The sequence below is a fragment of the Euphorbia lathyris genome, chromosome 3 (genome assembly GCF_963576675.1).
Source record: "Euphorbia lathyris chromosome 3, ddEupLath1.1, whole genome shotgun sequence".
Classification (NCBI taxonomy): Eukaryota; Viridiplantae; Streptophyta; class Magnoliopsida; order Malpighiales; family Euphorbiaceae; genus Euphorbia; species Euphorbia lathyris.
In genome coordinates this window covers 44523682-44595770 of record NC_088912.1, presented here as the reverse complement: position 1 = coordinate 44595770, position 72089 = coordinate 44523682, and the positions used below count along the sequence as shown (strand labels likewise).

The window sequence follows — 72089 nt, the reverse complement described above, 5'->3', positions numbered from 1 at the left end:
TAAATGAGCTCAAAAGACTTGGAAAGAACTTCACTGAAGAGGAACAGGTGAAGAAAATCCTGAGAAGTCTACCTAAGAGTTGGCAAGCAAAGAAAACAGCTGTAGAAGAAGCTCAGGACCTGACTACCTACAAATATGATGAGCTAATCGGATCCCTACTGACCCATGAGATCTCTATGAAAAAATTTGAGGCAAAAGAAAAATCTGAAGATAAGAAACAAAAATCTCTAGTGATGAAAGCTGACTCCACAGAAGCCGAGTCAACTGATGATGAGGAAATAGCCATGTTCACTAGAAAGATGAAGAAGCTGTTCAGAAGAAATGACAGGAACAGCAAAAGGCCATACAAAAGAGGTGACAAATACAAAGCTGAGTCCAGTGACAAATATAAGAAGGACAGCTCCAAGTCTGTCACATGACTGGGCACATCAAGTCAAGCTGCCCAAACCTAAAAAGAGATAAGAAGGGAAACAAGAAGGCAATGGTAGCAACATGGAGTGACAGTGATGAATCAACATCATCCGAAACTGAGCAAAATGAAACTGGCAATATATGCTTCATGGCAGATGATGGAGCTGACCAATCTCAATCTGAGCAAGCTGACCTCTCTGATGAAACTGACCAGGAGGAACACAACAATGAGGTAACATCCCTACTCTTGCTTAGAAATGAAATGGTAAATGCCTTGAGTGATTTATATGCACTAACTAAAAAGTGTAACAAGAAAATCAAATCACTTAGCAGGCGGTGTGACGAGATTGAAGAGGTCAAGCTAAGTGACCTCCGATATCTTCTCCAGGACAACTCAGACTTACATACCAACATGCAAATAATGCATAAGCTTGTCACGGAGGTTCAATCTGAGTCAAAGAAACTTAGAAAGGATGTTACAATCTTACAGAGTCAAATGAAAGGTTCAAACAGGAATAAACCCCATGCTGAGTACACAAGTACTAGCCAGCATAAGCAGTTCACTCAATGTGAATGTTGTGGAAAAAGGGGGCACACAAAAGAAGTGTGTTGGCATAACAAGCGAGTTGTCCAATGTGACTTCTGCGGAAGAAAAGGACATTCCACAAAGATATGCTGGCATGCTCAGCACAACAATGCTGACCACACTCAGTATAACCCTTAGAGGGTAAAATTTTGTGACTTTTGTGGTAAACCAGGCCACACTATAAAAGTATGCCGTCACAAATTAAAGTATGATTTTGCACCTGTTTACACTAACAAGAAAGGACCCAAAAAGAATTGGGTACCTAAAAATGAATAGTTTAAAATGCAGGTTAGCTTGACATGCGTAGAAAAGTCAAAGTTGTGGTATATAGACAGCGCATGCTCAAGGCACATGACAGGTGATGAAACACAATTCATCACACTAGAGCTTAAACGAGGTGGAAGTGTAAGCTTCGGAGACAATAAGAAGGGTAAGATAGTCGGCTCAGGTACTATCGGAGGTAACCCAACTATTGAGTCAGTCTCCCTAGTTAAAGGTCTCAAATACAATCTGCTAAGTGTAGCTCAGCTTTGCATGAGCGGCAGAAAGGTTGTATTCGATAATACTAAGTGTCAAATACTCGAGGGGAACACAAATGAATTGATTTTAACTCCCCCTCGCGTAGATAATGTATACATGCTAAATTTAGAAAAACAGTTTTCCAAAAACATATGCTTAGTGTCTAAAGAGGATAACTCCTGGCTATGGCATAGAAGACTTGGGCATGTCAGCATGGACCTTCTTGCCAAATTAGCTAGAAAGCAATTAGTTGAGGGATTACCCAAATTGAGATTTGAGAAAGATCAATTATGTAAAGCTTGTCAGCAAGGGAAACAAACCAAAAAGTCATTTCAAAGTAAAAATATTGTCTCAACCAAGAGACCATTGGAATTACTACACTTGGATCTTTTCGGACCTATCCAGCCACTCAGCTTGGGAGGTAAGAAATTTTCCTTGGTCATTGTAGATGATTTCTCTCGGTACACTTGGATCATCTTGCTGAGTAGCAAGGATGAAACCGTTGAGATGTTCACTGCACTTATTAGAAAGCTTGAAATTGACAAAGACCTAAAAGTAGCTCATATTAGAAGCGACAATGGTGGAGAATTCAAAAACCAACAGTTTGATGAATTCTGTGAAACCAGTGGTATTGACCACAATTTCTCTGCTCCTAGAACACCTCAACAGAATGGGGTTGTTGAAAGGAAGAACAGAACAATTGTCGAAATTGCTAGAACCATGCTGAGTGAAAATAGACTTCCAAAGTACTTCTGGGGTGAAGTTGTCCACACAACATGTTATATATTGAATAGGGCTCTGGTAAGACCTATACTTAAGAAAACCCCATATGAACTTTGGAAAGGACGAAAGCCCAATATTGGTTACTTTCGTGCTTTTGGATGTAAATGTTTCATACTCAATACAAAAGACAATCTTGCAAAATTTGATGCTAAAGCTGACGAAGCGATCTTCTTAGGGTACTCAACAAACAGTAAAGCATATAGAGTCTATAATAAACGAACTCAGATTGTTTTGCGGGATAATTGAATGATAGATTGAGCATTCATCACTTTCGATAAATTGGGCAAGGTGATATGTTTAAGAGTTGAAATGTAAATTTCACTTAACTTATATGTTCTGAGTTTATTCAACATGGACGAGTATATGACATGAATATAATTGATGATAGGATCCTTTGAATAACTTTCCTACTCCTACATAACTTCTTTCTCTGTTGGGTAGTATGCCACAAAAGCTTTAGCAAATGACATAAATATAGACATGCTTGCTCTCCCTCGGCTTTCTAGATTTGAGACATCTATGTATGCTTTATATATGAGAATTTTTTACCCTTTTCAAAAAATTCTGCATCTATTGATTTTTCCTTGAATGTGGATGTTCCTCTAAATTTTGGTCTAGAACTTTACTTCTTATTAAGGGTTTCACTCCTAATGTTTCCGCATCTTCTCTTTTTATTTTATTTTCCTCAAGTTATTACTTGATGTGATACTTAATCATTGCCTAAGGCACACCCTAATGATTCATGCTAGATAACACGTAATAACCTTAATGATTGTTTGAGTCTGGGGGATTAGTTATACCTACTATCACAAATGAGATAAGACATGTGATATTAGACAGATTTATCGGTCCTGCTATCTCATACTGGATCCCAATACATATGAACTCATTCATACATATCCACGTAACTATTTAGATATTCACATATCTATAGCTTGTGATATCAACTCCATGTTCAGGAACATGAGACATTATTACATGCAAGTCTCAACGTTATTATATTAATCCTTTAACATAATGCTTGACTTGGGTTCCTTAAGTTTATCATCATTTAATTAGAAATATAAAGTATAGTCTTACTTCATTTTGTACGAACATTTTATGTTTATGAATATATATAAACTGAGGATTACCTTTATCTTGTTAATTACGTGATAAAAGATAAAAATGGTTTTTAATAGTTAACAACTATATTGAATGAATCAAATAACTCAAATGAAGAGTTGTTTTATTTAACAAAAGTAACTATGAAGTTTTTATATATATATTATTTCAGCAGCCAATCATTTGCCCATCCTCCAAATAGACATCTAGAACACATATCGGAGAAACAACTTTACATGTATCCATGTAAGGGATATGAAAAAGCATGGGAGGGGCAAGTATACAGATCATTCAAGTCACTTTATAGCTTGAAACAAGCAGGAACACAATGAAGTACGGAGTTTGAAGTTGATTAAACTGAGATTTAAGAAGAGTTATACATGATTACTGTTTGTTGGTCTGCAATTCATATTATAAGTTTTTGGCATTAATGGTTTATGTTGATGTTCTAATCAAGGTACATATGGAGTGTTGATTAAGAAAGTGAAGGATGTATTTACCATAAAGTATATGGGATATGCCAAGTATTTTTTGGGAGTTGAACTTGCACATTCTACAGAGTCTATTAGGGATTTACTTCAAAATGTTGGGCTTTAACACAACGAGTTAATAGCCCATTCCCTAGTGGAATGGTGTGAAGTTTGATGATTCATTTGAAGTAAGAATTTAGATTACCAAGGCATGGCCTAGGTCACAACATGGTTGAATTTGCTGCGTTGAATGAACAAAGAAGAAGAAGATGATGACTGTGAGAAAAACCTGGCTGCACATCTACTCTTACTGCTCATGAATTTAAGATATAGCTGCTTTATGTTAGAACCTAATGACGTGAAAGGTTGTTTCAACTCGGGTATTATATAAACAGAGATTCTACTGTATTGTATTGACTGATCATGTTGAATGAATAAGAAATAGTTTTTCTACAAATTCATATCACTTGTTCATTTTTATTAATAACTTCAACTCAAAATAAATTAAGAAATGCACAAAAATTAAACAAATTGAATGCCGATGTGTCATCTATCTCTGCACTGCACTTCACCAACCTCTCTCAGCTCTCTTTGTTACAAGAAACTATTAATGTTAGCATGATGATGAGTTTTAAAAATGATTTACAATCAACATTTCATCACCTAAATATTCTATCCTTCTCCTCCTGTTTGTACTGGTCATCAACTTGTTGTCAGCAGCATCAAGAATTGACTTTTCTGAATGTCCTCTTGGGATTTTTATTTCTTTTGGCAATGTTGAGTTGTTTGGAGTAGGTGTTTCTACAATCTCTACAGGAATAGATTGGTCAGTAAATGTTATTGCAACTTCTTGCTTACCTTTGGTCAGCCCTTGTATTGATGATTCAGAGGCTCCATTTTGATCAGCGGAAGCTGAGCTTGGTTCATCTTCAGAGAGCTGAGTTGTCTTTCCTGTTGGGTCAGCTTCATCGAACTCAACATGAACAGACTCTTCGATCAGCTCAGGAAATACCTCAGTAATGTCCCATTCGTCTCAGTACATGAGCCAAAGAATTTTGCCGATGCTGAGCATGATGAATATTGGATAAATGCCATGCAAGAAGAGCTCGACCAATTCACCAGAAATGAGGTATGGGATTTAGTGCCTAGACCTAGGGATCAAAAGCCTATAGGAACTAAGTGGGTTTTTAGAAACAAACTAGATGAGCATGGAAATGTGATAAGGAACAAAGCTCGACTTGTAGCCCAAGGCTATAGTCAGCAAGAGGGAATTGACTATGGGGAAACATTTGCACATGTTGCTAGGTTAGAAGCAATACGCATATTGTGTGCTTATGCCAGTTTCATGAACTTTAAGTTATACCAAATGGATGTCAAAAGTGCATTTCTTAATGGTTTCATAAACGAAGAGGTATATGTTAATCAACCTCCTGGGTTTGAAGATCCAAAATTTCCAAACCACGTTTATAAACTCAAAAAGGCCCTGTACGGTCTGAAACAAGCTCCAAGAGCTTGGTATGAGAGGTTGACCAACTTCCTGCTGACCAGGAACTATGTCAGGGGAAAAGCTGACACAACCTTGTTCATTAAGAAAAAGGGAAAACATACCCTACTTGCACAAATATATGTAGATGATATAATATTTGGTGCTACTGACGAATCTTTGTGCAAAGAATTTAGCAAATAGATGCAAACTGAGTTCGAGATGTCCATGATGGGAGAACTCAACTTCTTCCTTGGACTCCAAATCAAGCAAGGTAAGAATGGCATCTTCATAAGCCAGTCCAAGTACACCAAGGAAATGTTAAAGAAATTCAATATGATGGACTGCAAACCAATATCAACCCCTATGGGTACTGATACTGTCCTATGCAAGGATGAGAAAAGTAAGTCAATAGATAGTAGACTCTATCGAGGTATGATAGGTTCCCTACTTTATCTCACAGCTAGTAGACCGGATATACAGTACTCAGTATGTTATTGTGCGAGATATCAAGCTGATGCCAGAGAATCTCATCTAGCAGCTATAAAAAGAATCTTTAGATATTTGCAGAGCTCAATTGATGCAGGTCTATGGTATCCAACTTCAAATGACTTCACACTCATAGGATATACTGATGCTGACTATGGACGAGATAAGCTAGAACGTAAAAGCACTTTGGGAGGATGTCACTTCCTTGGAAGCTGTCTAGTATCTTGGTTCAGCAAGAAGCAATCATCCGTAGCCCTATCTACAACTGAAGCTGAGTACGTGGCTGCTGGAAGCTGTGTTGCTCAAGTTCTATGGATAAAGCAACAGCTTGAGGATTATGGAGTAAAGACTGAAACAATAGAGATCAAATGTGACAACAAGAGTGCCATTGATCTGTCCAAAAATCCAATCCAACATAGTAGGATGAAGCATGTCAGCATAAGGCATCACTTCATTAGAGATCATGTACTAAAAGATGAGATCAATCTGACCTATATGCCAACAAATGAACAGCTTGCAGATATCTTCACCAAACCCTTGGCATGTGAACAATTCAACATACTAAGGGAAGCTATCGGTATGTCTAATCCCCTTCAATAATTCTCAAATGAATGTTGAGTGATTGCCATGTTGAGTGAAAATTTGAATGCTGTGCAAATGCCATGCTGAGTAAAATAACTCCTACTTACTGAACTTGAAATATAGAAAAATCACCTCATATTGAGTGGACATACATGTTGAGTGATTATCCTGAGTAGGTACATATACTGAGCTACTATCATGTACTAAGATAGAAAATGCATCTTGATAGAACTAAGTACTCAGTATCACAAACGGTTCATTTCCTAGGAAAACCGCGCTAAAACCCACTTGCACCATTAAATGCCAACACGTGTAATAAAAAGCACCTAGGAAAGGCAAACAATTATGAGACAACCCATGCGCCGAAAATGTCATAAATGACAGAATCTCTATCGGTTGAACGCCCCAAGGATAAATGGCTAGTTCAATTAATAGGACCGTTTTAGGGATATAAATAATGGATGAATTACTCTTCAAATCTCTTCACGCGTAAATCCTTTGGTATTCAGAATCTCTCTCTCAAATCCTCCACAAAAATCTCTAAAATGACCAACACTCAGAAAATCTCCGGTGAAAATTCTGGAAAATTAATCACAGATGAAAGCCCTAAATCTCCTCCTAAGTCTAACCTAACTCCGAGCAAACGTCGTCAAACGGACCCGGCAAGTTCCTCAAAGCAGAAGAAACCCAAGGCTAGAACCATGGTGAAGGTTCACACAAAAGTCCACAATCTGGAAGTCCTCAAATGCCGCTGGTTCTCTCCCAGCTTCGTTACCGACGAAAAGCCTTTTTCTGAATGGATTGAGAAAAACAAGTGGACAGACCTCTTCTCTCTCCCCGGAACCACCTATCCACGATTGGTTAGGGAATTCTACTCCGGTCTCCATGTTGACAAGGATGATGCTGATTATTTGGAGACGCACGTTAAAGGTCACAAAATTGTCATTACTCCATCCTACTTAGCAACCTTACTCAACTTGCCTAACAAAGGAACCGAGTTTAGAACAACAAAAGAAAAGGTATCAAAGGAAATGCTTGACCAGATGAAGGGGTTTTGCAAACCCAAAAATTACAAAGGAGAAATACCCAGCACGAGTATGGGGCAAAACCAGAAAATGGCGCACTACATCTTAACAAACTTCATATTCCCTAAACTCAACTCTGCTTCGTCTGCCTCCAATTTCGAGCAGTGCTTCATATGGCACATTCTTACCTATTGTCCACTGAATATGCCTATGTTTTTGGTGGGAGCACTTCAACGAGGGGGAAAGAAACTTCGACTAGGATCTCTCATCACCAAGATCCTTGAAGATCACAAGATTGAGACCATCACTAAGACTAAAAGCTTGGGAGCAGAAATAACTGCAGCTCTGCTAACTGGGTTATTGTTCAACCAACCACTAAAGGGAGGTGAAGATGTTGAGGAAGATGAGGAAGAAAACGATGCTGAGCAAGAAATTGAAACTGAGCTAGCAGTAGATAATGCTGAGCCAGAAGTTGAACCAGAGGAAGTTCCTGCCGATTCCCCCAAAGCAAAGAAGAAGAGAAAGACACTTGCCACTTGTGCGAAGGATATTGAGACTGTGCCCAGGAAGAAGAGGGCCATGACAAGAGGAAAGAATATTGATGCTGACCTACCTCAGGTTACACCAAAGTCAGCAGAGAAAAGGAAAGGGCAAGCTGAGCCCGAGGAAGAACATGAAGAATCCCCAGAACAGCCGCTAAAGAAGAAAAGTAAAAATTCTGGGTTGAAAATAGTTGAAGTTGATCCCATTGATTGGGTTGTGACACCCAAATCTCACTGCACTCAGAACATTGGAATTGATCTTAAGAAAACTCCAGTTGAGCAAGCTGATGAAGAAGAAGAACAAAGACAGGCTGATACTCAGCTTAATGCTGAAGGAAAATCAAGAGCCACATGATGTTGACCAAGAAGAAGAAGAACTTCAAAGAGAGGATCTAAATGTTGAAGCTGAGGTTAAGGATACAAATGTCCAAACTGACCCGTCTCCTCCAAAAACTAAGTCCCTCAGAAGATTGAAAAAGAAAGCCGTCAAAACTCCTCTCATTGATCTCTTGGCAGATTCTCCCTCTTTGGAGCAAACTACGGATCCATCCGAAATCCAGTTCCAGTATTTTTCCCATCCCGTTGAGTCTCTTCCCAAGGAATCGGAGCAAAATCAAGCCTCTGTTACTCACACTGAGGAACATGCCAAGACTCCACAGAATCCAAATCCTGCCGAGCAAGAGCTCGAAGATCCAGCCACTCAACATGGGGAGAAAGCTATGGATCCACCTGTTCAAACTCAACATCCTGATCAAGACCCAACTGCTCAAGCTAGTAAGCAGCCAACTCCACCACCATCCACCTCCACCTCCATTCCTGCGTCTGAGCCAACTTCCGCTGAGCAACATGCCTATCTTAGTGCAACTCAGTCTGGCCGTCGCATCATCGAAATGGCTCAATCTCTTCTCCAGGAGTTCACCACTTCTGATGCTGCTAGGTCTGCTCATCCTGAGTCCACAAATATCTCTGCCATCACTCAGCTTCTCATGGAAATTAAGGGACTCAAGGATCTTGTCAGTATTGTGACCACCATCCAATCACAGCAACCTAAGCAAGATCACATTGCCAAGCTGACTGAGCTATTCCTTCTGATGATAAATCACATGAACTCACTTGAAGGTAAAATCAATAATCTCTCTATCCCTACTCAAGGATATGCAACTTCAGCTGACTTAGATCAACAATTTGCCAAATTGAGAGCAGAACTACCCAACCTTGGGCCTACGGCCAATCCTGAGTATGCCACATCTGCTGAGTTGCAGGGATGCTTTGCCAAGCTGACTGCCGATCTTACTTGTACACGCGAGATTGCTTCCTCCACTTCTCAATGTACAATTGATCAACTCAGTGAAGCCGTGAGTCTTCTCAGTGTCAACAAAGCTCAGATGGATGTTGACCCCATCAATGATAAACTTTCACAGGGTATTCTACAGGCTGTTCGCTATGACAATGCTCAACGCATCTTCTATGATTCTGCCCTATTGAAGATGTATCATCAATCCTTTGCTCAGATCACCAGCTCCCTTACCTGGCTTAGCAAGTCCCATGAGTGTGTTATCAACCTGATCACTGGATCCATCCCCGTTCCTCGAAACGTTCGAGATGATTGCGTCCCTGTAATCGACGGCTTGAGTGAGAGCACGAAGTGTTTACAACGCTATTCAAATGTTCTATCCTCAGCTGCAAGAAATGAAACCTTTGTCTATAAACCCGATGCTGGCAAAACGGGGGAGAGAACTAAACCTAGAACTCAACAACAAACAGGTGCATCAGGAAGCAAAGTGAAAGGAAAGGGTAAGGCTGTGTGAAGTGAAACTGTGAAGAAGTGAAACTTAAGTTAATTTTGTGGGCACAAGTATTATGTATGTGTATGTTCTATTTTATTCAATGAACTGTTTTTTATTCTGTTCAAATGCCATGCTTGTCAATACACATTAACATAAACATTGAACAAACAAATACTCAGTATACATAATAACGAGTAAATTAAATTGAGTATTCAAGCATTTCTGAAAGCTGACCTAGACTCAAAATGAATTAGAACTAAATCTAGTCAGTACACACATCTTTAGTATATCTCAAATAAATCCTGGTATGTTTAAGAGGTAAATTAACAGATGCAACCCTTACGGGGGAGAAATTTCAGAAATATGAAAGATAAATCAATCATGGGGAATTTCAAAACTGAGTTCCATAATTATGCATTTTGCCAACATCAAAATGGGGGAGTTTGTTGAAACACCTTTCCGCAAGATTTTGATTTGACAAAATCATCCATGATTAAGAGACAATTAAATTTATGTGCTTTATTTTAATTGTACTAATCCGTTTGTTCAATGTTGAGTATAAATATAAATAAAAGATAAATATAAAAAGTAAGACAGGAAGAGGTCAGCATAGAAGCCTAAAGTATCAAACTGAGTGGAATCAAACTTAGCATCAAAAGACAAAGACATACACGCCCACAACAACTGTCTCACGAAGCGGAGCTGACTAAACTTATACTCAGATTGGAAATTGTAAATGACAAGGTTTTACGAAGTAGAAGCTGAGTGATTCTTCAGGACAGCATGAAAAAGTCGTTAGCTAAAAGACAATGATTACCGCCCCTTTGTACCAATAATTGAATCCTTGGAAATACGCAGAAGACACATTCCAAGATGTATGGGTCAATGGATTATTAGTAAAGGACAACTGACACAAAAAGACAAACCAGACGCAAGAGGACAAGCCTGACATCTGAAGAAATGCAGAGGAAGGGAATGGCCGGAGCAGTCTGAAGCTGACCAGAATCTGTCCCCTAAAAGAGCCGTTTTAACCTTAACGGCTACATCATTTCAAAATGATCCAATTCCAGATTTTCTCCTATAAAAGGACAATCAAAATCCTTGGATCATTGCCAAACTACAAAGAGAAACATACAAGAGAGAAAAGATACAAAAGCACTTAGATACAAAAATAGATCTTACACCCATCTTTCATTTTTCGTGTAAATGCTAGAGTGATTACTTGTAATCTTCTAAAGTGTTCTTTACTTGAAAAGAACAAGTGTTTATCAATTGTAAAATTGAGAGTGCTGTGCTGAGTGTTTGGTTGTAAACATTCAGTGGTAGAGAAATCTAGGTGCTGGGTTGTAGCACTTAGTAGGAGTTGAGTAGACGAATAGAGGAAGGTACTCTTGCATATTCAACTGCCTTGTAATTGGTTTGTGCTCTACCTTTAAAGAGCTCAGTATTGGATTCTAAAAGCCCGGAGGACTCTGGGGACTGGACGTAGGTAGAGAGGCCGAACCAGGATAAGTGATACTGAGTAATCTCTAAACTCTCTCTCAACTTATATATGTGCATGTGTTGTATGTGAAATTTACTCAGCATATAATATTGTTTAAAGTTAACTCTGAGTAATTTCAAGTGCTGAGTTAGAAGCTGACATCCAAGAGTGTCAATATCTAACTTATAAATAAAACATCTTTAGTCAATATCCGTCCAAAGCTGTCTTATAGCATATCTGGCCAAGTTGACCAAAAGCTGAGCTGACCAACTAATAAAATAACTAAGTCAGCATACAATTAAACAAAAAAGTTATATTAGTTCCTAACCCCCCCCCCCCCTTTGGAACTAATCACACGGGACCAACAATTATTACCTCGCCCTTATCATTCCGAACAATTGCTCCAACCCCACATAGTTCCCCCTCCATCCCAAACAACGCATCTACATTCATTTTCAGCCTACCAAGGGGCGGTAAAGACCACTTCTCCATCCCATTTCTGCACCTATCACATTCAGCAGGTTCCGTCTCCTTATCTCTATCGCTCCACTCTTGTAGGAGATTCTATGCTCTTTCTATAAGACTGATATCGTTTTAAACTTCTCCATTATGGTGACGATGATTCTGATCGTACCAGACCAGCCAGAGAATTACCGCAAAGAGCCTTGACTCATCTCTAGATAAAGAAGCTAATACATTATCTATCCAAGATAGAGCATCATTACCTGGGATTTTATCCACTCGTCCCTCATACGGGAACTTCTTTCACTTCTTCTTAGCTTTGATACATCTTTTAAGCGTATGAGCCTCTGTTTCCACCACCTCTCCACACCCACGACATTTCGTGTCCACCCCTATGTGTCTTTTCATCAGATTAGCCAGGCATGGGAGTGTCCCTTTGTAGCACCTCCATAAGAAGTGCCTAATTTTAACTGGAACAGGGAGCTTCCAAATTCTTCGCCATATATGAGGGGTCCCCGCTGAAGTAGACGCCTGCATTCCTCATCCCTGTCTAACCTTCTCAACTAGGTGGTAGCCAGATTTGACAGAGAATTCCCTATTCTTGTTATAACTCCATACCAATTGATCTCTCGACCTGCAGCGACTCAGGGGAATCTTAGTAATCTGTCTCGCATCCTCTATCATAAAAATTTCCTTGATCAGTTCTACCTTCCACCTTCTGTTTGCTACATCAATCAAACAGCTAACCCGATCCTCAAAAGGTGTTATTTTTGTTACCAATGGGTGCATACATGGAATATCAGGTACCCAGCGGTCATTCAGAATCTCAATAATGTTACCATCCCCTAATTTCCACCCGAGACCAGCTTTTAGCAGATCAACTGCTTCCATTAGCCCTCTCCAAAACATAGTTTGGACCATTTCCCAACTTCATAGATAAGATAGACTCTTTAACAAAGTATTTACCTTGGAATACTTGCGCACATAATGAATTTGGATGAACCAGGAGCCTTCAGCACTGCTTAGCCAGCATGGCTAAATTAAAAGATGAGAGCCACCGAAAACCAATGCCTCCTTCCTCCTTCGCCTGGCATAACGCGCTCCAATTCAGCCAGTGCATAGCCATTTCAGAGTCGCCAGCTTTCCACCAGAATCGTCCAACTACACTCTGCAGTTCATTGTAGAAACTGTCATGTAGCCGGAAACAACTCATCAAATATGTTGGGACTGCTTGGGCTACGGCCTTGATCAGTACTTCTTTCCCGCCCTTTGACAACATTCTCTCTGACCACCCATTCACTCTCTTAATAAGCCGGTCTTTGAGGAAACCGAATATCTCCCGTTTTGATCTTCCAACCATCGTGGGAATCCCAAGATATTTTGGAAAGCTGCCCACTTCATGAGCTAAAAAAATGTCTTTCAGTTGAGCCTTAGCCTGAATGGGAACATGGGTGCTAAATGACAGCTCTCACTTGTTGAAGTTGACACATTGCCTCGTGGCATTTTCGTACACTTTTAGAAGTTTTTGAATTTCTTGCCCCTCTCTACTACTTGCTTTGCCAAAAATAATCGCATCATCTGTGAAATAGCAGGGCAAGCCCGTGCAATTTTAATACCTGATATCATAATACACCTTTCCTCATCCCTTACCATTGACGAAAGACCCTCTGCGCATAGCAGGAACAGGTAAGGGGAGATTGGATCGCCTTGTCGTAATCCACGCTCCGGCTTCACCCGACCTCTCTGTTGTCCATTGACCATAAAAGAAAAGGACACTGTAGTAATGCACTACATAATCAGGTTTCAATAATGAACAGGAAATCCCATCTTTTGTATGATCATCTCCAGGAACTTCCATACAACACGATCATATGCTTTGCTCATGTCCAACTTTCGAGCAAATTGTCCGACTTTCCCTTTTTTCCTTGTTTTCATTGAATGGAAGATCTCAAAAGCGACCAAAGCATTATCCGTGATCAACCTTCCGAGCACAAAGGCACTTTGCGGCTGGTAGATTAAACTAGGTAGAACTTTCTTCAACCTGTTGCCCAATATTTTTTATATAACTTTATAGAGGACATTGCACAGGCTAATTGGTTTGAGGTCCTTTACTGCTTTTGGTGCTTTGACTTTTGGAATAAGCGTGATAATCGTGTGATTGAGGTCCTCCGGAAGAATCATAGACCGTAAAAATTCCATTATAAAATCCACCACATCCTTGCTTACCGTTTCCCAATTCGATTGATAGAATAACCATGTCATCCCGTCTAGGCCTGGTGCTTTAGTGGGATTCATTGCTTTAATTGTTACTTCCACTTCCTCTCTATCAAACGGTGCCGTCAGGCTCTCCACTCCCGTAGCGTCTAACGAGCTTGTCACCGCATTAAGAACTTCCTCCATTGTAGTCGGTTTGGAGCTTGTGAATAGGGCCGAGTAATATTGATTAAACAGTGATGTTAATTGATCATCCCCCTGGTACCACCTTCCACGTTCATCCTGCAGGGCTGTCAGTCGATTAATGGATCTCCTAGTACAGTAAAACCTCTATATAGGAATACACTTGGAACCGAGCTATTTGTATAACAATTGGGAGGTTATTACTAAATAGAGTTTGGTAATAAAGGTTATTACCAAGTTGGGGCCGAGTTTTTTTATAACAAAATAGAGGTTATTCCTATATAGAGTATTCCTATATAAAGGTTTTAGTATAGTTGCCTTTGAGTGGAAAAAAGCCGTGTTGGCATCTCCATGCTTCAGCCACTCTACTCTAGACCTTTGCCTCCATATTACTTCTTCCCTTCTTAGAAGTTCAGCAAATCTCATCCTTCAAGTTTTTAACTTTCTCATTCATTCCTATTGCCTCCCTCTTGCTATGTGCGTTCAGTAATTCTAGTTTTTTTTTATATATGTTTGAGCATCCACCCCACATTGCCGAATTCCTCTTTATTCCATCGTTGTAGCTGATTTGCACAGTTCTAAATTTTGGTTCGTATATTCTCAGTTGGGCTCATTCCTCCCCAGTCCGTTTTACCACTTCCCTACACTGTTTTATCTCGGAGCCACATTGCTTCAAATCGGAACCTCCTGCCCTTCCTTCTACTCCTAGCCAGTTTTCCTCCTGTGTCAATAAGGATTGGTAGATGATCCGATCGGGACGAAGTCAGGTGTTGTACTTCAGCCTCTAGGAACAACACCATCCATTCCTCATCAGCCATGAACTTATCCAGCCTTTCCAGGACTTGGTGGTTTCCTTCCCTCCCATTACTTTAAGTAAATTTTGGCCCCGTGAAGCCCAGATCTTTAATTCGACAATTTTCTATACACGTTTGAAAAGCCTCCATGCTTTGCATCTCTTTCACACGCCCCCCAAATTTCTCAGCCGGTGTCAAAATTTCATTAAAGTCACCAAAAGTGAGTAAAGGACCATTTTCTGATGTTCCCAGGAACTCCATCAGCTCCCACGTTAGGTGTTTTGATCCTCTTTCAGGCCATCAATACATCCCCATCCCTCTCCACTTCATGACCCTGTCTTTTACCACATGAAAATAAATGCAATGTTGTGAAAAGCGTTGGATGTATATTTCCATCGATTCTTCCATCCCAGGATCAATCCTCCCGCTCGCCTAACTGCATCCACCGCAAACAGGTGATATTCACCACAACCTCTTTCCAATTTCTTCACCTCCCCTCTATGTAGTCTAGACTCCATTAGAAAGAAGATATCTGGGCAATTGACCCTTAGCTTATGCTTAAGGGCACGAAACGTCCAAGGATTACCCAGACCTTGGACGTTCCAACTCAAGATTTTCATTGCATAGGGTGGAGCCGCTCAGTGGTCTCCACCCTCTAGTCCTCTGAGTTTACCATCTCCACATCGATACCGCGTTTCTTGCCCCTTTTATCCCTCCCTTCCACTTGATCATCCGCTACTTTCCTCTTTACTGATATGTTGGGATTCAACTGGATAGGAACCGATACCAGAGCAATGCTTGGATTCAAAGATTTTCTCCCAATCCTCCTGCTACCTTTACGTGCCCCTCTTGTAGTCTACTTTGGAGTGTCAATTGTGGCACTAAATAGGAAAGGAGTTGCTTTTGGATGTGCCATATCCTCCCTTACTTAGTTGTTAAGAACTATCTCAGGATATGTTGATTCCATGCATACGATTTCCGGCTCAATCAGTCCCTGGTCTCCCACAATGTTCTCCCAAGTATCCATTCTATCCTCATTACCATTGCTTCCCTCTTTCCCTCTTTACTGATTGGCTCCCTCTTTAGATGACTCCATGACAAGTCTTCGTCTCGGGTATGTCCGGCTACTGGTCACCTTCGGGCTCTTACTTTTATTTGCCTTCTTAGGAATATCCTACCCGAAGGATCGAAGCTTGTATGGCGATGGTCTTAGCGTCGGTGCATAATGCGACTCCATTTTCTCCCCTTCATCTCCTTCCCTATAAGCTTCCTCCTCACAATCGTCAAATACATGACCCAGCATCTCGCATTAATAGCAATAATTAGGTAGCCTCTTATAACGGAAATACACCCATCCAGTTCCCTTAGTTCTGTTTGTAATGGTCAGCCCCCTTGGTAAGGGTTTTGTGATATCAATCATCATCTGAACTCGTACATATTTAGCCCATGAGCCCCCCTCCCCATCATCGACACAGATAGGAATGCCAATCCGGGCAGCCAGCATCGTTATCGCTTTTTTGGACCGACATTTAAGGGGAAGATCATTAATTCGCACCCAGAACTCACTCTGATCAAGTTTGACATCAAAGGGTTGTTAGTTTCCCTATACTTTTGCCAGGATAACAAGGATCCGATCAAAATTCTATGGTCCTTCCTTTAATACCTTCTCACGACCTCTCTCCGACTGGAACTCAACCACAAAAGTCTCGTTTCCACTGTCTCTAACCTTGAACGCTTTCTGGATTCGCCATAGCTCTTTGAATGCTTGGTAAAGGGCTTGCACATTCAGGGCTTCGGTGATAGGATTCTTCCAACCAACACGAAACTGTCCGTTTTTATCTCCTTTACTACCTCGCTTAGATCAACAGTAGAGTCTTCAGTCTCTGTGAGGGCAAAATTCCGCCATAGGAGTTCCATCTCTCGATCCATATTGGTTGCTTGTCCATGAAGGTAAGAAAACCCTAATCGCCTATGCGCAGGGAGAGTTCCACGAAGGGTCGATTCTCTACTCTCTTTTTTAAAGATAAGACCAAAAGATTAGTTGATGGTGGCTAGAGACAAAAACGATGCCATTTTTGGGTTCAAATTAAATTGATGAACAAGGTTGGGTATAGCTTTTGTTGTTTCACACAACATTTCACAACATTAGATGACCTAGTACGGAGCCGGAAAAAAATGACTGGTCAACACAAGTGAAACCGTCTAAAAGTAAAAAGATAACCGCAATTTATTTGAAAATATTATTTTACCAATATTATTTTACCTGAAAAATGTTAATATCAACTTTTATCATATTTCCTCTCTTGGATATTCTCTCGCCATATTATTTTTTTCTCTTCCAGTTTTCTCTCTCACCAAATCTATATTCTTTCACTCTCGCCATATTTCTCTCTCTTTCAATTTTCCCAAATAACGAATTCTTCGTCCTTACGGCAACTTAAAGCATATCGTTGCATTCGCCGAGGAGATTGAACAGAGAAATAAAGAGATAAAATCATACATCAATCTCCAAACAGAAAAAGGAAAAAAATGGAGAGTTGATTAGTTCACTAGGTAAATTACATACATAGTGTATAATCTTTACCGTATTTCATACCTTAGTGTACAACTTCTAATTTTCCACACAAAACTCCACAACTTTTTTTTGACTTCCTAATGAAGTGTACAACCGGTAAAAGTATCTGGTCAACCTTAGTCAACCCACCACATCACTCGGATTTAACCCATAATAGGACTCACCCATCTTCTTCAACCCATTTATATCCCCTTCATTCTTTAAGGATCTCATTTCTCTCTCTTTCTTCTCTTTATCTTTCCCCTCTCTCTAACTCTCATTTTCTCTCTCTAACTCTCCCAAAAATGCTTTTTTCCGTCTAAAATTTTCTATTATATTTTATGAGATTTCTCAACTGAATTTTTCTGTAAAACAGTCTAACTTGAATTTATCTAGCACTAAAAACTTTATTGGATCTAATATGATATAATTATTTGCAAAGTCAATTAACTGTTACTCAATTGATATATATTTTAAGAACTTAGAGAGAGTTCTTGATTTCAAAATTCAACCTCTTTCGATTCTCAATTATGGTCAAAGAAAAATTCTATGTGAAAAGGCCTTTCAGTTTATTCTATTTGGCTCTAAACTTTGAATTCTACCAGATGGATTTTTGTGTACACTACAAAATTACACACTTCAAAACTTGAATCTATGTCTCACTTTCTCTCTTTCAAATGCTCAAATCATAATTGAAGACGTGGACCAATGTTTGGGGGAAAATACAAAATTGATCAGCAAAACAAGAATAATGGGAGTGTTAAAGAGAGAACGGAGAAAGAGAGAGTTAAAGAGAGATGAGAAAGATGGGTGGCTGGGTATAATTAAATGTGGGGGAGAATTGAAACTTCTTTTTGCTTGCAGTAGATAGAGAATTGAAATAAATAGCGGGAGAAAGTGATTAAGTGGTGGAGAGGAAAAATAATTAATAAAAATTAAGGTCTAAGGGTATTTTAGTTTTTTCATAATTGGTGGGTCCATGAAATCTTAATCAAAATTGGTGATTTGGCAGTTTGACCAAGGTTGACTGGTTAGTTTTACTAGGTGTACACTTTAGTGGGAGGTCACCCATAAGGTTGTGAAGTTTTGTTTGAAAAAATGAAGGTTATACACGAAAGTGTGAAACAAGGTAAATGTTGTACACCTCATATGTAATTTACCCGAAAAATGTTAGTTGGTTTTTGGTTTCAGATTTTCAATTCAAAGCTTCCATCTTCGACCTCTAATAGATCTTGTTCTGCTAATTATTTCAAGATTTTAAGTAATCACTATGGAAAAAAATAGTTTTTTTTCTAGGGTAAATAATTTATTAGTTTGGATTTGTACATATTATACTAGTTACTCTCTCTATTTTTTAAAATTCACTTTAAAATATCAATATCACGTTTGTATCCTTAATTATTAGACATTATACTCCAATATTAAAGTATATCATAGTTTCTAAATAATGTGTTTGGTTAAATAAATATAGTTTGAGAATTAGAATCTCATTGTCTCAACTATAGAAATAATTGATTTCCACCACTCTCCCCATCAATCAAATAAATTTCCATTGCTATTAATTTTTATATAAAAAAATTATATTCACGTTTTCCCCCGATTGTTATTGTTTTTTATATAAAAAAATCTATATAGATGTCTTTCCAATACAAACCCACATTCACTTACCGTAAACTTATTATTATATTATATTAGGTTCACTTACCATCAAAATGTTTTTTTTTCTTAGTAGGTTATAATACAATTTCTTTTGTTGACAATTATAATATTTTTTTTTATCGATATGAATATTTATTTTCTTAATACTGTAACATCTATTTTTAGAATGATATAAATTTTTTTATTTTTTTATTGCATGTATAATAATTATTATTTGTTAAACTATTTTTAATAAATAGTATATTCATCCCAATTCCATTTATAAAAATCCAAACAATTCCAAAAAAAAATCAGATTCTAATTCTAGATTGAACCAAACATAATAAATAAATAGTTATTCCGATTATGATTCCGTCACATTCTGATTATGATTCCGGCACATTCCGATTCCGAAGTTTAAACCAAATGTCTCCTAAATTTGTAAGAGTTAATTACATTTATTGCAACTGAACTTTATGCAAATTCATGGCATGACCATTAAACTTTAAAATGTAATATAAAAGTAATTCAATTTTATACTTTTTTTTTTTTTTTGGTAGGAAAGGAAAGAAAAAACAAACAAACAAAAACCGCTCAACCCAGGATCAGCCTGGGGAAACTGAACCCCACCACATCATCCAAGATCAGAGACGAAATGAACAACGGAGGAGAAGAAAAGATAGAGAGACCCAACATCCTTGAATGCCCTTCAACCGCAAGACGGTCCGCTACACGATTTTGCTCCTTATAAATATGAACAAAGCTAAGAAAATCAAAAGAGGAGCCAATCCTTCTAATGCCTTTGATTAGATTTTGGCTATTTAGGCAAATAGCATTGTTCTCAGATATCATTTTGACTGCTTCAAGGTTATCAGACTCTACCAGAAGTTTCTTCACCCCCAGATTTTTTGCTAGCTTTAGTCCAGAAAAAATTCCCCAAAGCTCTGCAGAGAAAGACAAACCTATACCCAAATTCCGAGAGAACCCAGAGACCCAACTTCCACCATCATCTCTCAGAACCTCTCCTGCGACAATTCTTCCGTTCTTTAGACTACTTATAAACTTTAACTAACACCTCAAAATAAATCTTTTCAAGAATTGATGATATTTTAAACAACTTTAGGGACCGTTTGTTTTGGAGGTTTCAGGAAAGTGTAAGGGAATGAGAAAGTTTCATTCCTTTTGTTGGTGTTTGTTTTAGCAATTCAATAATTCCATTTACCCTCTTTTAGTTTTAGGTTTACCCCTAACTCCTCTAATCTCATTCCCCCCAACCCCCTAAGGTTTCCCGTTCCCTTTCCCACCTCACTCACTAATTTAAAGATCTACTCTCCTTATAAAATTTCATTTTAGTCTCTATTTTGTTTTTAATTTTTATTTTGGTCCATATATTTATTTATTTTTACTTTTTTAATCATTGAATTAATTTTACTTTTGATCCTTATACTTATATATTATTTATTTATTCTCAAAAAATATTTTTGACTAATTTTTACTTTTTTTATTTTTATTTTGATCCTTATATTTATTTATTTATATTTTTTTATCCCTAAACTAATCTCACTTTTGATCCTTATACTTATTTGTTTTTATTTTTTATCCTAAAAAATAAATTTGATAAATATTTTTCTTTTATCATATTTTTCGGTTTTGGTATTTATTTTAATTATTTTAAAATAATTATTTTATTTTTAAAATAGAATATTTATGCATTTTCTTTGATTTATTGTATTTCTATTCTTCAGTTTCATCGTCTTTTGATTTTAATAGTTGAATAAATTGATTTTCATTCTTATATTTACATGTGATTAATTTATTAATATAGACACATGTATATATAGAAATTATTGTTAAAAATACAACTCTAGTTTATTACCTCATTTGAACCAAACAGCCACAAAGGGAATCATGGGTATATCATTCCCTTTGTGGAACTGAAACAAACAGAGAAGGGAATTCAGGATCATTCCATTTCTTTCTCTTTGTTTTTCTTTTTTGATTCCATTTCGTTATCCCTGTGCGAACCAAATGCCCCCTTAATTCTTCAAAAATTTCGTTTTCAAGTCATTTGGATGTTGTTTAGTTAGGAGAGAAAGTAAATTTTTAAGGAGAGAAAGTGAATTTCTAAGGAGAGAAACCTCCCGTCAGATTTTGGAAAATAAAAGAATATGTTTTCATGATAAATATCGTTAAGCAACTTTAATTTTTGAGCATTTCTATTTTAAAATCGTTAACGATCATTTTAAGACGTTAGTTAAAGTTTAATTGTCATAATGTTAAAAAGTGTAAGATTGAATGCTTTTTAGATTTTGAACTTTAGTAACCAAATGAGTAAAGTTTAGTAGATGTAACTTACCCAATTTATAACTTAAAATTCATTTATCTATATTTGTTAATAAATTTGATTCATTAAATTAAAGGACTCTTCGCACTTAAACGTTGTTTAATAACTCACTTATTTCCTTAAATTAAAATATTAAGTACTTATGTTTTGATAATAATTATTTCTCAATCATTTAAATTAATAAATTAAATTAAATATCACTTATTTTGATAAGTTATTTAACTTAATAATTTAAGTTAAATGTTATTAATTAATATTTTTATAACAATCATGTCATTTAATATTTTGAGTAGTACAGTAAAACCTCTATAAATTAATAATACTGGGACCATGGAATTTTATTAATTTATAGAGTGATTTTAAATTTTTTTAAAATAACTTTTAAATTACTAATTGAAATAAAGTTTTTATCTATAATCATCAGTGAACAAATAAAATTAAATGTGCATTATATAAGTTAATTGAACTTGGAAGTTCATTGTATTTATGTTAAAAATATTCAATGTATCATAGTTAATGAATTACTATATAAATTTATATGGAGTGTTGTTTCAAATCATACAAAAAAAATGAGAATGAAACTAAGGATGATTCGGTACTTTTGAAACCAATCACAAGAAATGAAGAAATTATAGCATCATCAACTCTTTACAATTTTTTGTTAAAATTTGATAAGGATACACCATAACTTTTGAATGCACTAAGAATAGTTAGAGATGAAATTCAATTAGATTTAAATTCCAAAAAAAAAAAAACAAAATACTATATATTTTGCTAAATTATCCTAAGTATGTATATCTATATATATTTCACATATGTATTTGAGAAATTATTAATTTATAGAGGTAATAATACAATGTATTCATAAAGGGTTGTTCTAGAAAATTATTATCTTATTAATTTATTAAAATTGATCATTTTTTGAACTGGTCCAAGTCGGGACCAAAATAAATTATTAATTTAAAGAGTTTATTAATTTATCGAGTATTAATTTATAAAGGTTTTAATGTACTTATATACAGCAATGTAGTTATTTTGTCAGCTTTTTATGAAACAAATACTTGGTAAGAGATTTTACAGGTTTTGAATAGATTTTGCTTGAAACCCTAAACCAGAGGAAAACCCCTGGATTTTTGAATTAATACTCATGCTTAACTGGATTTGTGAAGCAGGATTACGACCAGCAGTTTATCCTTGAAACGGAACGATCAAGATCATTCAGAAATAAGTGGACTCGCTTCTAAATCACAAAACCAAAATGAGCAAACCCGAGGACAGTGAGAAGAAGGTAAGCTATATCCAATGTTGTTTCTTCGAAGAATAACTTTTTTTTACTCTCAATGCCAACTCTGTTCAGAGATTGCTTTTGTATTGGACTTATGTGGAGCCTGAATATATGCTTGGCTTTTAAATTTGATTTAGGTATTTACCCAATTTTAGAATCTCTTCAATAAATGATATACGTACAAACTGAATTTCTTGTTCTTTGAATGCAATTTGCTGAGTGTCAGGAGCGAACTCTGTTGTCAATGACTCTGCTTCGTTTCTCTGTTTTCTGGGATTTTTCTACATAGAGTTTGAACTAGAAGTTTAAGAAAGGCATAATGCTCCCCCAGCCCCCTTAACTTGTTCAAATTGGTCATTTTACCCCTCCAACTCATCGAATGTCCTATTTATCCCCTTAACTCCATAAAAGTTGTATTTCTCACCCCCTCAACTTGTCCATTTATCCCCAACTCATAAAATGTCCTTTTTACCCCCTTAACTCCACAAAAGTGGTATTTCTCACCCATTGCAATCCGTTATCGAGGCCTAAATTGATACCTTTTTTAAACGTTAAACCTATATTGGTGCTATTTTATATGTGGAACCTAAATTGATACTTTTCTAAAAACCATATGCCTATTTTGGTACCTTATCCTTACATATAATGTCTTTAACTTGTTTATATTAATGTTCTTGTTATTTGTATCTTTTATTCATTTCTTCTCATTTTAATTTTGTGGCTAGTTAAATTTTGATCATCTAATTATTGTAATACAATATTATTGTAATAAACACGTGAAGGATCAATATAATTATCAAATTAAAACAAACTAAAAAAATTGATATTAAAAAAATATATTTTCAAACTCATTTGAATAAGTCATATTAATTTTGCACTGTAAAGGGGTAAGAAATACTACTTTTATGGAGTTAAGGGGGTAAATAGGATCATAAGATGTGAGAAATACCACTTTTATGAAGTTAATGGGGTAAATAGGACATTCGATGAGTTGAGAAGGGGTAAAATGACCAATTTGGACAAGTTAAGGGGGTGAGAAATACCATTTTTATGGAGTTAAGGGGGAAATAGGACATTCGATTAGTTGGAGGGGTAAAATGACTAATTTGGACACGTTAAGGGGGCTAGAGGAGCATTAGGCCTTTAAGAAATAGAGGCTTCCTGGGATTTGGTCTTTACAAAACCTCAATTTCACATAAAAAGAAATGAGCTTAAGAACACTATTGCTGTCAAATTGTATTCCTTGGAAACACTGCTGATTGCTCGCCTGCCTAATTGATAGACTGTGCCAGGCAGCAAGAACAATTTTTCTAACTTTGGCCAAGACTGTTTTCCCTCTTGCTTCTTGTTACAGCACATTGAAAGAAAAGATGATCAATGCTTTCCTCTGCATTATTACAGAGAATGCATCGATTATCAGAGTACTCCCCATCTTGAATAGCCTAGCTTTCACTGCCAGTTTGTTATGCATTACTAGCCAAATAACAAAACTGCATTTAGGAAGAGATTTTGGATCCCTAACCATATGCTTCCAACTAACAACAGAAGACTTAGGCCTCAGCTCATTCCAAGCGAAATAGAATAGATCCCTTTTTTATTCAGAGGCCATTTGATAACGGAAGAATTTCTTACCTTATACTCCCTCCATTTCTTTTTATAAGTCATTCTAGCAATGAATTTTTTTTCCAAAATATAAGTCTTTCTAGTTTTTCAAGAACTTTTAGTATAGTTTTTCGGTCCAAACATTAAATTTTTTGTCTTGGTCCATGTGTTTTTCAAAATTACAAGATTTATTCACCAACCATTGTATGAGAGATAATTTTTTTTAGTTAACCAATGTAAATTTATTAATTTCATTCTATATTAATTGCATTTCTTAATTTGTGTGAAAAAAACCTAGAATGACTTATATTTTGGAATGGAGGGAGTACCAAGCTTCTTCAGTATTATCATTCAGAGTATTAGGAAGCTTCCAATAACCGTCTTTCCAAATCTCTGCCACCTTGGGAGCTCTATTAATCAATATCACGAATATCTATGTTTCGAAACAAATCCATCAGGCTCTACCATCTAACCAAGGGGTCAAAAAAAAAAAAAAAAACTCTTTTCCATCACACAAAACATAGGTAAATTTGTTGCTAACACAGATCTAAGTTGAACCAGCTTCCTCCGACTCCAACTAGCATCTAAGCGCTTAGTGATTCCCCAAAAACTCAGCTTTCTTAACTTGTTCTTAATAACGCAAAGAGCCTAAAGGGAATGCTTGTGTGTCACAAAGTTCCAAATGTACCTTCCTATAACAGTCAGGTTTCAAGTTTGCAGGTCCAGTATCCCCAAACCCCCTGCAGTCTTTGGTCTACAAATGGTGGAACAAGCAGCAACAGCTCATTTACTACCTGATGTTACCCTTCCAAAGAAAACTTTTACATTTCTTATCAACATCTTGAACAACTTAAGCAGGCAAATGAACGTTGAAGGCCAGTGAACATTTAAGCTACAAAACACAACTAGAATCAATTGCAATCTCCTTGTATAAGAAAAGGATTTATCACGTCACAAATCAATCTTAGTTATAATCATAGTTTTAAAAGGCGAAAGGTGAGCAAAGGTGATAAGGACATATATCTCCTCGAGCCGAGGTGCTCACCTCACTCACGTGAGGTGACAACAATTAAAAAAATTCAAAAAATAAAAATTAACTCAATCGCCACATCATCAATGTGGTAGGGGTATCTAGTGATCCAGAAAAGGTAGTAACGATGCAACATTGACCCATTCTTACCAACTTAAAGGGTTTAAGAGGATTCCTGGACGATTTATCCAGGGATATGGCATACTCAGTAAGCCACTGACTGAGCTCTTAAAGAAAGATAACTTCCATTGGACAGCGAGGCCCAAGAAGCTTTTGAAAAGCTTAAAGTCATCATGACTCAAGCTCCAGTTTTAGCAATCCTCGACTTTGACCAGCCTTTTACAATCAAGTGTGATGCTAGTGGTACGGACATTGGAGCAGTGCTGATGCAACAGGGACGACCTATTTGCTAACTGCCTAAAAGCTTTTAGACCAAGGAATAAAAAACTCTCTCCCTATGAGAGGGAGTTATTGGCCATCTTGCAAGCTTGTACTCAATGGAGACATTACCTTGAGAATTCCACATTCATCATTAAGACTGACCATGAGGCATTAAGCATCTCTTGGAACAGAAATTGCATACTTACTTGCAGCACAAGGGCATACCAAAGCTGTTTGGATTTTGGGTTATATAATTTAGTACAAAAAGGTAAGTGAAAACAGGGCTGCTGATGCCCTATCTAGACAACAGGAGGGTCAGGAATCTGCATACGGGCCTTGTCTTTGGTGATTCCTAGCTAGATCCATTGTGTCTGCCAGGGACATGATTTCACTGGGGTTTTATGGAAAGAGTTGTTGAAGTTATCAGACACTCACTTGTTATTTAGTAGTGCTTATCACCCTCAAACAGATGATCAATTTGAAAGATTAAACCAATGCTTGGAAAACTACTTCAGAAGCATGTGTTTTCGAATGCCTAAACAGTGGTCTAAATGGTTTAGCCTAGCCGAAAATTGTGTAATAGTACTTATCATAGTGCTATTAAGATGTCTCCGTTCCAGGCTCTCTATGGAGTTTAAATAGACAAGAATCCTATAGTATATTAAATAATAAAACTTCCTAAATAGTTTAAGACATTAAATATAATTAAATCCCTAAATAATAGAACTCCTAAACAATAGAATATTAAATAATAAAACTTTCTAAATAAGATTCAAACTCTCTCTAGTATACATAACATATACTATCCAAATGCGACTGTAGGTGTACTAGTACCAGAAATCCAATTCCAATGAGGAAAACTTAAGCCATTTCAGACTTTCAGTTTGTTCTCATCTCTAACCGACTAACCCTAACTTCCAAAATACCTAAAGCCTGTGCTGCTTAGCAATAAGAGAATGAATCTCCCGTTGCTTTAGAGTGTCATTGAGCCCTATAATATTCCAGCAACCTAGCATCTATCTGGAGGATCAAAACGTTTCTTCCCCTAACTCCATCTCCTATAACGCCAAACAACCCGTTGGTAGTATGAAAAGAATGCTCAGGCTCAGTACATTGAACAATCTGTTTATCCTTGCTCTTCTCCTTTACTTTCTTCCCCCGCACAATAGTTACCCAATCATCATTTTGGGCAGTCTGGATCTGTATAGGAGGACCCTTGGATGTCTCCCCAACATAAGATCAGTTGTAATACCAGCAATTAAATCTAATGATTATCAACAGGTTTAGATTGTTCCTTAACTTTCCAAATCTGCTTGCTAGGCAATTTCACAATACAATACTTCTCTCCATGCCCTAGCTTTTTGCAACCAGAGCACCAAGCAGGAATTCATTCATAAAGCACTTTCTGTGTAAGACGACATCCTTGTTTATCTGCCAAAATAAAATTTTTTGGAAACTCCCTTTTTACTTCGATTTCCACCAAAAGACAAGCATAACCCAAACGAGTTTTGTTTGCCGTAAATTGGTCAGAAAACAGAGGTCTACCAAGGATGCTAGATATTTTGATTAACAAAAGACATACCAAAACTCCCAAGACAGAGATGGAAACTGAACCTAAACAGGCACACAAGATACCTCTTTAAAATTCATACCTATCCTAGGTGACCAGACTCAAAGCATCAAAGGTCTTCACAACAACAACAAAGCCTTACTCCCGAAATGATTCGGGGTCGGCTAACATGAACCATCATATGAAACCGTGCAATAAAGTCGTATCAGCGACACAAATTCTCTCCCTCCACTCTGTCCTACACACTACCATATTCTCCTCAATCCCTAATAAACTCATATCACGCTCGATCACCCTCCTCCAAGTTTGCTTAGGTCTACCCCTACCCCTCACCACTACATCCCTTTGCCACTCTTCAGTCCTCCTAACCGGCGCATCAATCGCTCTTCGTCTTATATGGCCAAACCACCTTAGTCGGTTTTCCCTCATTTTATTCTCAATAGATGTAACCCCTACTTTTGTCCTAATTATTTCATTACTCACCTTATCCTTTCTTGTATGACCACACATCATAGTTTTAAAAGTCGAAAGGCGAGTCAAGGCGACAAGGGCAAAAAATCGCCTTGAGGCGAGGCAAGAGGCGAGGCGACGGCCTTTCGCACGTGAGGCGACAAAAAAATAGAAAATCAAATAAAATTAAATTAACTCAATAAAAACTATTAGTACTTAAGGATAGTTTAATTTCTAAGCTTATAAACCAAATTAACTTAAAGTCTAATAATAAAGTGCTAATTCTTAAATCCAAATAGCATAATATCAAGCATCTTCATCCCCCAAATCCAACTCCTCATCAAGATCTATATCCCCATCAAGTTCTTCCACTTCATCATCCTTATATTCTTCTTCTTCTTCATCTTCAACTCGATACTCATCCTCATCCTCATCCTCATCCTCATCCTCATCATGGACCTCATCTCTAACAACTTGAGGAGGATTGGCTTTTGACCGGGAAGAGTTTCCTCTAACGTATGTCTTTGTGACATTAGCACTTGCGGTAGGGGTGACACTTTTGCCTTTTGCCCTAGTATTGTAGACATCTTCTTCCGCTCCACTAACTATACTAACCATAGTCCATGGAAATTCGTCATCATCCTCAAATACACGATCATCATTGTCATTGTTATTCTCTCCCTCCATTCTACCCGTCAACCACTCATTGCAATCATCAATATCCTTCAAACTAATGGTGTCCTTAACCCCTTTTCGATTCTTCAAAGATCGATTATACTTCACATAAACTAAATCATTCAAACATGTTTGAGCTAGTCGATTTCTTTTTTTGCTATGAACCTACAAAATAATAATTAAGAACAACATTAATGACTAACATAACTAATATTAAAACATAAAAAAGCTTATTACAATTATTTTTATTAACTTACATGTTCAAAGAAACTCCAATTTCTTTCACAACCCGATGCACTACAAGTGAGACTAAGCACTTTGATGGAAAATTTTTGTAATTGTGGAAGACTTCCTCCAAATGATTTCCACCAATCAACTAAACACAAAAAATTATAATGCTTATTAAAATGCAAATGCAAACAATGAACTTAAAGTTGGAAAATTCAAATGTCCAAAGTTATTATTTTGTTCGTTGCCTAACCGCCATCTTCATTCCAAATAAATCATTCGGTGTACTATTATGATATCTAGTCAACTGTGTATTGATTTGGTCTTGCTCTTCCTCACTTGGAACCAATCTCTCCAATGTCTGATAAAATCCCTTTCTAACCTCATCATTCTCATCCGCTGCACCGAAAAATGCTGGATTTAACAAATAACCAGCTCCATGCAAAGGTTGACGGAGTTGTTTATTCCATCTCTTGTCAATTATTTCAAAAATATTATCATACTTATCTCTATCACCATCGAAACTCTTCGCTATCGTCGCTTTAGCCATATCCATAGCTTTATGGATATATCCCATAGCAGGTCTTTTCTCGCCATCCACCAATCGAAGCACGCGGACTAAAGGACCAAAGATCTTTAAAATGTAAAGAGTGTCCGCCCAAAATGCCGCTAACAATACATAACCAGCCACTGTCTTTCCTCCAATTTCTTTTGCCCACTTGCTTTTGGTCCAATCATCAGAGACAAACATCCTTCTCAAAAGATTCTTCACCGAATGCATGCGGTAAAGTGTGAGATAAACAGTGGCAAATCTTGTGATACCAGGCCTCACAAGCTCTCTTTGATTAGTGAATTTTCTCAACAAATTCACTACACCTGGCCGAGTATAAATGTAGGAATTCAACTTCACTGCCCTCTTTACAGTTCTATGGACAATTGGCAACTTCCCAATATCTTCCAATATCAGATCAATGCAGTGAGCTGCACATGGCGTCCAATACAAGTTTGACCTCTTTGCTTGCAAAAATTTGCCTATATGTTAAAAAAGTATGATAGCCAAAATCAATTAAAGATTGCAAAATAATAAAAGTAAAAGTAAAAAATTTAATAATGTAATAAATTAGCATTGTTTACCTGCAAGTACATTTGATGCAGCACTATCAGTAATAAACTGAACAACATTCTACTCTCCAATTCTTTCAACCATCTTATCAAACAATTCAAACAACTTCTCTCCGGTTTTGGAATAATCAGAAGCATCAACTGATTCGATAAAAACAGTCCCTTTGTGAGAATTAACCAAAAAGTTAATCAAAGTTCTTTGCTTTTTGTCTGTCCAACCATCAGCCATAATTGAACATCCATACTTTGCCCATTCTTCTTCAAATGATTTCATTTCATCATTCACTTTGACAACTTCTTTATTCAAAAGGGGAACTCGAACTTCATACATTGTAGGCGGCTTCAACCCAACACCATACTGTCCAATGGACTCTACCATCACATCAAAGCTAGGATAATTAACAGCATTAAAAGGAATTGCCGCATCAAAAAACCACCTAGCTATATCCGCACAAGCTTTTTCTCGCAACTCTTTTTTGCAAGCTTCATTTATTGTTGTTTGTCTCAACTTTCTATCTTTCACGACCTTTTCAGCATCTTGCTTGAAAAATACATCCATTGGACCCTTCACCCTTGGTTTCTTCGGGATATGAAATTTAGAAAGACTTTTCTTTCCACCCCGACTACCAGACTCTCCAAGATCATCCAACTCCGTCTCATCATCCCCAAAACTATCTAAATTGGTGATATCTACATCTTCCACCAATTTACGTGCCGCCTTTTTAGATGCAATATAATTAACAATTTCTTCTTTCACATGAGGTGGACATTTTTTGCACACCTGAACACTAGTATTTCCTCCAGCAATGTGATACTTAGCTCGGCATATTCCAGCTTTGGAGACAGTCACAAAAGTTACACTTGAGATCATTTGTAGAAGGTGGCTTATTTATCGTCACATACTTCCAACAAGGATCCGCTCTTGCATTCGGTTTTTTCGATACATTAGAATCAGTAACACTAGCACTCATTTCCAAACACCTACAAAATTCAATCAATTGAAACCATCTTAATAACAAAAATGATATACACAAAACAGAATTTCCATATAATCAGTCAAATTCCAATCAATTTCCACAAAACAGAAAACATATAATCAATTAAAAGCATGAATTCAAACCATATAAATTCCACAAAACAGAAAACATATAATCAATTAAAAGCATAAATTCCACAAAACAGAAAAAAGATAATCAATTACAACCATATCTCAAATCAAAACTATAAATTTTCACAGAAATTCGGCAGCATAACGGCACAATTACATGGAAAGAAAGAAAGTATAAGAAGAAAGAAAGTAAAAAAAGAAATCAAAAGTGAAGAGAAGAATAAGAAAAACCCTAAACCTAAACAGCAAAACGGAAAAAGAAGATAAAATAAAGAGGAAAGAAGAGAAAAAGCATACCTGTATGATTGATGACCGGCTGCCGGTGAGTTGAGAAGCAGAAACTCGGTAGTGTGTGGAGGAGAACTATCGGCGGTGAGGAGGAGAAGAAGAGAGCCGTTGGAGTTGGGGGCTGTATTGTGTCTGTATGTTTCTTTTTCTTATGGCTCGTGCGTTTTCCTTTTAATAGAAATTAGGGTTTTATTTTTTTTATTTTTTTAAAAAGTCTAACTTATCGCCTCCCCTTCAAAAGGCGGTCGCCTCTCGCCTCAGGCCGCCTCTCGCCTCTTGAAGGTAAGCCGCCTTCCATTTTGGAAGGCGGCATGGCGATCGCCCCTGTCGCCTCTCGCCTGAGGCGACAGAGGCGATCGCCTTTTAAAACTATGCCATATATCCATCTCAACATACGCATCTCCGCCACCGACATCTTATGAATGTACCATATAACAATGCTGGTCTGATTACCGTGCGGTAGAATTTTCCCTTCAATCTATTAGGCATGCCGGGGTCACAAAAGAAACCCATAGCACTCTTCCACTTCGCCCAACGAGATTTAATCCTATGAGCAACATCCCCATCTAGTTCTCCATCCGTTTGGATAATAGATCCTAAATACCGGAAGCACTCCGAGGCCTGAACAAGTCTCCCATCTAGGGTGATTGTCCCTGCCTCCCTATTCCTATCGTTGCTAAACTTACACTCCAAATATTCTGTCTTACTTCGGCTCAACTTAAAGCCTCTAGATTCTAATTTTTGTCTCCATAGTTCCAACTTCCTCTCCACACCTTCTTTCGTCTCATCAACCAACACAATATCATCTGCAAACAACATGCACCATGGTATACCATCTTGAAGTGAACTCGTTATTTCATCCATAACGATGGCAAAAATACAAAAATACACCCAGGTCATTCTTGCATTCCTCAGAACTAAAATTAAACAAAAATACATTTTCATGCACTAGATGAACTGTAAGAAGCCCATACCTTTTCCATTGATGGACAGAAGAACTCTCAATTTGATGAAACCAAGGAGAAAATCCCAAAACACATCCTACTATCGCATTCTTCCATCTCTCTGCCTCCACCTGCAATTCTTCTGAATGAAATTGAAAAACTCTTGATCCGTTGGAGACAGGAGGAGGAATGTAATTCAAAGAGTCATCCCAGGTTTGTACTTGATTTCCCGCCGTAAATCCACCCATTTAGTACCAGATTTTGAGTTTCAGGAAGCTGCACTTCATCCTGCAACTCCTCAACAACACCAGCAATATTACTCTCCAGGTTACCCTCTCTTACATTGACATTCTCATCCACACGCTAAAAAACAATAGGATCAGAGACTGTGACCTGTTCCTCGTCTCCCAAACCAGAGCACTCTCCCTCTTCTTCATCACGATCCAGAATCCCATAAACAATCTTCTGCAAAGCAACAAGTATTCGATCAGCTTCAGGCGTAGATCTTGGTTTCCTTCCTTTCCTCTTCTGTCAGAACTGTCAGTTCTGAATTAATATCTCAGGAATTTAGGATAGATTAGAAGAGAATTTAGAGAGAATAGAGAAATAGAATAGAAGTAAAAGGAAGTGATTCATATATTTCATTAGATAGATTGCCCTTTTGGTAAGGCATGACCTTATATAACAGCTTGTAGTACAGTTGAGGTCAGCAAACGGTTACATTCTACAGCTGGCCTAACAACTTCATTTTCTTAATCCGGCATAAGTTGGCCTGTAAACTGTGACTATAGTGCGCTGAGAGAATAGAAAAACCAACTTCCTGCCTTTGAAAATAATAGTCCTATTATTATTTATGTATTGAGTGAATTACTTAATCCAATCCATCCCGATAATTGTGCATAATAGATGTTTGTTCCATCAATGGCATCACTTTTCTGCAAATATTGAGTGACTTCTTTTTTCTTCCCTAACAGCTTTTTTTTGTTTATGTAATCTTACAGAATCTAAATAAGAAGCCCAAGGATTTAGAGATCAGCATTCCAATAGTTTATGGCAATATCTCATTCTGGCTTGGAAAAAAGGCAAATGAGTAAGTAAATTTTTGTTTTTTGTACAGACAAATATCTTCTGTTTTTTTAATGCAAGCTAATTATTTTTTGTTAACTCAATAATCAGGTACCAGTCACATAAATGGACTGTATATGTACGTGGGGCCACAAATGAGGACATTAGTATGGTGATAAAGCGAGTTGTTTTTCAGCTGCACTCCAGTTTTAATAATCCAACAAGAGTCATTGACTCGCCACCTTTTGAATTATCAGAATCAGGATGGGGTGAATTTGAGATTGCCATCACATTGTATTTCCACAGTGATGTTTGTGATAAACCCTTGAATCTGTGAGTTTCTTTATCTATTACTCTGTTCTAATTTTGGTTGGTTTCGTTTGGAAATTATAAATTTGTCCAACTGATTTTATGTTTAATCATTCTGAGTTCTTGAAGTAAAGAGTATGCGTTCCAACAAGCTCTCCTGCAATAACATCTATGAATTTTATGACTATCTATACAGTGTAATTGTTCATAGTCAATGCCCTATTATTATGATAAAATACACCATTCGTTGTATTATAATTTTAGTCAAAATATTTCAGAAACTATACTCTTGGCTCATCAATTTTGTCCTCGGTTATTTATTGTGTTCCTAGAGTTTCAAGAATTTAGATTTATGTCCTTTTTTTAGGTTTCAAAACATTTGAAAGATATATATGCTAAACAACCATCAAATAATGCATTTCTACTTAGACAATTGTGCCGACTGTCAATCTAAACCACTAAACGTAGTATTTGTATCCACATTGTTCAGTCATCACTCATCAGCCAGAATTTATGGTGAATATCTTCCAATACAAATCAAGGTGTTGCATGGAAGACTATCCTTATTTGACAATTTGCATTAGAATTGATCAAACAAGATAAAGAGGTCAAGTTAATTAGATTGGTTCTTTATATTTAAGGATAATTCTAGGTAGTTAGAATACCCCTTCGCAGAGAAAGAGGTTTCTCAAGAAGACGGATTAGGTGTCTATTCTTGGTCTCTTAGAAAGCATTGAAGAAAGTTAGAACTTATAGATTGACCTACAACGTTTTAATTGTATGCAGATATCATCACTTGAAGTTGTACCCCGAGGATGAATCAGGCCCTATGTCAACCAAGAAGCCTGTTGTTGTGGAATCATATGATGAGATTGTGTTCCCTGAGCCATCTGATGGTTTCCTTGCTCGTGTCCAGAATCATCCTTCTGTAAATTTACCCAGATTACCTGCTGGCTTTGTGTTGCCTCCTGGTATTTTAGCTTGTTGCGTTTCTGTGATGTTGCTCTTCATCCTTTCTGAATACAAGTATATCTTTTACAATTTCTGTTAATGATCATATCTTTTATGTCTTTATAGTACCAGTTGATGATACAAGCAAAAGGACGAGAGGTGACACAAAAGACCATCCTCTGAATCAGTGGTTCACGAATTTCTCTGAAGCTGATGAGCTTTTGCAACTTGCAGCAGCTCGTCAACAGGTGTGAAGAATCTAATTAATTTTGTTCTTCCTTTCGTTACTGTTAATTCTTTTGTCTCAAAATTCCAAATCATGTTCCCAGCATATACGACTACATGTTTCTTATCTTCAATAACATTTTCTTCTGTCTACATTCTATGTGCTCTTCATATTCATTTTAATTCAACTATTCGAGTGATCTGTTTTTCCTGATTCTCTTTCACACTGTGAATGATCCTTTGTGCACGTGTGTGCATGCAAATTTTTACTACGGATTGCAGGGTATCTCAGTTGTTTGCAGATTATATGTTTTCTAGAGAAAATTATTTGAGAAAGATCATCTTATACACGATGAACATAACGTGGAAGTTTCTTGTATTTTCTCCTTATAGTTTATATAGGTCAATTCAATAGCCACCTTTTATCGTGGAATATATTTCTTTTACAAGGTTGCTTTATGTTCTGTATACATATAAAAAGCTCTGGAGATGTTTGGAGAGTTGTGGGAAGAAATTCAGATAATCCCAAGTGTTATAAATTATATGTTGAATTTTTAATCACGTTTCTATTTCATTGCTAAAGGACATTAGCGATAGAGGATATCAATATTAGAATTTCAATTTTTTGCAATTGACCATGAAGTTATATCCCTCCTTACCTCAACTATTGGTGAAAAAAAATAATAGCGATGGTTCATGATGTATGATTAAGGAAAAATTTATATGGGGTGTGATTTTTGTTGATGAGCTTCTATATTACATCATCGCCCCTTTTTATTTCTCTTTCTAGTTTCATTCAGGAATTTCCTCTCTGCTTTTCAGATATCAGTGAAAGATTATCCTAGAAAACATAGTTAAAATAGTTAAGATGGAAAAGCTGAAAGCAAAATCTGAAATTTTGTGTTTGTGATGAAAGCTAATGACAACAAACTTTCTCCATAAGATGGCCCCAATTGTTCATTAGGTCTTCAAGTCTTCCAACCTTGTCCATCTGTCCCTAATTCCTTTGTGTCATTCTCTATCAGCTTCATGGGGAATTCTGGATTACAAGACTATAGACTGATAGACTTCTTTTAACTTCCAAGACATTTCAGCCTATTTTCACGAACATGCTTTACTTTTTCCTTTCTATTTGCATAATCTTTGAGGATTTCCTCGTTATTAAGCTCTTAAAAATTTTCTAGTCATATTTCTGCTTAAATCATATGAGAGACTTTTCTAACAGTACAGAGAGTGCTTAGACAATTTCAAGCAGAGATGGGAATGAAAGAGGATGTCCTTGAACAGAACCTACCTTTTGTAAGAGAAACAGTGTACAACAGCAACAACAACAACAAAGCCTTAGTCCCGAAATGATTCGGGGTCGGCTAACATGAACCATCATATAAAACCGTGAAATCAAGTCGTGTCAGCGACACAAATTCTCTCCCTCCACTCTTTCCTATCCACTACCATATTTTCCTCAATCCCCAATAAACTCATATCACTCTCGATCACCCTCCTCCAAGTTTGCTTAGGTCTTCCCCTACCCCTCACCACTACATCCCTTTGCCACTCTTCAGTCCTCCTAACCGGCGCATCAAGCGCTCTTCGTCTTACATGGCCAATGGCCACCTTAGTAGAAACAGTGTATAATGACATTAATTCCATATGGTGGAAAAAGCACAATAATATATGTGTGTTTATGTGCGAGAGAGAGGGAGAGAGCTCAGGCAGAAACTAGGGTCATAATGCAAGAGGACTTGCCTGAATAGACCCTACATTCATTTTTTTTTTAATTCCCTCTAGTGGAAAGAGCACAAGAATTTCGTTAGTTAATTTTCCAAAATCTTACTTTGGACAACGTTGAAAGGAAAAGCATTTCAACTTGTTTCTTCATACAAATTAACCTTGAGCCAGAAATAGGTAATTAATTTGGATCTCTTGGACATCTACTTTTCAGGAAGAGTTTTGGAATAAGGGGTGCAAATTTGATGTGGTGAAGGTTCCCTTTTCACCATGTGTTTTCTGACATGGAGCCTACAATACAGAACTTATCAATAATTTCCTGAACTTTTTTAACAGACAGGCAGAAAAGCTGCTGATATTATTTGATCTATAAACATTGATTATGAGAATTGAAAACTACTGCAATGGTGAGGCATAGCATGTGAACGTTTTCTGTGGATTACTTTCAAAAGTCTAAACTGGTCCAATTAATTTTAAAGCATCACTTAGTTACACTAAGTTTGAATAAGCTGAAATGTATTGTTATATCTTTCTGTAATTGGTAGATAATTTTTAGTTTTTTGGAAAAAAATGTTTTTATGGAGACAAATGCATTTCAATTTATTTATTTACTTTTGTGGAAAAAATAGGACATCCTTGTGTCTGTAAATGAAATATTGACAGCTTAGATTCATTTTATGTATTAGGTGCAAGCTCATATTGCAAAACTCAGACGACAGATAAGCTTGATAGATGGACAGCATCAACAGTTGAAATCTTCCTCTGACCAGTGATTCTGCATTCCTCAGATTTCTCAAAATATGTTCTTCTCATTTCTTCATTTTTTCCCTTTATTTTCTTATTAGTGAAACTGTATCTCTGTATCGATAAACTAAAAGTGATTAGTGTATAATTTGATTATATAGAAGTCAAATTTAATTATATTACTGTCTTCATATGCTAAATCAAATAATTTTCATGGTGCATCTGATATGCATAATTGACTGATGGACCAGTTCCTTCAATATAGCTTAACAAAAACTACGGTTGGAGAGGAGGTAGAGGAAAAGTAAATGAATTATAATCTTTTTTTACTTGTCAGTGTCAGTGTTTGTGTTCTGGACAGGATTAAGCAACTGACCACAGGCATGAAACTTCTATGCTCACTCTAATTCATCAATGTCGTTGCACAGAAAATTGTAGCTATGCCATTGGAATATATTGCTGATGAATTTGTTTGTCCTTTTTAAGTGTTGGGCGTAAGCAATGGCTAAGCCGTCTTGTTAATATTGTTATTTTATTTTGACTAATTATTTTCTTTAGTCTTATATGTGCCGTCATACTTCTTTTATATATTCCAACCCTTAATACATTATTGAGCAATTTGGCTTCCAAAATACTATTGTTTTGCATAATTTTGCAGAGTTTAATAACTTTGAAGCCTTCTCAAGTACAAATCCATGAGTCCTTGTGATGATCTTTATACATGGTAAATAGAAATTGGGTCGTCCATTCTGGCTTTTTGATGGGACCTGCTTGTGCTGTCTTGGTCATTTCAATTCCTTTTTTCACACTTATCTTGGTTGGGCATATATCAGGTACAGCCCTATCCTTAATTTTCGTAATTTTCTTAATTTTTTTTTTTTTTATAAATGGGTCCTGCTTAATTATGTCATTCCCTCCTCACCTAGAGCCAAAGTGTCCATCTTTATCTCGCTAGGCTTTTTATAGTCAAGGTCCTAATCTATTTAATTAATGTATGTTTAATTGTCCTTATAGTTGGATAATATGCCATATATAAAGTCCTTATTAATATAAATAGCTGATTGATAATCTTATTTTGATCTTACCTGCCAGTCTACCTTTTAGGGCCCTTGCTTCTGACTAATTGGGTTACAACCCATGTGAGCTTGTTTAGTTTTGCTTATTCTTTTGGCATCCCCTTCTGTTACCTGACTGTGGACTGTGAAATATATATAAAAATATTCAACCGTATGGTAATAACATTAACTTGAATCGGTTGCCTCATCATGCATTTAAATGCCTTTTTAAACCCTTTCTTGCAATTCAAATTAGGGTGATTTATTCACCTTTTCTTTCTTCGTGATGACATTATTAGCAGTAATAAATTTCCCCCTTGTGTGGTTATATATCTATGCCCATAAAACATAGTGACAAATAATACGGATAAAGGGTCAATTTGGCTTGCAGGAACAATTTTCTCTAAAATCATCTTTGGATTTCAATGTAGTTCACAACTTGGCTTTCTTGTCAAATTAGTCCTTAATTAGTGATATATCAACTTTGATTGGTGGTATTTTTTGCAAGTCTGGCATGTTTTATGTTGGACTAATTTGACCAAAGATGTTAAATTGAGACCAAATGGATACTCAAAAGTTCATATTGGGTCAAATTGACATTATGACCCAAGTTAAAGGAGGTAAGAGGTGGCAATTTCTGACACGAAAACACGATTATAGAGTCAACCCGATTGACACGACACGTTTGACACGAAAATCATTTTTCTAGCATTTATAACATATAAAACTATATGGTCTTTATCCCACATAGTGCCATCTCACATAATTGCTTTTATTACAGTGGCATCATTTCTAAATTTAAGTCTGTAGTTATTGATTGTCTTAAAAACTAAGAGAAAGGGGTCTACAAAAAAAAAAAAAAGGGGGGGGGGGGGGGGGGGGGGGGGGGGGGGGGGGGGGGGTACATGAAAGAATCAAAATGGACAGTAATAAAGATTTTCCAAACAAAAAAATCGCCGTTTGAGATGATTGAATTGATCTTACAAGACCTTACAGTGTTGTTTTTACTGGAAAATGTTGAGGCAAGAGTAACGTGGCCTTCATGTGCTGATGAATAGGCTGGGTCATTATCATCTATTTGGAAAATGTATTGCCTCTAGCCTCTCAAGTCACCACATTTCTGTGAGACTGGTGGGCCTTCTCAGTCAGGAATTTTATTGTGCATTCTTCCAATTAAATATCATTCACAGAACATGAATGAGTTTCTCTCAAAGAAGTCGACCCCTAGCTATAGGGTAATTCTTTTCTTATCATCATTTTCCGATTTTATTTGTAAAACAAATAAGTTACTTAGCTTTATGAATGAATGTATGCATGAACTACGTGAAAGCATATTAAATGGGAATATCATGGTGAAGCTTAACAAAATGACAATATATTTTTTTTTTTTTATCGTTTCTTCTTTTTTTTGAAAGGGAATTAATGAATCCTTCAAGTTCTAGTCATTTGTAACTATGATATTTTCCACCTGGTAACTTAGAGTACCATGATATTTCATACAAAAGAACATATCTGAGGGAACATATAAAGATGGACTGTTATGGATATTTTGGGATTTGAGAAAAACAAAAGGTGAAGACAGGAATGGGAATGTCAAATTTGCCGCTTTGAGCACTAAATCTAGTTTTTGCAGATCATATTCTGTGAACTTGTAGATATTGCTTAATTCTCTAAAAACTGGAGCCAAGTTAACGAGGATTTATGGGTGCACAGTGCACACTTTAGGAACTGATGTCTGATTAGTACAATTCTATTTTGGTAGTGGTGATTTGAGCAGGACCACAGAGGAAACCCTCCATTAATGTTGAGGCACTTTCCTCTCTTTATAGCTACCTTTTGCTAGGATAATTAGATAGATAGGATTTTCAGATTTAATGAAAAACATTATTGCTTTCCTAGTCAAGTCATTTTCAGCTATATAACTAAATTTTCCTTTCCTTGTTCTTAATTTTGAGCATTATTACTTAATTACTACAAGTTTATGTCAATTTTCAAAATTTAAGATAGAAAACTAGATCCTTAAAAAAGAAAAAACCCTGAATTGTATACGCGTTGTATAATACTAATTAGCAATCCTTTACATGCCAGTTAAGCATCAAGCTTATATAATGTTAATCATTATCATATATAGCATATATAGGATAAGACCGAATAATTAGAAATTAATTGTCTTTATTCATCTGTATATAAATTTCGGCAAAAAGGTACCATCTCCCCCCACCTCATTTTTGGGTAAGGTTTAATTGATTTGAACTGCACAAATTAAGTTTAAGCCTTCTAATTCTAGATATGGATAGATCTAACCTATTATGTAATTATGTTGCACGGACATTGAAACAAACATCGGAAAACATTATTTTAAAACATAATCTTTATAAAATAACCTTCAAACGAAAATGGATACGAAATGAAGACAGTTATGGGCTCAAAACACAAAAACGTTACTAAAAAGAAGTGTCAATGCAACATATCATGTAGATGGACTTGAGGATCAAATTCAAGAAAGGAATATTATAAGATTATAAAGTTTGCAAGTTCATATTACTTAGGGAACACAACACTTGCTAGGAACTGAACTAATAATAAATAATAAAGCTTTTGCCATGGTAGCTAGAAATGAAGCCTATAGGAACATCCAACTGTGTAAAGATTACAATTCTCATTACGGCAAACTTAGCACGGCTTGGACAAATAGATCCAATCCAAATCATTTTCTGTGGTCAAATTTTCCCCTGCATTCGGCACACTTGATCAAAATACTAATTTGACCACAAACTTGTTATACTTGGATAAATAGCCCCATAATTCATACTTTTATCCCATTTTTAGTAATAGTAAAATACCAGTATTAGCTGCACTGTTATTCCTATTCTGGAAGTTGATGATTTGTTTGTGGAGCATGGTTGAATTATGGAAAATGTAATGCACAGAAGCCAAATGGGTTATTTGTTGAACAATTCGGGTAGGAAAAGTTTAGTTGGATCTATTTGTCCAAACATACCAAGTATAGGATTGAAATTGTACTTATGTACATTATTATACTATAGGAAAACTTTAGAGAAAAGGCCAAATAGATGTAGAAATAATGTAAAAATAGGTTAGGTTTGGGTCAAGAATCATTGAGAGTTAATGTGAGAATGTAAAAATAAAAACATTGAGGTGAAAACCAGCAAAGATGGCAGTGAAAAACACATGGGGTTTGCGATATATGTGGATGATGCACTGTGTAAGAAGTCTTTGTTTTTATCGATCACTTAGAATCACAACCCCAACAATCACAAAAATACAAACAATCACCAGTGTTGTACCCTCCAGTACACTTAATTTCTGGTCCGTGATTTTAGGTAATACACCGGGAGGGTAGGGATGTCATTTCCATATGAAGGATAAAAACTGAATGGACACTCTTCTCAATACGTTGCTTGTCTTTATGTGAACAAAGGGCACATGACACCAATAGATTACTTAGCCAATAAATTTCTGTTCAGTAACATTTTGACTCATCTTTAGTTTTATATATATATTAATATTAGTGCGTTTTTTAGACGTTTAAACCTCAGTCAAAAAAGGCAAAAAGAAAAGGAGAAGAATATCCCAGAAATGAAGTTTTCTATGTTATAATAAGACTTGGAGATTGAGAATATCACATGTAGAATTTCAAAGATGATTTTACAGATCTCTCTAGAGATTGAAGACCAACTGCATGCATGCATACATAAAGTTTAGATTAGTTTCCAACTTTTAACTTCATGCTATGGAGACTTAGTTAACTATACATGACTAAAGTAATTACAGAAATTAAAATAAGAATATGACATAAGCAAAGGTTAATTTGTTTCAAATTGAGATGAACACCTTTACTTTTTAATGTAGCCTTTGGTATTTTTGGATTAATTAGTTTATATTATCATGTGTCATTGTATGATATATGCTACAGCTTTTGAAATGTCAATTTCTGATGGTGATTTGTGTTGTTTTGAGTTAATCAATCAAAAATATTTAAGGATGAAAATGTAGAAAAAGTTTATTAAGTGAAGAACTAAGGTACATACCCGTTCAAGTGAAGTTTTACTTCTAACGTTCAAAGTGATACAATTATATCTCTAACATTTGCAAGTAAAACCAATTTTACCCTAAATACAATTCTACTCTACACAGTTTAGAATCTCATTATCTTTGCTTCAGATGTCCGTTATGTTTATACTCTACTGTAATAAATCAAAGCTACATGTACCGGCATGAAAAAAAAGTAAAAAACTAGAAAGAAAAATATATTACACACAGTGAAGTAGTGATAACGAGATTCATAACGGTGTAGAGTGTTCTGTTAATAATAACTGAAAATTGATCCAACTTTTCAACAGTTTAAGGGTAAAATTGACGCAACTTGCAAATGTTAAAGATATAATTGTATCATTTATAATATTAAGAGTAAAATTGCTTTTAGTTGCGGAACGTAGGTAGAAAGGGATTTAAATTAGATTATGAGTGTGATTTATTTTAGGGGTTGAAAGTTGGAAATTAATGGTGAGAGTAAGAGGGTCCATATGTCATTAGGAGGAGCAACAATAGAGGTGTAAACCAATGGGGTTGTTTTTTACTCACATACACAAACCCCAAAACACCCGTGGTATGTCCCTTCTCCCTACACTCCACATCACATGACATTTCCCTTAATTCTCCCCCATAAATACCACCTCTCACCTCCTCTCTTTTCTCTCATCTCATCTTCTTTTTACTCACTCATCCACTTTCTTATCTCTCCACCACACTCCCCACCTCAACCAGAAATGGCCGTTAGAAAATCTACCAAACTCATTCAAACACCAGTCTTTAAGCAAATTCTCAAAAGATGTTCAAGCTTGGGAAAGAAAAATGGTTATGATGATGATGGTTTACCTCTTGATGTACCAAAAGGTCATTTTGCTGTCTATGTTGGAGAAAATAGAAGTAGATATATTGTTCCTATCTCCTTTTTGACTCATCCTGAGTTTCAATGCTTGCTTCGTCAAGCTGAAGAAGAGTTTGGGTTTGATCATGAAATGGGACTCACCATTCCTTGTGAAGAAGTTGTGTTTCGCTCTTTAACTTCATCTCTCAGATGAACAGAAAGGGTGTGTTTCTGTGTGAATGGTGTTTGCTTGGAGAGAAGATGGTTAAAGATGAAGCCGCTGCTTGGCTTCTCTTTTTTTTAACATTTTCTCGCCCATCTTGGCTAGGTCCAAGAATGTTACGAGATTGCTCAGAGTTCTTGATCTTGGTTTTCTTAATTTCTTAATTTTTTTTTTTTTTTTTTTTTTTGCAATTGGAAGTTATAGACCCTGATGATGGGGTTTTTATAGTCCAATTACTAACGTAGATACCCAAGGAAAAGGATATGGGTTTAGATTTGTATAAAGTTTGATTTTCCTCACTGATACTGTGAGAGAAGTTTTTAAAAGCAATGCAAGGTCTCATCTGCTTGTTCAACTTCACTATTGAATCTCTGCCTCTCTCTCTCTATCTTTATGTGAATATATATATTTATTTATGTTCATCAAAAAAAAAATATATATATTTATTTATTTATTTATGTGTATATGAAAAAGAAAGAAGAAGAAAAAGAGGAATTGAAAGCTAATAATGGTATATTTGCATGGGTTCATAGAAAAAGCATGATACTTAGTCTAATCAAATCATGTACATCTTAGACCTTAGATGAGGGCATCTTAAGACACAGTCAAACGGCATAGTTTTTTCTGTCAGAGAATGTGGGGTACTTCACTATGTACGGACCATCAGCTTTTTTTTTTATTTATTTATTATTGTTTTTGTTTTGAATTTTGAACTTTGAAGTGCACGTTCCATGGAGAAAACTTTCCACTAGCATACAATGGAAAATCACTCCATTTATATTTGTAAATAATACTAGCTTTTATGAGCTTTTAGCGTTACTGCTTCTTATAATGACAATATGGTTACTACCAAGCACACAATCCAGCTGGTTAAGATACTATAACTCATTCATACAATTAGGGACCGAATCATAGAGATAGGAATGTAGTTGTGATTAAAATACTTGGTGGGAGAACTTTACTTTCTGAAAGAAACCTACTCGGCTTGAATCTAGATCAGTTTGAACTGTTGGTCTAAGATATCAAATATTCAACAATTTTTTACAATGCAATATAACCTATTACACGAGACGTTTATAGTCTTAAAGGTATCGTTGGTGCACCGTTGATCTTCGCAAACTCCACTTTTTTGGGATGGTTTTACGTCTATCCACTCCATTTACCCGGGAGGTGCTCATTGCACTCTTAGGAGATAGAAAGCAATGCACCTTTCCTTTTTTTTCCAACGATCTAATCTAAAATGACATCACCGTTGGTGCACCGTTGATCTTTGCAAACTCCTCTTTTTTGGGATGGTTTTACGTCTGTCCACCCCATTTACCTGGGAAGTGCTCGTTGCACTCTTAGGAGATAGAAAGTAATACACCTATCCTTTTTTTTTTCCTACCATCTAATCTAAAATGACATCACCTTTCTCTTTTTTTCCTACAGTCTAATCTAAAATGAAATCACTTTTCTCTTTTTTTTTCCTACTGTCTAATCTAAAATGACATCGTTTTTGTCTGGATAGGGAAAAAATAATTTATGTCAGTCCAGATAGGTTGAGTTATTTTAGTTTTATGGTTATTGTGGAGAGTGAACTTAGTGTTTACGTACAGAATAATGTAATTTTAAACTTAATATTAATTAAATGGTAGTACAATTTTAGCATTATATATATTAATAGAGGATGAAATTTCTTTTTCATTAATAGAATTTGCTTCAATTTCAAATTTTACTGGGTGACCACAAGCGCTAGAGGTTGAATAGAGGCTAGATCCTCAAATTGCACATTAAAATAAAACTTATCTTTCCTTAATAAGGTTTTAAACAATTACTATTTTGTAAACGATAGATTTAAAATTATATGGCTAAATTTGTTCTCTCTTGATAACACCACAAGGTTAAATTGGTATTTGAAACTAATTTGAGTAGTTTTAGGTTAGGGGTATATTTATGAATTCCAAAAGAATAAGTTAGGGGTAAAATATAGACAATATCCCTAACAAAATCAATGATGGTATATTTTAGTTTTGCTAGAGACAAAATTGAATTATTATACAAGCGAAGCTTTTGAATGAACAAAAACTCTTCAAAGATCCCCTCCTCCATTACAAAAAGAAATAAAATAATATGCGTGTAGATTCCTATTGCATTTTATTTCTTTAAACAGTAATATTATACTTTAATAATAATAAGTTGCAACATTGATGTGATTATGTAAAACAGTAGTATTTTTATTTCTTGATTTGATGGTGGGGACAGCAACTTAATTTATGAATACAGTTCCAACAGTTAGTTTGTTAGTTTCAACCGTTGGTTTGTTAAGTTTCCATCCTTGTCAATAGAGTAACTATTAAGGTATCTCTACTTGTAACTTTAATTAACTCAATAATTATTCATTTTCTTTTTTTATTTCACCATCAACTTTCAATTAAATTGATTCTTATTACATATTGGTAAATTATATTCATTCATCATCACTCAATATTCAACTTTGCTATTTATTAATATTATAACCACTTATTACAACCACAATTAATTAATTAATTAATCGTACACTGCGATCTCTATGTTTTAAATCATGTTCAGTGTTTTATCTCTTTAAATATTCAGTTTCTTTGTCATAATTAAAAATCCAAATGACATCAAAACCGAGAATTAATATTACTTAAAATATCTTTCTCATCAACTCTACAATAAATGGTTAACTGGATGGTCAAAATTGAATAACTTTTGTATTAGTAAACTCTAAAATTGACTTACTTTTATTTCAGATTTTGAATTTGAGTGCTCATAGGTGTAATCAAGGATGGACCGACACTATGGCTGAAAGGGTATTAATCATTTCAACCGGCTCAAAAATACATTTTAGTATGGTGGGTGAAGGATTTTAGCCACCCTTCCCCCAAAATCTCCAGTTGGCTTCTCCCAATCCAATTAGTAACCCCTTTCAAATTTTGACCTTTTTATAATTGTATCCTATTCTCCAGTGGATGTAGTAGATATGGTAGATATCATATGAGCAATCATATAGGATAGATCTATTTGAGCACCTATTAATTATTGGAAAACTCTATTGAATTAGTGTATGGATATTTTTATTTTTTAAGATAAAAACAACTAAAATTACAATTAAACACTTTAAAAACATTTATATCGGTGAATCATGAATCCGACACTAACCATATCACTGGTCCATAATTACCCTCCCTTTTTTCTATTTTTATGATTTCTTCTATTTTTCACCATAAAGTGAATCTTTTTGTGGGTGAATGAAGCAAGGAATCTCATCCACTTAATATATTGTTTTAATTTGTTCATTTTTGGATGGATTATGCATGTGCATGTGAAGTTGTAAGTCTTATTTGAATACTAAAATTCTAGACTATTTAGATGTATATGTTGGTGTGTCTGCATCATTATCTTCCATTAATGTTATAATTCACAGATCTAAAATTGTTATAGCATTTAATTCCATTTTGAAGTATATTCAAATCACATGCATGATGATGATCAAGTAGTAGGATATTTGTGGTCCATGAATCCTCTATCACCTCTACTTTATATCATTTTGATAATTGAATTAATAGTTGTAATATTTGAATCCACAAAATGATAATAATTTGAGTAGGAATGCCAAATATTTGCAAGCAATAGTCACATTCAACTCTATACCCTGAATTGAGCAGAGAATATATGGAAATAAAAGAGAATTGACATTAGGTCCATATAGAGAGGGTGCATAATGGGGCCATTGTGTTGCCTATTTAATTAGGTGAGGTTGTTACACTAAAAGAAAGGGGCTCCATATGGTGTCTACTTAATATTACAAAATAGAAAAAAAATCTCATTCCTCATCTCAACTTAACCCTTACATTTTCTAATCAATCTCCTAAAAGCAATAGTTAAAGCTCTCTCACTTTTTTCCTTTTCTTTCCCCTTTTTTTTGTTTTTTTTTTGGGTTATAGGAAAAGAAAGGGTTATGGAATGATTTACAAACAAAAGCATATAGAGTTCTCTAATTTTTCAATTTTTCAGATGAGAGGTCGTAGATAAAAATGTAAGGAATTCGTATGAGACTCTCTTAACTAATGCAAGAAGAGATGCGACCCATCCTAGGGCAGATCCACGAGGAATGCGATAAGAAATTGTGCACAAATGAGAAAATTCTATATAAAGAGATATGAGAGATTCTATGCAACATTAAGTATAAGACACAATGTATAGGACTGCTTTCAATAATAACAATAATGGTTCAAATATTTTGCCAATATTTACATTGGAAATAAAAAAATAAGAAAGTAAAATATTTTAAAAAAAATAAGATATGGATATATTATCCTTAGTATTAATTGTAACAAAGCTAATATGATTATACAAATTAGCTAATAAGCCACAAACTATAATTATCCTCCAAGCTATAGCTAATGATTGAACTCTTCCACTTGGAGAATAGGCAATTGTTGATTCTCCATTAGCATAAGTAACTTCAAATGTTGTTTATAGTTTGAGCCTCACAATGTTTTATGTGTCATAAATTCGATAAAATAATACCCGAGATCATCCTTATAAGAGAATTATCAAACTCCTCTCCATATATGTCCTTCCACGCAATCATCGGTTTCAGAATTCACATCAAACCATTTAATCATTTTCCAAAAAAATGCAACTGTCTTTCCAAAATCTAGAAAAATCGTCGTTAACATTGTCTTGATAATTATCCTTCATGTCAACATATACAATTTTATCTAACTCTATCTTGCTATTAGGGAAATCTAGTTGATACATCGTAGTCTTGACTAAACAGTTGTCATTCTTAGAATCGGATGATGGAATATCATCAACTGTTTTCGACCTCTTCCATAGCCTCCATTTATTGTAAGGTGAAGGAAGCCTTTTCAGCCTTAATAGAGACTTAAAAAACTTTACTAAATAACCTATTAATTGAAATATGTAAATATAGAGAAGTAAAGTCTATATTCTTGTATATTATTACAGATTAGCTTTAGGTATTTATACAAGAGGTAAAAAGGCAAATCGGAAAGCTAATAAATTTACATCTATTGGTTATTAACTATTGACTATGACTACTTCAAAAAAAAAAAAAAACTATTGACTATGGCTATTGACTATTTACATCTATTCACACTATAACGCTCTCCCTCAAGCTTGAGCATAAATATTTATCATACCCAACCCAAACCTCATTTAAGGCTTTAATGAATATATATCCAAATTAGAACTTATTTCAATTACGTTATAATAATTATTGAGACCCAATTGTTAAAAATCGTTCTTATAAATAATTATTATTATCCTATATCTAAATTTAAAAGTAATAATATATAGAAAATAAGAATATGGCTACTAAAATGGAATCGAAAGTCGATGACAAAAACACACATTATCTTAATTTTCTGCATAGAGGGGGTGCATAATGGGGCCATTGTGTTGCCTATTTAATTAGATGAGGTTGTTAATGAAAAAGAAAGGGGCTCCATATGGAAAAGAAAGGGTTATGCCATGATTTATAACCTTCTTGGAACAAAAGCATATAGAGTTCTCTAATCTTTCAATCTTTGAGATGAGCGGTCGTAGATAAAAATGTAAGGAATTCGTACGAGATTTTCTTAGCTAACGCATGAAGAGATGCGACCCATCCTAGGGCAGGTCCACAAGGAGTGGGATAAGAAATTGTGCAAAAATGAGAAAAATTCATATAAAGAGATATGGTGCAAAATGTGAATACATTTTGAGAAATCTGTTTGTCATGGTTACGTTTGGGAGAGTATACAATAAAACAACCAAGACATTGACGCATCTATGTTCTTAAATGAGGTCGGGACATTATAAAATCTAGGATGGGGGCGCCTATCCATTAGATAAAGCATATCTAGGTCGGATGTAGGAGAGTCTATATAACCTTAAGTATAAGACACAAAAGAAAAAAATTCTTTGAAATTATTTTTGAAATAGTCTAAATAAATATATGATATTTGATAAAACTTTGGTTAATGGATTTTGACCAAATCTAAATAGATTCATTCCTTTTAGAATATCATGAAGTAGACTAATTGTTGAATAGTTGTTAAAATTAGATTAAATTGTGCTGGAATTTAATTTTAGGGCTTTATTATTAAATTTCCCAATTTCTTTAAGTTAGAAATTGATGGTTTGGGGAGAAAGTGAAGAAAATTATTGTACAAGAATTATAAAATAAATTTCTTTCATAATAGGCAGAATTAAGTGGTTTTCATTTCCAAATTCTATCTGAATAGAATAGATAGGAAGCTTGGTAATAAGAAATTACCAAGTCCACGCCACATAGGTAGAATAAATTAAATAGATTAAAAAAAATGTTATGATTTTACTACAAAATCAGGTTAGCAAGTATATAAGTTCTAAGATAATTTTATTGGTATAGTTGAATGAAGTTGGTGATAGAAATAAAGACTTTATGTTAAAGTAATGGGAAATGGAGTTTTGAGAGTAAATTGGTGATTAAAGAGCCATGAACAAGGAAATTAGCTATAGTTCGAACTGCCATATTACTTTAGGGAAAGATGCATAATATAAGATAATTTCCATCCATTCTTACTGAAATTTGGAGTCAGTTTTAAAAGATCACTAAATTTCATTTTGTTTTAATACAGACATTGAAAATTATTACTTTTATTTCAATAGTCATTTCAATCAAATTGTACATAAAATCTCGATGGAATAGTGATGTGACAATCACGTTGAAAAGAACTTGGTTTTATGTATAATATGACAACCACTTATATCTCAAGTGACAAAAAAAAAACATTTTTTGAATGTTGTGTGGCAGATTCAAAAAATTGAATTAAGTAAATAAAAATATAATTTTTTTATATCATGTCATACTCGGTTATTACGAAAGCGATTGTCGCATCACTATTTTGGTTATATTTTCTATTTCAAATTACTTCGTTCAAATAAAAAAAGGGAAGTTCATGTTGTTAGCAACTATGCCACATCACATACAACTTAGCTCACACCAGATTATTTTCCTTTTCTGTTATGCTGTTGACAGCTCAGCAACAGCCTGTAACAACTTTAGTTTCCCTTTCTGTATAAATGGCTCCTAAAGAAGTCATTCTCTGTAATCTTTTTTGTTACTCTAGTTGAAATCAATAAGATTCATTCCATATTTCTACATGGTATGAGAGCTTCACTAAATCTATTGAGAATCCAGTAACAATGCTGCGAAAAAGACGAGCGAATGAAATCAACACTGGAGATCCATTTGTAGACGAAGTCGAGATGGCGAATGATAATGTGAATCCTTTCGGGATACAGACAACTCCATCTTTCTCTTCTGCAGAGAATCCAGGTCTTGTGCTCATCAATATTCAACTTACCAGCACAAACTACTTGTCATGGAGTAGTGCTATGATCCGAGTATTAACTGCCAAAGAAATGCTTAGATTCATCCTCGATGATGAAGAGTTACCGCCCATAGGAACTCCAGCATTTCGAAAATGGAAGAAATGTGACTGCCTTGTCTCTTCCTGGATCGTCAATCCAGTCTCAAACGAAGTCGTTGAAGGCTTCTTAACTATCGCTTCCGCTAGGGATTCGTGGAAAGAGCTAGGGAAAAGATTCGGTGCCAGTAATGGTCCAATGTTGTACAAATTGAAGAGAGAAATCAGCTTATTTCAGCAAGGTAATCTCTCAATCATGATCTATTTCAACAAATTGAAACGGTATTGGGATGAACTGTCTATGTTGCGTCAAATCCCTAAATGCCATTGTGATGCTATGCGCACTTGTACTTGTCAAGCTTTTAAGAGAGTGGATGATATGACAGAAGAAGATTGATTATTACAATTTTTTATGGGTTTAAACGATCAATATGATCATGTTAGAGGCCAGATTTTGTTAATGGATCCTTTACGAGATATTAGTAAAGCTTTTTCTATGATACTTAGTTTTGTCTCGGGTTTCGGACAAAACTCAATATTGATAGGTGAGTGGCATGAGCTCATATGTTATGTATCTAAAGAATATTAGTGTGAATGCAATGAGGAAAATGAATACATGTGGAAGGTTCTTATTGGGACAACGCTTTCCCCCCAATAGAAACATAACATCTTAAAACTCTACTAAGAGTCCCAACAACCTATAAATAAAGAGTTTGAATGAATATTACATGTATGCTCAAAATCTTACTTTTCATTACCTTTTCACTAGTTTTAAGTGTAATATTGATTTAAGTATTGAAGTACTTGCGTCTGACGGTCGACAATTTTCCTATTTTATAGAAAATCACTTGGGAGATGAAGCACTTTTGAGATCTACTACATGGGAGAAATATCCTATTGATCACTAGCCAAATACAGGGGCGTAAACAGGGAGGGGCCTGGAGGGGTTCGGACCCCTCCGGTCGTCGGAACCACCTTGATCTTGAATAATTTCGGTTCTCCTGTCTCAATTTTTTTTTACCGGAGTATTGAATTAGCCCCCTCTAAAATGGCTCATTACGTGTTAGGCTTGTCCAAAATTCAAAATTTCAATCTTTTGGGTTTATTAGGTACTCCTTAAATCCAAATTTTTAAGTTTTTGGGGCCTAATAGGTCTCTCTAAATCCAAATTTCTAATTTTTTTTCCTGTTAGGACTTTATAAATCCAAATTTCTAATTTGTTTGGTCTGTTAGGCCTCTCTAAATCCAAATTTCTAATTCTTTTGGCCTGTTAGACCTACTTAAATCTAAATTTCTAATTTTATTGGCCTGTTAGGGCTCCTTAAATCCAAATTATTAATTTTTTTTGGCATGGTAGGCTCTCTACAATCAAATTTTTAAATTTTTTTTACCTGTTCAGCCCTTCCTAAGTCCAAATTTTTTTTTACATGTTAGGACTATTAAATGAAATCTAGCTTATTTTTAAGAAATTGTATATTAATACTTAAAAATTGGTTCTTGACCATTTCAAACTATAACACACATATATATATAAAAAAAAAAAATTGAGCAAGTTCGATTTAGCAAAAAAAAAAAAAAATTGTGCGTATAAAATCGGCCCCCAAGCGAGTAATTCTGTATTCGCCACTGGCCAAATATTAACCCATACGTAGATATTGACACTTAATATGTAAGCTTGCATCATGTGATGTGAATATAAAAATTCAAATTTGGATCAAATATAGTTGTTAATTGCATGCAACTACCAATATTTCGCAAGGTTAGTAATTTGATCGCAGTGTTCAATGTATGATTCATTTATAAATTTGATTTGGATATATCTTTCCCTCTACAAACCTTTGTCTAAATTTGCTTGTTCTAATTAGGAATGAGAAAAAAAAAAACTGCACAATATCACCAAATAGAACAAGTTGCAGACGTGTTGATATATAAATAGACAAAAACATAGGCAAGAAGCAAACATTTTTGGTGACATATAGAGGGATGCAATATTGAATTGAAACAACATATATTTATGTGTACTTGTAGCAGCAAAGTTTCTTTTCCATATCCATGAAATAGGACCACTGGATAGATGCAAAGGCTGCCTGCCAATGGTTAGATGGTCCTTGCTTTACTTTTAATGCAATTGTTTGTTCAGCCACAAAAAGACCAACTATATATTTTTCTGTTTATAAATTGTTAACTGCCTCTTCAAGTACTCCTTTAGGCCCATAACAATATCTTCTGTTATACAATATTTCATCCACAAAACAAAAAAATATCTTTACCCATTATTTGTTTGGTTTTGTTTGATCATCTTGATGGGTTTTATTTGTCTGGACAGAAATAGGGATAAATCAATATGATAATATATTACAATTCTATTTGTTTAGTCGGTTGGATGGATAGATTACCCAGATGAGTATTAGTTCAAGAATTTACTTTATAATTTGTCATATATATATATAGGCACCTGAATTATGTTTTTACTTGGTAATTCACCCATTGTGGGTGGTCTAAGCATCTATCTGTCTCTTTTATTTTATGTATGATGTCTTTTCAGATCTACATAACTATATGGCCCCTACGGACAAATATTAAATACTTTTCTTTTGAAGCTGTCAAGGGAAAAATGGAGATGTTTTTGTGAAAATGTATTAATTGGTCATGAGTGTCAATATATAGAGTTGAAATGAAACCTTTCAAGAAGATAATTTCGCCCAACATGACAATTTAGATTCAAATGCTTTGTTCTTCCATCAAATTTGGGTGCTAACTTATGTTAATGGAATTAACAAACCGATTTAGGAGTAGTTGACAGAAAGAAATGTTCAGTTGGAGATTTTTTTACATATGACTGTCATTAAGGATATAAACCGAGCGTGGATTTCCTGTCCTCGTGGGTCATCCGTCCTAATGGAAAGAGAGAATCCCCGATTAGCAATCTCGTGAAACGGTGATGGGGATTGTTTCATCCCCCACAAACAGGGACCGGATAAATATCTCCGTACCCATCCCTGATATGCTCCCATAGGGATCTATGCGGTTTCTCCAATTAATTCTCCATGTATCATTATATATATATATATATATATATTTGTGATTTTTTTAGAGTTGTTAGATTAGGTCAATTTTATTCTTTCTTTCCTCGACTCAATTCAAATTTAATTTTATTACTATGTCAAACGCCAAGAATGTTAGATATTTGCTACGTTTGAAATAGTCTTTTCTGTTTTAATTGGTCAAGAGAGTTCTAGCTCTTTAGGAAGACCTTTTCTTTAGGAATAACAGAGTTTGATTTTTTTGTTTTGTATCTCCATGTTTTTAGCTTGTGCAATGTGAATTCTGTTTTGGTGTAAGGCTATTTAAAGCCCTTTCCCTCATTGAATAAATTACCTTTTTCCAGCTTATTACTTTTGTTGAATCAGATCTATCATTTGGTATCAGAGCTGTGCAAAAGGCCAAAATTGGGTGTGAGAAATTGAGTGAGTGAGTTAGAACCAAAATGGGAACCTCGGAAAAATTTGTGCAGCCATCCATTCCAAAATTTGATGGCCATTATGATTATTGGTCAATGACAATGGAAAATTTCTTGAGGAGCAAAGAAATGTGGAACTTGGTGGATGAAGTGATTCCTGCACCAGCAATTGGGACTGCACCAGCAAGTGAGGCTCAGAGAAAGATAGTAGAAGAAGTCAAGCTCAAAGATTTGAAGGTCAAGAATTTCCTATTCCATGCAATTGATAGAGAAATCCTGGAAACAATTCTTGACAAAAGAACGTCGAAGGCTATTTGGGACTCAATGAAACAGAAATATCAAGGGTCCACAAAGGTGAGAAGGGCATAACTTCAGGCGTTGAGAAGGGAGTTCGAGCCGCTGGCCATGAAAGAATGAGAGAAAGTAGATAGCTTCTTGGGGTGAACCTTGACCATAGTAAACAAGATGAAGTCGAATGGTGAAACGATGGAGCAAAGCACGGTGGTGAGTAAGATACTTAGATCACTGACTATCAAGTTTAATTATGTTGTTTGCTCGATAGAGGAATCAAATGACCTCACTATCTTGAGTATTGATGAATTACATGGAAGTCTACTTGTTCATGAGCAACGGATGCAAGGTTACCAAGAGGAAGAGCATGTGCTAAAAGTGGTTCAAGATGATCGATCTTACAGAGGAAGGGGTCGAGGCGTGTTTAGAGGGGGACGTGGAAGAAGTAGAGGGAGGCAGCCTCTCAATAAAGCAGCTATTGAGTGTTTCAAATGTCATAATTTGGGGCATTTTCAATATAAGTGTCCTGATTGGGACAAGAAAGCTAATTATGCAGAATTAGAAGAAGGAGAAGAACTTCTGTTAATGTCTCATGAAGAAGTTCATCAAGAGAAGAGAGAAGAAATATGGTTCCTCGATTCGGGTTGTAGCAACCACATGACAGGCAACAAAGATTGGTTCTCAGACTTGGAGGAAAATCGCAATCGCATAGTGAAGCTTGGCAACGATACGAGAATGGCGGTGGTGGGCAAAGGAAGTATAAAGGTGCAAATTAATGGCATAACCCAGGTAATATCTGATGTATATTACATTCCTGAGCTTAAAAACAATCTATTAAGCATAGGACAACTTCAAGAAAATGGGTTAGCCATCCTGATTCGTGACGGGGCTTGTAAAGTGTATCATCCTAAGAGAGGACTAATTATGCGAACTAATATGAGTGGAAATAGAATGTTCTTCCTGCTGGCATTTATGCCACAAAGAAATTATGCATGCTTACAAGCTGAAGATGTGTCGGAGAAAGAAGTACACATGTGGCACTGCCGATTCGGACATCTGAACCACAAAGGATTGAGAACATTGGCCTTCAAGAAGATGGTGGTTAGCCTGCCCTATCTGAAATCTCCTAAGGAGATCTGCACTACATGTTAAACTGGGAAACAACACAGAGAATCCATCCCGAGGATGAGCCAATGGAGGGCGTCAAAACAACTCCAACTTGTACACTCGGACATATGTGGTCCCATCAAACCAGCTTCACACAGTGACAAGAGGTATATCCTAAGTTTTATCGATGATTTTACACGTAAGACTTGGATTTATTCTTACATGAAAAATCAGAAGCATTTGTTACATTTAAAATGTTTAAAGCTAGTGTTGAAAAGGAAACATGTGCTTTCATAACTTTCTTGAGAACAGATAGAGGTGGTGAGTTCACCTCCAATGAATTTGGAGAATTTTGCAAATCATAGGGCATTAGCAGACAATTGACAGCAGCTTACACACCCCAGCAGAACGGAGTTGCGGAGAGGAGAAACAGGACAATTATGAATGTTGTTCGTTCGATGTTAAATGAAAGGAGAGTCCCAAAAGCATTTTGGTCTGAAGCTGCAAAATGGTGTGTGCATATTCAAAATAGATGTCCAACAGCTGCTGTTGAAAACAATACCCCAGAAGAGGCATGGAGCGGTGAGAAACCAGTCGTGGAATACTTTCGTATTTTTGGATATGTGACACATGTTCATATTCCAGATCAAAAAAGAAGTAAATTAGATGACAAGAGCAGAAAATGTGTGTTTTTGGGAGTCAGCGATGAATCGAAGGCATGGAGATTATATGATCCAATCTTAAAAAAGATCGTTGTCAGCAAAGACGTCGTTTTTGAAGAAGAAAAAGATTGGGATTGGGGCAGAACTGATGAAGAAATAAGGAGGGACATGCTTAAATGTGAAGATGAAGATGAAGTTGATAATATAGCTGCCCAGAATGGAGACGAAACTGATGGCACAAGTTCAAATAATTTGGGCAGCAATTCCAACAGCTCCAAAAACCCAAATTATTCGAGCAGCAGCTCTACCAGCAAATCAAGTAGCCGGACGAATTCACCTCCAAATGAGCTCAATTCTGATATGGTTGAAGGGAGGGGTATACGAGAAAGAAGAGTACCTGGTTGGATGGCAGATTATGAGACAGGAGAGGGATTCTCTGATGAAGAAAATTTAAATTCTTTGATGATGGTAACTGAGAATGATCCGATCTCATTCGAAGAAGCAGTGAAAAGCAAAAAATGGAGAGAAGCAATGTCATCTGAAATTGATGCTATTGAGAGGAACAAAACTTGGGAACTCACTATGGCTCCTAAAGGAATCAAATCTATAGGAGTCAAGTGGGTTTTCAAAACCAAGCTGAATGAAGAGGGAGATGTGGAGAAGTTTAAAGCGAGGCTAGTAGCAAAAGGGTACGCGCAACGCCATGAAGTAGATTATACTGAAGTATTTGCTCCGGTGGCAAGACTCGGCACTATCCGTATGATTCTTGCAGTAGTTGCTCAATTCAGTTGGGAGGTCTTTCAACTCGATGTAAAAAGCGCTTTTCTTCATGGAGAGCTTAAAGAGGAGGTGTATGTGCAGCAGCCCGAGGGATTCATAAAGAAAGGAGAAGAAGAGAAGGTCTATAAGCTAAAAAAGGCTCTATACGGCCTTAAACAAGCACCTCGTGCTTGGTACAACAGAATTGAAGCCTACTTCTTACGTGAAAAATTTAAAAGATGTCCCATCGAGCATACTTTGTTCACAAAATCAAAAGGAGGTAAAATCTTAATTGTAAGTCTCTATGTTGATGACTTAATATTCACTGGGAATGATAGAAACATGTGTGATGAATTTAAAAATTCAATGATGCTTGAATTTGATATGACTGACTTGGGAAGAATGAAGTACTTTCTTGGAGTAGAAGTGAAACAGTGTGCAGGTGGGATATTCATTTGTCAGAGGAAATATGCAAAAGAGGTTTTAGCAAGGTTTGGCATGGAGGACAGCAATGCTGTAAAAAATCCAATAGTCCCAGGAATGAAGTTGCGCAAGGATGAAGGTGGTGTTAGAGTTGATGAAACACTTGTTAGACGAGGTGTCGCGGCCTAATCTCCCGGGCGGACCGGGGGGTGGACAACCTCATGGCGACGTAAGCGGTGATTGGCGCCGAAAGCAACCAATCGTGGAATCAAGATGCTCGGCAGGACCGGAGCTCGGAGATATGGAAGAGTCGCCACCCATGAATGGGAAAATGAACATCGATCCCTTGCGGGAGACCGGTGTGGGTTCGGGAAACTTAGGTACGAACCGAGAAGGCTAGCTCCTTTTCGGAGAAAGGCTACTAGGCACCCCGATATCGCCCGGTTATGAACCACCGGCCTCCTACTCAGCATGTTAGGCGATAACGGACTAATCGTATACTTCTTTAAGTTTAAAATTCATTTGAAACCTTTTCTTTCTTTTTTCAGAAACCGTTTTGAGCATATATTATTGGAAAGCCATATTAGTAAAGAATCACCCATTTATATTATACATACACAGAGAAGGGGGAAGAAAGAAGTGGTTTACGACTTTATTTAAATGTCATGTTGTGTGTTTACTCTATACCAACTTATTTCCCCAAAACGAGTTTATTTACATGGTTCGCACCTTAATCGCCATTGGAACGATTTAGGTGCGTTTTAAAACCCCGTGTGATGAAGTTCACCCGAATCGCCGTTGGAACGACTCGAGTGTTTGAAAACGTTAGGATAAAAACCTTTTAATAGGAAAACATGATTAAACATACAAGTCAATTTTATTTTGTACAAACCCTTTAAGAAAATGATTCAAAAACTCTATTATTCACAAAGAAAACGATTTTAATTACAATGTTCGCTTAATCCGCCTTTGGAACGGATTAAGGTTTTAAAACGTGATGTTTTGGAACCAATTTTGAAATATTAACAAAAATAACTCCATTTATTTACATTAGGAACCTCTAAAAATTCATTAGTTTAAATGATTAAGTTGAAAAACTCTCTTTTTGTGATTTATTTTCCCCTTTTATTTAATGGACTTTTCACCTATTATAATTACAATAATAAACCCACTTAAACCAAGATTCACACTCAAATAAAGCCCATTTGAAACATGAACCCATAAATGGTCCAAAAGAATAAAGAAAGTATTTTAAGCATATATATATACATCCAAATCAAAAGAGAATATGAAAATAAGAGTTAATAAAAAAGAAACTATACATATATGAAAATACTAGGTATAATACATTTATACTTTAAAAATGTGAAAATAGTAAATAAATCTCATAAATAAGAAGATAATCTTTATCCAAAATAGTTTCATATAATAATCAATAACATACCCCATATACCCCAAAACTACATATATACACAACTAATATAGTTTTAAATATCAAAAATAACATATACCAATATCTACTAATTATTTCCCAAAATGCCCAAGTAAATAACCTTTAAAATAGGATCTAATACAACTCAAATGAATAAAAAAGAACATATATATACATATACTTATGTTTAAAAATTAAATAAAGAATGATATACAAACATCCTAAATAATTATATACACTAAATATCTAAAATAGTTTGAAAAACATATATTACATAACTATACATATATATATTAAGGATTAAAAGCTTAAAAGTTAAGAAAAAGGGACTGAAATGGCATTTTTTACGTTTTGGCAGATTTACCGACGGAAAATCCGTCGGTAAACAGCAATTAGTGACAGAAATGGAAAATTACAGCAGCACTCCAATTATTTCCAGATTTATTCAAAAGCTTTAAATTAAATTTAATACAATCGTTTTGGATTTCCGAACTACCAAAAATAGATCACAGTCAATAACGGAAGTTCCTAAAACGATGTTTTTTTTTATTTTAAAACATTATTTGGAAATTTCTTTTAGATTAAAAAAAACTTATAATCTCAACGTTTTTCGATACCCGAACTACCTTTTTATCGGATCATGGTTCGTATTGGGATATCAAAACGAGGTTTTTTATTTTAAAACAAAACCGAATTTTATTCAACACGAAACGAAAATTAAATAAATACGCTAATTAAATAAAACGTGACAAAATAAATGAATAACTAAATAAATAAAAACTATAGCATAAAAATAAATAGAAGGAGAAGATAAATAAAATAAAATAAAAGAGTCTAGTCCTCGGATAATACCTTAAATTCGGTATCTGACAGTCGAAGCCGATTGATTCCACGAGTTGCAATCTCCCGTTTTTTATATTTTTTAGTAAAAATTTAACTTTAGGAACTTTGGAATTTTTGAGAAAAAAAAATATTTTTCTCAAAAAAAATTTCACTTTCTCTCTCTAAAAATGTTTAGAGTGAGAAAGGCTCCAAAGAAAATCCTCCTCCTCCTTTTTTCATTGGGATCCGTGCATCCTTTTTATAGGGAAACGGGTCCCGGAACAATGGGCGACGCCAGAGTAAAATCTGGCGTCGCCCAAAGCCGTTGGGCGGCCGCCCAAGGCTTGTTGGGCGGCCGCCCAACACTACGTTGGGCTACCGCCCAACGATTGTTGGGCGGCCGCCCATCAGCGTTGGGCGAGCGCCCAACGCGAGGTTGTGCGCGCGCGCCCAACTGCCGTTGGGCGTCCGCCTGACGCGGTTGGGCGCTCGCGCCCGCCTATCATTGGGCTTCCGCCCGACGCGGTCGTGCACTCGCTCAACGGCCGCCGGGGCGCATCTTACGTCATCGGGCGTGCACGCCTCGCGGCTGTCGAGCTTGCGCTCTGCGTCGTCGGACGTTCATACGTCGTGACCGCCGAACGCGTGTTCCGCGCTGCCGGGCGCACACGCCTCGTGGCTGACGAGCGCGCGTCCCGTGCCGCCAAGCTCGTGTCTTGCTCGGACACCGAGCGCGTACCATTCATGGTTGGATGCGTGCGTCCGACTGACGTCGAGCGCGCGCTTTGCGTCGTCGAGCGGGCGTCCGACTGTCATCGAACACGCGCCAGCCGCCGCTAAGCACTCGCACCGTGCCGTTAAGCATTCGCGAGCTATCTGATCGACAACAACGACCGACCGTAACTTATTTATTTTATTTATTTATTTTTTTTTTTTTTTTGAAACTTTCAGAATCAATCGCTTCAACCGTCTTGTTTCCAGGTTTTCGTCACAGGTCCTCCGACTCGGTGTCTACAATTGCCCATACTTTTCTATTTTGACAGTGATGTGTGTGTTTTGAAAACGTTTTTTGCTAACGTAACACATGCAATGTAAAACATATAAAAGTAAAAGACACGTAAAGAGTAGGAGGAAGCATACCTGACCTTCGCGCTACGTGCTCTGGTGTCGTTCTCTGATTCCTTCCGTCGTCGCCTCTGGAGCGGCCATCGACGAATGTTCTTTTCTCGGAATCTAGCGTACGTTGGTTATGGGTAAGAATGGCTCAAAAGCAATTTCGGTCTACGACCGTTAATGGGATGGCTCAAAAGCGACCCTGGTCTGCGACCGCGAGTAAAATGGCTCAAAAGCGACCCTGGTCCACGACCGTGAGTAAAATGGCTCAAAAGCAACTCCGGTCTGCGACCGTGAGTCAGATGGCTCAAAAGCAACTCTGGTCTGCGACCGTGAGTAAGATGGCTCAAAAGCAACCCTGGTCCACGACCGCGGGTAATATGGCTCAAAAGCGACCCTGGTCCACGACCGCGGGTGATATGGCTCAAAAGCAACTCCGGTCTGCGACCGCGAGTCAGACGGCTCAAAAGCAACTCCGGTCTGCGACCGTGAGTCAGATGGCTCAAAAGCGACCCTGGTCCACGACCGCGGGTGATATGGCTCAAAAGCAACTCCGGTCTGCGACCGTGAGTAAGATGGCTCAAAAGCGACCCTGGTCCACGACCGCGGGTAAAATGGCTCAAAAGCAACTCCGGTCTGCGACCGTGAGTCAGATGGCTCAAAAGCGAGGATTGTTTCCGGATTTTCGTACAACACTGTTGTCTGTATTTTCTCACTGGAGCTATTGTCTCGGAGGTTTAATGGGAACGTGTTTTAGACTGAAATGATATAGACTAATGATCATTTTTCTGTTGACTGTCGTCTGTACTTTGACTGGTGTCATTGTTCTGTAAAAATTGACTGTTGTCTAGAGTTCATGTCTTGACAATATTGGTCGCTGTCTGGGAGAAATGCAGGCTGAAACGGACTACAAATCGGAGGTCTGTGCGCCTAGTAATTAATTATTTACTTTTTACCTTTATGTCACATCGTACTTTTTTCACTATTTACGGGAATGCAATTCCTTCTTCCTATATAAGGTGGTGGGGTTTCATTTCAACCCCACACCTTCTCTCTCTTCTTTCTCTCTCTAGACTTTGATTTGAATTATCCTCGGGATGGATTCAGATGAATGCGATGGCACGAGAGGCATGAATGAGGTTTACGTGAACCTAGATAGAGTGGACCCTTTCCACGACCCTACGACGCATCTGAGCCGGACACGCTGCAACGAGGTAAGTGATTTCTCACTTTTATTTGATTCAAATTCTAGGCTTTAGTATTCCTATCCGAACATGATTTGCATGCTAACCTTTAGATTGCCTTAGAGGACTTTAGCTAGAAAGCATGAATTTCTTCACTTACAAGTAACACTTGTTTACTTCTGCGTAAGAATGCGCGCTATATGCATGTGAATAGTGACACTACGAATTTATGCATGCTAACAGTAAAAACAACGTGAATAGTGTTCATGAATAGTAAAAACTTAACTAATGCACGTGAATAGTGAAAACTTAACTAATGCATGTGAATAGTAAAACTTAACTAATGCACGTGAATAGTAAAAACTTAACTAATGCACATGAATAGTAAACTTAACCTATGCTCCTTGTCAATGCGGACGAGAGTGGATTAAAAAATTAACTAAACCTTACATGAGCGACCCTAAAGGAGAGACTTTTACAAAAAGTTGGCCCTAATTGACCAGATGTCTCTAGGTTAGATAATGAAAGAATGCCTAGTCCTAACGCGTCCCCATTAATTGCATGCTTTAGGAACTGTATTTAAATTTTCTTGTCTTGTTCTTTCTAGTTTATTGAGATTTCTGGGACCACCGCCGAGATTCACTCGTGGTATGCTAGGCTGGGCGCCGCGGCGAGAGCCCAAGTGCGCGAGTTGGGCTTCTAGCCTTTTATTGCAGCGTTGCCCCGCACCAACGGGGTATGCGACCGCTTTGGCTTACGCGCCTTATGTGAGCGGTGGGTTGACTCGACCCACACTTTCCACCTTTCTTTCGGGGAGATGACCATCTCGCCCAGGGATGTTTCACTGCTGACAGGGTTGCGAGGGAGCAGCACTCCCGTTCCCTTTTATTTCGATATGATGCGACCACGGGTCGACCTTGCTAGGCTCGCTGCCTTGATTGAATCGGGGGTTCACCCATGCACCAAATCTACTCCGGCGAAGTTTATTTCCACCGCGAGCCTTTTAAGTCGGCGAGATTTTTGTGAGACCGACGATACCGACTTGGCGGTTCGTAGCTTCTTGGTATATACTCTGAGTGAGACGATTTTCCGCACGAAGGGCGGGAAGGTACACGCGGGTCTCATTCAGGCACTCAGCGATCTGGATGCGGCGGCTTCCTATGATTGGGCGGGGGCAGGCTTAGCCTTTCTCTACAAGTTTTTGGATCTGACTTGCCGGAAGCGCAAGGATTTCGGTGGTTACACCTTCGCTTTGCTGGTACGCGATGCCTTTTTGACTTGCCCGTCTTATCTTCTTTGCGTCTTTCACACTCCTAATCCTTGTTTTTACCGCAGGTGTGGGCGTATGAGAGGCATATTCTTCCCAGCCGGTCTCGACCTCGACCGAGAGTATCGAGGCTGCCTTTCATGACCCGATGGAGAGATTTTGACTTGGGCGCCGAGAGGAGTCGGATGGTGCCGCGGCTCCTAGATTGGATCGACTCGCTGACCCTCAGATAGGTAGATCTTGCCTAGTCGTGCGAGATTTTTGTTTGAGTCTTTCTGACTTTCTCTTTGTGCATTTTTTAGATTAAGTTCAGGTGGGACGACCTCGACTTCGGTCCCGATTATACTTATGTATCTATGATCCAGGAGCAGCAGTGTGTGCTCATCGGCCCCTGCGTGCGGGCATGGTATTTGGGGGACCGAGGCATCACCGGAGTTAGTGACGCTCACTAGACACCGGGTGAGATTCCCGTTTCTATGTTCGCGGTGCGGACCATGCCCCTATCGACCATTCGTCAGGACCTGACCCGTCGGTTTGTTGGTAGAGCGGTGTGGATTCACGTCGGGGGCCGCGAGCTTTACTTATCTACTCTGCTGAGCGCGAGGGATGCCCCGGCGGCAGCGATGGAGATGGATCCGGTGGCAGATGTATTTTCGAGGGAGGCTGTTGCGGCAGTCTTTGGTCAAAAGGAGGTCCCGGTAAGTGGTTCTGCCCCCTTTCTCATTTTACCATTTCATTCATGAGATGTTTAGAGGTTTTTATTGTGTGTTTTTTTTGTAGGAGGGATCCTGGAGGAGTGCCCATTTATCCGATTTCTTTGACGGCACTCGAGCTCAGACGCCTGTGTGCGAGCAGCGCTACTATGTCGGCGAGTCCTCCAGCGCTGCCCGACCGGAGAGGTCTTCCCTAGGTGTGCCCCTACCAGACTACGGGAGAGACTTTGCCACGATTTGTTATGACGAGTTCGGGGCCGCTTATGCGGGATTCGAGGCGGCTCCTCCCATTTCTCCTCGAGGGTCCCATTTGATCCCTCAGACGCTTCTTTGACTACGAGAGAGACCTGTACGGATTACGTGGGGCTGTCTGGTTATCTCCGAGATCGCCTCAGCTTGCGCTGCACCGATCACCTGGTATGTATCATTATTTTACTTTAGTGTAGTGGAATGTATGCATGTATGTATGATTTATGTTCGTGCCTACGCTGCTTCTTATTTTTATCTATTTTTCCTTTCTTTTGCTTTAGAGCGATCTGCATGCCCACGAGCGGAGGCAGAGCGAGTTGGTGCGGGAGGCCGACGCCCGGGTCGGTCAGGTGTATCAGGAGAGAAATGACCACTGGTCGGAGGTGATGCGGAGGGAGACTGAGGGTCGCCTTGCCGTCGAGGAGAGGGCGCGTGATGAGTCGATCGGACGCCTTGCTGCCGAGGAGAGAGCACGAGTTGCAGATGAGAGAGCACGAGTTGCTGATGAGAGAGCACGAGCTGCCGAGGAGACACTATCTGCGGAGCGGGCGTCACATTTTAGGGAGTTTAAGGACTATTGGGACTTCCCTCCGTATTAGGCTCTTTATGTATTGCTTTGTAGTTTTTTTATTAGAGTTTCCCCGATGTATAGCTGATGTATAGGGAGTGGGGTGGATATCAGGTAGGCTTTTTATGAAAAGTAAGATAGGAAATGTATAACTCATGATTCATATTACCATGCATTCAGTATATTATGATGATTCCAATCATTCTCGTCAAATATATTCACGCCTTTATTTATTTACAAACAACAGAAATATTTAGTCTCTTATACATTGTTTTTGTAACTGCTCAAGTCATAACTATTGTTACCAGGACCCGCCTTTCGGTTTTCGGATCCCGGCGATTTTTCTCCTCTCCTTTTACTATCCCGGAATTTTTAAATGAGTGCCCTTTCGGGTTTTCACCCATTGGGATTTCCCTTATTGTTGCATAGGTCGCCCTTTGCAGGTTTTCAACCTATCGGGAATTTTTCTTTCTTTTTCTCTTTTTGTTTTTTTTTTTTTTTACGAAAAGTATTTCTTAAGCCTATCCAGGTTGGTAGGTTCGGAGAATTCCATGCCGTCCATGGTAGTTAACTTCACCGCTCCTTTGCTTAGTATCTTCTTCACGACGAATGGCCCTTCCCAGTTAGGTTTAAACTTCCCCCTTCGGTCGGTGTGCGTCACACGGATCTGTTTCAGCACTAAATCTCCTTCTTTGATAGGGCTGGTCTTGACTTTTTTATTGAAAGCCCGAGCCATTCTTCTTTGGTATAACTGTACATGGTAAAGTGCTTCCATCCTTTTTTCGTCAACTAGAGCCAACTGCTCACATCGCCTCTTCACCCATTCCGCCTCGGGAATTTCTGCCTCCACTGCGATTCTCAACGATCGCTTTTCGATCTCAATCGGCAAGACCACTTCTGTTCCATACACCAAAGAGAATGACGTTGCCCCAGTTGAGGTTCTAATTGTCGTGCGATAAGCCCATAACGCGAGTGGGAGGTGCTCATGCCAATTCCGATGTGATTCCACCGTTTTTACGAGAATCCTCTTAAGGTTCTTATTAGCTGCTTCTACTACTCCATTAGCCTGTGGACGGTACGGAGAAGACCTGTGATGTTCAATGCCATATTCTCGGAAAAGATTTCTTACTTCCCCCTGAAACTGGACCCCGTTATCCGTAATCATGTGATGAGGCACTCCAAACCTGGTGATCAAGGGTTTTTCAATGAACTTTCTCATCTGCTTGGATCCCAGTTTGCTAAACGACTCTGCTTCTACCCACTTGGTGAAATAATCGATGGCGACAGCAATAAACTTATGTCCATTTGAAGCGTTAGGCCTTACTTCGCCGATGATGTCAATGCCCCAAGCAGCGAATGGCCAAATAGGTGCTAGCACATGTAGTTCCATGACCGGAAGATGACTGCAATCGCCGTGGATTTGACAATCATGGCATTTCTTTGCATACTCGTTACAATCTCTTTCCATGGTGAGCCAATAGAAGCCTTGCCTAATAATTTTCTTAGCTAGTACTGCTCCCCCCATATGGGCTCCACAAATTCCTGAATGTACTGATTCCATTGCCTCGCGGGCTTCTCCCGCATCCAAGCATATTAGTTGTAATCCATCAATGTGCCTTTTGTAAAGCAAGTCGTTGTGGATGACGAACTGACGAGCTAGCCTTCTAATCACAGCTTGATCCCTAGGTTCTGACTCTGCCGGATATGTTCCATCTTTCATGAAGTTCACGATATCGAAATACCACGGTTTTTCATCTGTCCCTAACAGCATTACGTCTTCGTAGCACGGTTTGTGAGATCTTCTCAATACGAAAAATAAAAATTTTGTCAAAAATTTTGGCGTATCCCCGGCAACGGCGCCAAAAACTTGTTGAGCGATTTCCGCAAGTGCACGGTTTCGCTTGTAGTAATAAAAATATCGATCCCACAGGGATACGTTTTTTAACGAAAAACTTATTTTTGAATCTGTTAATTTCGAACTTGTTAGATTTACTATTGAATGTAAATGAAAAGTGAAATTTGTCTAATTGAATTTAGGAAATTGTTTAATTGAGTTTGTGGACTTTGAGTATTTGAAAATGCTGGATTAAGATTTTATATTTAGAATATATCGATTGTTAGAAAGATCTTCTGATTTTAAGGGTGAATTTTACAAAATAGGAACATTTAGAACTTTTTAGAAAAACGAATGGATTTATTCATTTGCATTAAGCAAAGAAAACAACTTAAACTTTGTATCAATTATGATGATGAAATAAATGACGGAACCTCTAATTAATTGGCTTTGAACGCGACAAAACCCTTTCGGGATAGTTGCCCTTACTCAAATTAAAACTCTTTCGAGATGATAATTTGCCTAAGTGTTCAACAAAGTTTCCTTGTAATGATTTTGAATTCAACTGCGTATTAATGAAAACACCAGCCTCACTTATATTGGATTGGTTACCATAAGTGCTGCATAACGATTTGTCGAATAGAACGGACTTTATTAGATGAAATATAAATTGATACAAGTTTACAGAGAACAAGGAGCATCGAGTTCTTCGAGGGCGTGCAAGTGAACGGCTTGATCGGTTCCTTTCCTTGGGTTTCCTAAGAGGTTGTCAGGCTCAGGGGCGAACACTCTACTCAATCTTCTCGCTGTAACTTCGTAATAGGGATTCGGTCGGCCACTACCATGATGCAAACTAAAACTGGAACAATGTCTAAACGCTACTGATTTGTAATTAAACTATAAACAATATGTGTACCTCATCTTGTTTTGTACAGAATCTAATTTCTAACTCTCGAAATGTTTTACTTAGAACTTAGACATAAGTTCTACGCTCTGATTCTATATCTATATTATAACATTTCATTGCATTTTTTCTCAACATCAACTCTTTATTTATAGATGTTGAAGGGTTGTGTTTGAAGTGATGTATCCGATGGTTAAGAGTCGTGTCCGTTGTGAAAGGACGTCTTTATCCACTTGAACGAACGCGTTTCTTGGATTTCAGCATGTGTTAAATGCATTTGGTAAATTTTCTGCACTTACCGAGGATAGGAATCCTCGGCCGTGAATGACGTAGCATTAAGTTGAACGTTGGACGAAGGGAAGAAATGGCTAAACCACGGGTGTCGCGGTCGCGGGTGGTGGATTCGCGATCGCGGCTTGGTGAGTTTTCCGTTTCTTTGCTTTCGTTCGTGTCCTCGACTTGGTGCTTTTGATTTACGTCATCTTTGACTCCTTTTTGTAGGGTTTTTCTTCTGTTTTAGATCCTTTTTCGTTCCTATTTGGATTTTACCAAATATTTAGGTACCTTGCAAGAAAGAAAGATATTCGAGAGTAAAAGTAATCTAAACAGATATAAATAACACGAATTTGTAATAAAAATGATATAAATATTAATGATATTGTAGGTATATTTTGGGCTTAACAAATCTCCACACTTAATCTTTTACTAGTCCCGAGCAAAATTTCACTGAATTTATTCCTTAACTAATCTCTTTATGAAAATAAAACATATATCTTTGTGTTTACCTTTTAAATTAGTTAAGCCGAAAAGACTAACTTCGCATGGTAAATTTATACGCAAAATATCAAACTTACTTAGTATAAATACGATATATCATTCGTCTTGTATTTCAATGTTTAAATTGAAGTATTCGGGACGATGTAAGCACGCATGTTATTGAGTTTTTCATCTCAAGGCATTTCAAAGCACCAAATTTCCTTTCCCAAACTTGAATTATTATATATGATTTATTAAGTTTAATTTATTTGCTTAGTTACGTCCGTGATAAGGATGGTCTCGATCGTAACTTTATATGCATTTGATTTGTGTTCGCTTAAGAGGTACCGACCATGCCATGGGTGGACGCAATCGTTACTTTAAACTTTAAACACGCTTAATTTTTTCTTATTTAAACGTTCCTTTCATACCTCGATTGTGATAAGGGTGGTCGCAACCGTGGCCAAAAGTACGCTTTACTTATTAATTTCTTCCCTTTCATACCTCGATTGTGATAAGGTTGGTCTCAATCGTGGCCAAAAGTTAAGAATACGATTTATTGATTATAAATTGTAAATTGGGAAAAAGAAAATTAGCACATTCATCCTATATTGACTTAAAATTCAACATGTATTATGGCTATAGTTTCCTTAAAAACTTCAATTGGTGTTAATGTAAGACAAAATCAAAACCGAGCTAAAAATTGTTAGTTCAATTTAATGCCTATAAACCTAATTGAAAATTTAAAATAAGATTTATTGTATCATGAATTTCATGATTATAAAATAGAGATTGAAAATAAAGAATTTATTACTTAAATACATTCACTCGAGACAATTTTTTTACTTAAAATAGTGTCGAAGATTTGTGAAAAATATTTTGAAAAATATTACCCGTATAGAAATATTTATTTCTATCGATAATGATAACCTAAAAATAATCATAAAAGTTTTAACTTATGATTAATTTATAAATGTAAAAATGATATTTCAAAAAAAAAATGTTAAGTTTTTTCATTTGTTGCAATATACTTAAAAGTGTTGCAATATACGTTGCATTTTGTATTTTTGAAAACAAACAAGTGTTGCATACATTCATTCATTCATTTGCATACATTCGTTCATTCATTCGTTTGTATAAAAATGATATATGTATATATCTCCTCCCACACTTATTGGACCATGTCCTCATTGGTGCAAAAATGGAGATAAAACATTAAAGATAAAACAAACGGAAAGAAATGAAAGATATAGCAAAGAAAACATGCAGCATAAAATTAAATTAAAATTGAAATTGTACGAAACATAAGAAAATAAAAATGTACGAAACTGAAATTAAAACAAGATAAGATAAAAATAAAAGATAAAACCTAAGCATGCGGCGGGGAATCCGGAGGTGTTGGTGAAGTTTCCACATTTCGACGGCGGAAAAACGAAAGCATCCGATGCCGAGTCGATCTTTGCGCACGCCTCAAAGTATTGAGGTTGTCATTCATCACCATGTTGTTCTCCACCAAATCATCAATTCTCAAATACATTTGTCGATTATTGGCATTGATTTGGTTCAAAATTCTCCTTAAATCCACCGGATCATTATCTTGTGTTGCTTGGGCTTGTGGTGCATCTTCCGCTCCTTCCTCCGCACCTCCGTCTTCGGTACCTACATTTTGGGAACTAGAAGCACCTCCACCCATAGTGCCACGAAGATGTGCAATACGGGTAGCATAAGAAATAAAAACGGGAGGAGCCGCAGAAACCAATAAATGAGTCCGCTCAAGAGCCGCAATGTCCAAAACCGGAACATATCCATGGTAGGTGGACATATCATAAGTTGCTAATTCATCCCGTGCTCCCAAAACAATAGCGGTGATTAAATTACCGAGAGGGACTTGAGTGGTGTGAGCCCTCGTAGCACGATACAAATTGTCAAATATCATTCCAATGCTATCAACCCTTAAACCCTTGAACAAACAATCCCAAACAAACAAATCCCGGACTTGAATTTTTGAACTCTCAACACGACCAAAAAGTGAAAAACTCAAATACTTGTGAAAGAAGAACACACAATTGTCCTTAATCAACTTGCTCGAAGTGTTTTTAGAGTCAAAAGAAGTTTGGTCGGAAAGAGTTTGCCAAAAAGAGTTATTGTCAAAATCCCGAGGCTTATCATAAAAATCACTAGTAGGGAAACCAAACATATTTCCCATAGCCTCATAATCTATGGTATAGGTAGTACCATTATTCCGAAAAGAAATTTATGTCCTTTTTTTGTTCATCTTTAAAGTAACCAAAAACTCAACCACATACTCTTGAATTTGGGGAAAACGCATAGAAGCAAAAGTTTCCCATCCCAAAGTTTCAATAAAAGCAGTAATTTGTGTAGTGAAGTTCAACTTCCTTACCGAATCAAAGTCAAGAAACTGCATGTCCACGAACTTACGATTGGCGTGTGAAAAATGCTTGAAACGTCCAACTTCCTCCTCTGAATGAATGTCGAAATAAGCCCCGCAACTAATATGAAGGCGATTAGCCTCAGTGACAGCCGGCTTGTGTCCAACACGCTTTGCTCTAGGCATGGTTATAGTGGTTAGGGTTTAAAAAAAAAAAAAGATGAAAAGAGAAATGAGGTTGAAGAAGAAGTAGAAGTGTTGTATGGAGACTTGAAGTTGAAAGGGTTAGGTGATTGAAAAGGGTAATGATGAAATTGGGAAGAGGTAAGAGTAGGGTATTGGTTAAAATTTGAGGTGATGTAAGGTTTGTGTAAGTAATAGGTATATATAGGGTTGAATAGGAAGATTAATAGGTAGAGTAGGAATAGGAAGAGGAATAGGTAGAGGTTGAATAGGAAAAGGTGGAAAAATAGGCCAAAAATCCAGACTAGGTGTTGCAGAATCACGCGTGTCGCGACCGAGGATGCGCATCCGCGGCCGCGAATCGCGTGTTTCAGTCAATTTTTTTCTTAATTTTTGGGGGAATTTTGCTGAAGTTACCGAGAATTCAATAATTCTCGGCCGCGGATCACCCTATGGTCACCCAAATTCTGTATAGTAACTTCTATTTGTGTAATTTCTTGATAAATCCTATCCTGAACTCCTTGAAAATGTTATCTGTACTTAAAAACATAAATGTAAAACATTAAATGATAAGGAAAACCAAAGGTTTATCCTTATTAATGGGAAAAATAAATGAAAATGCTTTAATTAACGAATGTTAAATTAATAATAGGAAAGGTTTGGAACTCAAATTAATTGAAGCATTTATGTTCATTTATTAATGTAAGTTAAATGAATCTTTATTTAAGGAATTGAAACTTAGTTATTAACATTTAATTAGTAATGAATGCTTTAAAGTTTTATTTAATAGATTCATAAGTGTAGAATACTGAGTTTTAATGTTAGTGTAACCATATAATCAAAAACAAGATATAATGCAAAAGAGAAAGTTTTATTGAAATAGAAATATGTACAACATATTTACAAACAAAATAAACAAAAGCTATGCTAAAAATTCGTCCCTTTCAATCGGGATTTTCTTAGCCCTATAGCGGTCTATTTTCATCTGCACGAAGGCTTGACGTTCTGGTGCAGAAAGAAAATTTGGTCCTGATCGAAAAACTCGTTTCACTAGACCTTCGTATTCTAAAAACTCATAGTCTAGCATCGGGAAAGATTCAGCATCACTCCAAGGAACAGAAATACTTCCCTTGGTCCCTAGTATTATTCCACATATAATATTCCCGAACCCAACCTTCTTAGCCTTGGATCTAGATGCGGCAACAAGACCCTCCATCAG

At 36.7% G+C, this 72089-nt stretch overlaps 3 protein-coding genes across 5 annotated transcripts; 2 read left to right on the top strand and 1 right to left on the bottom strand.

Moving 5' to 3' along the window:
• The first annotated feature begins 22518 nt into the window (after nt 1-22518).
• LOC136221711 (transcription initiation factor TFIID subunit 14b-like) lies at nt 22519-37335 on the top strand. Of its 2 annotated transcripts, none has more exons than XM_066009139.1 (6): nt 22519-22741; nt 33138-33226; nt 33313-33534; nt 34297-34481; nt 34588-34709; nt 37101-37335. In XM_066009139.1, the coding sequence occupies exons 1-6, from the start codon at nt 22712-22714 to the stop codon at nt 37185-37187; spliced, it is 735 nt and encodes a 244-aa protein (XP_065865211.1). In that variant the 5' UTR covers nt 22519-22711; the 3' UTR covers nt 37188-37335. The 2 variants fall into 2 exon arrangements, with proteins under 2 accessions (XP_065865211.1, XP_065865212.1); XM_066009140.1 differs by lacking the exon at nt 37101-37335 and adding an exon at nt 34969-35209.
• Nucleotides 28196-31335, bottom strand: LOC136222059 (uncharacterized). Of its 2 annotated transcripts, XR_010685483.1 has the most exons (4): nt 31202-31335; nt 29809-30777; nt 28704-29706; nt 28196-28611 (listed from the first exon to the last, which is right to left on the bottom strand). XR_010685483.1 is itself a non-coding variant. In XM_066009536.1 (3 exons), the coding sequence occupies exon 2, from the start codon at nt 30665-30667 to the stop codon at nt 29858-29860; it is 810 nt and encodes a 269-aa protein (XP_065865608.1). In that variant the 5' UTR covers nt 30668-30777; nt 31202-31335; the 3' UTR covers nt 28196-29706; nt 29809-29857. The 2 variants fall into 2 exon arrangements, 1 of the variants encoding a protein (XP_065865608.1); XM_066009536.1 differs by having other exon boundaries at nt 28196-29706.
• Nucleotides 37336-42922: 5587 nt separating the features above from the next.
• LOC136221644 (protein SMALL AUXIN UP-REGULATED RNA 12-like) lies at nt 42923-43687 on the top strand. Its single transcript, XM_066009052.1, has one exon. It carries the CDS (start codon nt 43004-43006, stop codon nt 43316-43318), a length of 315 nt encoding a protein of 104 aa, XP_065865124.1. The 5' UTR covers nt 42923-43003; the 3' UTR covers nt 43319-43687.
• Nucleotides 43688-72089: the final 28402 nt, after the last annotated feature.

Bases quoted from the DNA above. Each gene is read 5' to 3' on its own strand.
- LOC136222059 (XM_066009536.1), bottom strand. From the start codon at position 30,667: ATGATCTCAAGTGTAACTTTTGTGACTGTCTCCAAAGCTGGAATATGC.
- LOC136221711 (XM_066009139.1), top strand. From the start codon at position 22,712: ATGAGCAAACCCGAGGACAGTGAGAAGAAG. The intron at 34,482-34,587 runs GTATTTTAGCTT...ATGTCTTTATAG, and splicing joins TGGCTTTGTGTTGCCTCCTG to TACCAGTTGATGATACAAGC. The intron at 34,710-37,100 runs GTGTGAAGAATC...TTTATGTATTAG, and splicing joins TTGCAGCAGCTCGTCAACAG to GTGCAAGCTCATATTGCAAA.
- LOC136221644 (XM_066009052.1), top strand. From the start codon at position 43,004: ATGGCCGTTAGAAAATCTACCAAACTCATTCAAACACCAGTCTTTAAG.